This window comes from Saccoglossus kowalevskii, chromosome 11 (assembly GCF_978046115.1).
Source record: "Saccoglossus kowalevskii chromosome 11, keSacKowa6.1, whole genome shotgun sequence".
Taxonomy (NCBI): domain Eukaryota; kingdom Metazoa; phylum Hemichordata; class Enteropneusta; family Harrimaniidae; genus Saccoglossus; species Saccoglossus kowalevskii.
Window position 1 is genome coordinate 2,292,157 of NC_140651.1, and position 60,349 is coordinate 2,352,505.

At 37.7% G+C, this 60,349-nt stretch overlaps 2 protein-coding genes across 2 annotated transcripts; one reads left to right on the plus strand and one right to left on the minus strand.

Moving 5' to 3' along the window:
- Positions 1-23,714: 23,714 nt before the first annotated feature.
- Positions 23,715-44,857, minus strand: LOC100367119 (uncharacterized). The gene is made up of 17 exons (XM_002735003.4): positions 44,778-44,857; positions 44,344-44,570; positions 41,956-42,113; positions 41,780-41,829; positions 41,567-41,659; positions 37,522-37,695; positions 37,068-37,189; positions 36,598-36,811; positions 27,005-27,058; positions 26,507-26,775; positions 25,981-26,135; positions 25,370-25,419; positions 25,098-25,190; positions 24,790-24,963; positions 24,494-24,615; positions 24,156-24,369; positions 23,715-23,909 (listed from the first exon to the last, which is right to left on the minus strand). Exons 1-17 carry the CDS (start codon positions 44,827-44,829, stop codon positions 23,881-23,883), a joined length of 2,250 nt encoding a protein of 749 aa, XP_002735049.2. The 5' UTR covers positions 44,830-44,857; the 3' UTR covers positions 23,715-23,880.
- Positions 44,858-49,184: 4,327 nt separating this feature from the next.
- LOC100367417 (potassium channel subfamily K member 18-like) lies at positions 49,185-50,861 on the plus strand. Its single transcript, XM_002735004.4, has 2 exons — positions 49,185-49,611; positions 50,116-50,861. Exons 1-2 carry the CDS (start codon positions 49,185-49,187, stop codon positions 50,859-50,861), a joined length of 1,173 nt encoding a protein of 390 aa, XP_002735050.1.
- Positions 50,862-60,349: the final 9,488 nt, after the last annotated feature.

Below are 60,349 nucleotides of genomic sequence, written 5' to 3' on the forward strand. Positions count from 1 at the left end.
CACTGATGTCACTGTTGTGTACTAATGTCCAGTTTAGTGACACTGATGTCACTGTTGTGTATCAATGTCCAGTTTAGTGACACTGCTGTCGCTGTTGTGTACTAATGTCCAGTTTAGTGACATTGCTGTCACTGTTGTGTATCAATGTCCAGTTTAGTGAAACTGATGTCACTGTTGTGTACTAATGTCCAGTTTAGTGACACTGATGTCTCTATTGTGTATCAATGTCCAGTTTAGTGACACTGCTGTCGCTGTTGTGTACTAATGTCCAGTTTAGTGACATTGCTGTCACTGTTGTGTATCAATGTCTAGTTTAGTGACACTGCTGTCGCTGTTGTGTACTAATGTCCAGTTTAGTGACACTGCTGTCGCTGTTGTGTACTAATGTCCAGTTTAGTGACATTGCTGTCACTGTTGTGTATCAATGTCTAGTTTAGTGACACTGCTGTCGCTGTTGTGTACTAATGTCCAGTTTAGTGACACTGCTGTCGCTGTTGTGTATCAATGTCCAGTTTAGTGACACTGATGTCACTGTTGTATACTAATGTACAGTTTAGTGACATTGCTGTCACTGTTGTGTACTAATGTCCAGTTTAGTGACACTGATGTTGTCGCTGTTGTGTATCAATGTCCAGTTTATTGACACTGCTGTCGCTGTTGTGTATCAATGTCCAGTTTAGTGACATTGCTGTCGCTGTTGTGCATCAATGTCCAGTTTAGTGACACTGCTGTTGCTGTTGTGTATCAATATCCAGTTTAGTGCCACTGATGTCACTGTTGTGTACTAATGTCCAGTTTAGTGACACTGATGTCACTGTTGTGTATCAATGTCCAGTTAGTGACACTGCTGTCTCTGTTGTGTATCAATGTCCAGTTTTGTGACACTAATGTCGCTGTTGTGTACTAATGTCCAGTTTAGTGACATTGCTGTCACTGTTGTGTATCAATGTCTAGTTTAGTGACACTGCTGTCGCTGTTGTGAACTTATGTCCAGTTTAGTGACATTGCTGTTACTGTTGTGTATCAATGTCTAGTTTAGTGACACTGCTGTCGCTGTTGTGTACTAATGTCCAGTTTAGTGACACTGCTGTCGCTGTTGTGTATCAATGTCCAGTTTAGTGACACTGATGTCACTGTTGTGTACTAATGTACAGTTTAGTGACATTGCTGTCACTGTTGTGTACTAATGTCCAGTTTAGTGATACTGATGTTGTCGCTGTTGTGTGTCAATGTCCAGTTTATTGACACTGCTGTCGCTGTTGTGTATCAATGTCCAGTTTAGTGACATTGCTGTCGCTGTTGTGTATCAATGTCCAGTTTAGTGACACTGCTGTCGCTGTTGTGTATCAATATCCAGTTTAGTGACACTGATGTCATTGTTGTGTACTAATGTCCAGTTTAGTGACACTGATGTCACTGTTGTGTATCAATGTCCAGTTAGTGACACTGCTGTCTCTGTTGTGTATCAATGTCCAGTTTAGTGACACTGATGTCGCTGTTGTGTACTAATGTCCAGTTTAGTGACATTGCTGTCACTGTTGTGTATCAATGTCTAGTTTAGTGACACTGCTGTCGCTGTTGTGTATCAATGTCCAGTTTAGTGACACTGATGTCACTGCTGTGTACTAATGTCCAGTTTAGTGACACTGATGTCACTGTTGTGTATCAATGTCCAGTTTAGTGACACTGCTGTCGCTGTTGTGTATCAATGTCCAGTTTAGTGACACTGATGTCACTGTTGTGTACTAATGTACAGTTTAGTGACATTGCTGTCACTGTTGTGTACTAATGTCCAGTTTAGTGACACTGATGTTGTCGCTGTTGTGTATCAATGTCCAGTTTATTGACACTGCTGTCGCTGTTGTGTATCAATGTCCAGTTTAGTGACATTGCTGTCGCTGTTGTGTATCAATGTCCAGTTTAGTGACACTGCTGTCGCTGTTGTGTATCAATATCCAGTTTAGTGACACTGATGTCACTGTTGTGTACTAATGTCCAGTTTAGTGTCACTGATGTCACTGTTGTGTATCAATGTCCAGTTAGTGACACTGCTGTCTCTGTTGTGTATCAATGTCCAGTTTAGTGACACTGATGTCGCTGTTGTGTACTAATGTCCAGTTTAGTGACATTGCTGTCACTGTTGTGTATCAATGTCTAGTTTAGTGACACTGATGTCGCTGTTGTGTATCAATGTCCAGTTTAGTGACACTGATGTCACTGCTGTGTACTAATGTCCAGTTTAGTGACACTGATGTCACTGTTGTGTATCAATGTCCAGTTTAGTGACACTGCTGTCGCTGTTGTGTACTAATGTCCAGTTTAGTGACATTGCTGTCACTGTTGTGTACTAATGTCCAGTTTAGTGACACTGATGTTGTCGCTGTTGTGTATCAATGTCCAGTTTATTGACACTGCTCTCGCTGTTGTGTATCAATGTCCAGTTTAGTGACATTGCTGTCGCTGTTGTGTATCAATGTCCAGTTTAGTGACACTGCTGTCGCTGTTGTGTATCAATATCCAGTTTAGTGACACTGATGTCACTGTTGTGTACTAATGTCCAGTTTAGTGACACTGATGTCACTGTTGTGTATCAATGTCCAGTTAGTGACACTGCTGTCTCTGTTGTGTATCAATGTCCAGTTTAGTGACACTGATGTCGCTGTTGTGTACTAATGTCCAGTTTAGTGACATTGCTGTCACTGTTGTGTATCAATGTCTAGTTTAGTGACACTGCTGTCGCTGTTGTGTATCAATGTCCAGTTTGGTGACACTGATGTCACTGCTGTGTACTAATGTCCAGTTTAGTGACACTGATGTCACTGTTGTGTATCAATGTCCAGTTTAGTGACACTGCTGTTGCTGTTGTGTATCAATGTCCAGTTTAGTGACACTGAAGTCACTGTTGAGTACTAATGTACAGTTTAGTGACATTGCTGTCACTGTTGTGTACTAATGTCCAGTTTAGTGACACTGATGTTGTCGCTGTTGTGTATCAATGTCCAGTTTATTGTCACTGCTGTCGCTGTTCTGTATCAATGTCCAGTTTAGTGACATTGCTGTCGCTGTTGTGTATCAATGTCCAGTTTAGCGACACTGCTGTCGCTGTTGTGTACTAATGTCCAGTTTAGTGACACTGATGTCACTGTTGTGTATCAATGTCCAGTTTAGTGACACTGCTGTCGCTGTTGTGTACTAATGTCCAGTTTAGTGGCATTGCTGTCACTGTTGTGTATCAATGTCCAGTTTAGTGACATTGCTGTCGCTGTTGTGTATCAATGTCCAGTTTAGTGAAACTGATGTCACTGTTGTGTACTAATGTCCAGTTTAGTGACACTGCTGCCACTGTTGTGTACTAATGTCCAGTTTAGTGACACTGAGGTTGTCGCTGTTGTGTATCAATGTCCAGTGTATTGACACTGCTGTCGCTGTTGCGTATCAATGTCCAGTTTAGTGACACTGCTGTCGCTGTTGTGTATCAATATCCAGTTTAGTGACACTGATGTCACTGTTGTGTACTAATGTCCAGTTTAGTGACACTGATGTCACTGTTGTGTATCAATGTCCAGTTAGTGACACTGCTGTCTCTGTTGTGTATTAATGTCCCGTTTAGTGACACTGATGTCGCTGTTGTGTACTAATGTCCAGTTTAGTGACATTGCTGTCACTGTTGTGTATCAATGTCTAGTTTAGTGACACTGCTGTCGCTGTTGTGTATCAATGTCCAGTTTAGTGACACTGATGTCACTGTTGTGTACTAATGTCCAGTTTAGTGACACTGATGTCACTGTTGTGTATCAATGTCCAGTTTCGTGACACTGCTGTCGCTGTTGTGTACTAATGTCCAGTTTAGTGACATTGCTGTCACTGTTGTGTATCAATGTCCAGTTTAGTGAAACTGATGTCGCTGTTGTGTACTAATGTCCAGTTTTGTGACACTGATGTCACTGTTGTGTATCAATGTTCAGTTTAGTGACACTGCTGTAGTTGTTGTGTACTAATGTCCAGATTAGTGACACTATTGTCGTGGTTGTGTATCAACGTCCAGTTTAGTGACACTGCTGTAGCTGTTGTGTATCAATGTCCAGTTTAGTGACACCGCTGTCGCTGTTGTGTATCAATGTCCAATTTAGTGACATTGATGTCACTGTTGTGTATCAATGTCCAGTTCAGTGAAATTGCTGTCACTGTTGTGTACTAATGTCGGGTTTAGTGACACTGCTGTCACTGTTCTGTACTAATGTCCAGTTTAGTGACACTGCTGTCGCTGTTGTGTATCAATGTCCAGTTTAGTGACACTGCTTTCACTATTGTGTACTAATGTCCAGTTTAGTGACACTGCTGTCGCTGTTGTGTATCAATATCCAGTTTAGTGACACTGATGTCACTGTTGTGTACTAATGTCCAGTTTAGTGACACTGCTGCCACTGTTGTGTACTAATGTCCAGTTTAGTGACACTGAGGTTGTCGCTGTTGTGTATCAATGTCCAGTGTATTGACACTGCTGTCGCTGTTGTGTATCAATGTCCAGTTTAGTGACACTGCTGTCGCTGTTGTGTATCAATATGCAGTTTAGTGACACTGATGTCACTGTTGTGTACTAATGTCCAGTTTAGTGACACTGATGTCACTGTTGTGTATCAATGTCCAGTTAGTGACACTGCTGTCTCTGTTGTGTATCAATGTCCAGTTTAGTGACACTGATGTCGCTGTTGTGTACTAATGTCCAGTTTAGTGACATTGCTGTCACTGTTGTGTATCAATGTCTAGTTTAGTGACACTGCTGTCGCTGTTGTGTATCAATGTCCAGTTTAGTGACACTGATGTCACTGTTGTGTACTAATGTCCAGTTTAGTGACACTGATGTCACTGTTGTGTATCAATGTCCAGTTTAGTGACACTGATGTCACTGTTGTGTATCAATGTCCAGTTTAGTGACATTGCTGTCGCTTTTGTGTATCAATGTCCAGTTTAGTGACACTGATGTGACTGTTGTGTATCAATGTCCAGTTTAGTGACATTGCTGTCACTGTTGTGTACTAATTTCCAGTTTAGTGACACAGTTGTCACTGTTGTGTATCAATGTCCAGTTTAGTGACACTGCTGTCGCTGTTGTGTATCAATGTCCAGTTTAGTGACACTGCTGTCACTGTTGTGTACCAATGTCCAGTTTAGTGACACTGCTGTCGCTGTTGTGTATCAATGTCCAGTTTAGTGAAACTGCTGTCACTGTTGTGTACTAATGTCCAGTTTAGTGACACTGATGTCACTGTTGTGTATCAATGTCCAGTTTAGTGACATTGCTGTCACTGTTGTGTATCAATGTCTAGTTTAGTGACACTGCTGTCGCTGTTGTGTATCAATGTCCAGTTTAGTGACACTGATGTCACTGTTGTGTACTAATGTCCAGTTTAGTGACACTGATGTCACTGTTGTGTATCAATGTCCAGTTTAGTGACACTGCTGTCGCTGTTGTGTACTAATGTCCAGTCTAGTGACATTGCTGTCACTGTTGTGTATCAATGTCCAGTTTAGTGACACTGCTGTCGCTGTTGTGTATCAATGTCCAGTTTAGTGAAACTGATGTCACTGTTGTGTACTAATGTCCAGTTTAATGACACTGATGTCACTGTTGTGTATCAATGTCCAGTTTAGTGACACTGCTGTCGCTGTTGTGTATCAATGTCCTGTTTAGTGCCACTGCTGTCGCTGTTGTGACTAATGTCCAGTTTAGTGACACTGATGTCGCTGTTGTGTTCTAATGTCCAGTTTAGTGACATTGCTGTCACTGTTGTGTATCAATGTCTAGTTTAGTGACACTGCTGTCGCTGTTGTGTACTAATGTCCAGTTTAGTGACACTGCTGTCGCTGTTGTGTATCAATGTCCAGTTTAGTGACACAGATGTCACTGTTGTGTACTAATGTACAGTTTAGTGACATTGCTGTCACTGTTGTGTACTAATGTCCAGTTTAGTGACACTGATGTCGCTGTTGTGTACTAATGTCCAGTTTAGTGACATTGCTGTCACTGTTGTGAATCAATGTCTAGTTTAGTGACATTGCTGTCGCTGTTGTGTATCAATGTCCAGTTTATTGACACTGATGTCGCTGTTGTGTACTAATGTCCAGTTTAGTGACATTGCTGTCACTGTTGTGTATCAATGTCTAGTTTAGTGACACTGCTGTCGCTGTTGTGTATCAATGTCCAGTTTAGTGACACTGATGTCACTGCTGTGTACTAATGTCCAGTTTAGTGACACTGATGTCACTTTTGTGTATCAATGTCCAGTTTAGTGACACTGCTGTCGCTGTTGTGTACTAATGTCCAGTTTAGTGACATTGCTGTCACTGTTGTGTATCAATGTCCAGTTTAGTGACACTGCTGTCGCTGTTGTGTATCAATGTCCAGTTTAGTGAAACTGATGTCACTGTTGTGTACTAATGTCCAGTTTAGTGACACTGATGTCACTGTTGTGTATCAATGTCCAGTTTAGTGACACTGCTGTCGCTGTTATGTATCAATGTCCAGTTTAGTGACACTGCTGTCGCTGTTGTGACTAATGTCCAGTTTAGTGACATTGCTGTCACTGTTGTGTACTAATGTCCAGTTTAGTGACACTGATGTTGTCGCTGTTGTGTATCAATGTCCAGTTTATTGACACTGCTGTCGCTGTTGTGTATCAATGTCCAGTTTAGTGACATTGCTGTCGCTGTTGTGTATCAATGTCCAGTTTAGTGACACTGCTGTCGCTGTTGTGTATCAATATCCAGTTTAGTGACACTGATGTCACTGTTGTGTACTAATGTCCAGTTTAGTGTCACTGATGTCACTGTTGTGTATCAATGTCCAGTTAGTGACACTGCTGTCTCTGTTGTGTATCAATGTCCAGTTTAGTGACACTGATGTCGCTGTTGTGTACTAATGTCCAGTTTAGTGACATTGCTGTCACTGTTGTGTATCAATGTCTAGTTTAGTGACACTGATGTCGCTGTTGTGTATCAATGTCCAGTTTAGTGACACTGATGTCACTGCTGTGTACTAATGTCCAGTTTAGTGACACTGATGTCACTGTTGTGTATCAATGTCCAGTTTAGTGACACTGCTGTCGCTGTTGTGTACTAATGTCCAGTTTAGTGACATTGCTGTCACTGTTGTGTACTAATGTCCAGTTTAGTGACACTGATGTTGTCGCTGTTGTGTATCAATGTCCAGTTTATTGACACTGCTCTCGCTGTTGTGTATCAATGTCCAGTTTAGTGACATTGCTGTCGCTGTTGTGTATCAATGTCCAGTTTAGTGACACTGCTGTCGCTGTTGTGTATCAATATCCAGTTTAGTGACACTGATGTCACTGTTGTGTACTAATGTCCAGTTTAGTGACACTGATGTCACTGTTGTGTATCAATGTCCAGTTAGTGACACTGCTGTCTCTGTTGTGTATCAATGTCCAGTTTAGTGACACTGATGTCGCTGTTGTGTACTAATGTCCAGTTTAGTGACATTGCTGTCACTGTTGTGTATCAATGTCTAGTTTAGTGACACTGCTGTCGCTGTTGTGTATCAATGTCCAGTTTGGTGACACTGATGTCACTGCTGTGTACTAATGTCCAGTTTAGTGACACTGATGTCACTGTTGTGTATCAATGTCCAGTTTAGTGACACTGCTGTTGCTGTTGTGTATCAATGTCCAGTTTAGTGACACTGAAGTCACTGTTGAGTACTAATGTACAGTTTAGTGACATTGCTGTCACTGTTGTGTACTAATGTCCAGTTTAGTGACACTGATGTTGTCGCTGTTGTGTATCAATGTCCAGTTTATTGTCACTGCTGTCGCTGTTCTGTATCAATGTCCAGTTTAGTGACATTGCTGTCGCTGTTGTGTATCAATGTCCAGTTTAGCGACACTGCTGTCGCTGTTGTGTACTAATGTCCAGTTTAGTGACACTGATGTCACTGTTGTGTATCAATGTCCAGTTTAGTGACACTGCTGTCGCTGTTGTGTACTAATGTCCAGTTTAGTGGCATTGCTGTCACTGTTGTGTATCAATGTCCAGTTTAGTGACATTGCTGTCGCTGTTGTGTATCAATGTCCAGTTTAGTGAAACTGATGTCACTGTTGTGTACTAATGTCCAGTTTAGTGACACTGCTGCCACTGTTGTGTACTAATGTCCAGTTTAGTGACACTGAGGTTGTCGCTGTTGTGTATCAATGTCCAGTGTATTGACACTGCTGTCGCTGTTGCGTATCAATGTCCAGTTTAGTGACACTGCTGTCGCTGTTGTGTATCAATATCCAGTTTAGTGACACTGATGTCACTGTTGTGTACTAATGTCCAGTTTAGTGACACTGATGTCACTGTTGTGTATCAATGTCCAGTTAGTGACACTGCTGTCTCTGTTGTGTATTAATGTCCCGTTTAGTGACACTGATGTCGCTGTTGTGTACTAATGTCCAGTTTAGTGACATTGCTGTCACTGTTGTGTATCAATGTCTAGTTTAGTGACACTGCTGTCGCTGTTGTGTATCAATGTCCAGTTTAGTGACACTGATGTCACTGTTGTGTACTAATGTCCAGTTTAGTGACACTGATGTCACTGTTGTGTATCAATGTCCAGTTTCGTGACACTGCTGTCGCTGTTGTGTACTAATGTCCAGTTTAGTGACATTGCTGTCACTGTTGTGTATCAATGTCCAGTTTAGTGAAACTGATGTCGCTGTTGTGTACTAATGTCCAGTTTTGTGACACTGATGTCACTGTTGTGTATCAATGTTCAGTTTAGTGACACTGCTGTAGTTGTTGTGTACTAATGTCCAGATTAGTGACACTATTGTCGTGGTTGTGTATCAACGTCCAGTTTAGTGACACTGCTGTAGCTGTTGTGTATCAATGTCCAGTTTAGTGACACCGCTGTCGCTGTTGTGTATCAATGTCCAATTTAGTGACATTGATGTCACTGTTGTGTATCAATGTCCAGTTCAGTGAAATTGCTGTCACTGTTGTGTACTAATGTCGGGTTTAGTGACACTGCTGTCACTGTTCTGTACTAATGTCCAGTTTAGTGACACTGCTGTCGCTGTTGTGTATCAATGTCCAGTTTAGTGACACTGCTTTCACTATTGTGTACTAATGTCCAGTTTAGTGACACTGCTGTCGCTGTTGTGTATCAATATCCAGTTTAGTGACACTGATGTCACTGTTGTGTACTAATGTCCAGTTTAGTGACACTGCTGCCACTGTTGTGTACTAATGTCCAGTTTAGTGACACTGAGGTTGTCGCTGTTGTGTATCAATGTCCAGTGTATTGACACTGCTGTCGCTGTTGTGTATCAATGTCCAGTTTAGTGACACTGCTGTCGCTGTTGTGTATCAATATGCAGTTTAGTGACACTGATGTCACTGTTGTGTACTAATGTCCAGTTTAGTGACACTGATGTCACTGTTGTGTATCAATGTCCAGTTAGTGACACTGCTGTCTCTGTTGTGTATCAATGTCCAGTTTAGTGACACTGATGTCGCTGTTGTGTACTAATGTCCAGTTTAGTGACATTGCTGTCACTGTTGTGTATCAATGTCTAGTTTAGTGACACTGCTGTCGCTGTTGTGTATCAATGTCCAGTTTAGTGACACTGATGTCACTGTTGTGTACTAATGTCCAGTTTAGTGACACTGATGTCACTGTTGTGTATCAATGTCCAGTTTAGTGACACTGATGTCACTGTTGTGTATCAATGTCCAGTTTAGTGACATTGCTGTCGCTTTTGTGTATCAATGTCCAGTTTAGTGACACTGATGTGACTGTTGTGTATCAATGTCCAGTTTAGTGACATTGCTGTCACTGTTGTGTACTAATTTCCAGTTTAGTGACACAGTTGTCACTGTTGTGTATCAATGTCCAGTTTAGTGACACTGCTGTCGCTGTTGTGTATCAATGTCCAGTTTAGTGACACTGCTGTCACTGTTGTGTACCAATGTCCAGTTTAGTGACACTGCTGTCGCTGTTGTGTATCAATGTCCAGTTTAGTGAAACTGCTGTCACTGTTGTGTACTAATGTCCAGTTTAGTGACACTGATGTCACTGTTGTGTATCAATGTCCAGTTTAGTGACATTGCTGTCACTGTTGTGTATCAATGTCTAGTTTAGTGACACTGCTGTCGCTGTTGTGTATCAATGTCCAGTTTAGTGACACTGATGTCACTGTTGTGTACTAATGTCCAGTTTAGTGACACTGATGTCACTGTTGTGTATCAATGTCCAGTTTAGTGACACTGCTGTCGCTGTTGTGTACTAATGTCCAGTCTAGTGACATTGCTGTCACTGTTGTGTATCAATGTCCAGTTTAGTGACACTGCTGTCGCTGTTGTGTATCAATGTCCAGTTTAGTGAAACTGATGTCACTGTTGTGTACTAATGTCCAGTTTAATGACACTGATGTCACTGTTGTGTATCAATGTCCAGTTTAGTGACACTGCTGTCGCTGTTGTGTATCAATGTCCTGTTTAGTGCCACTGCTGTCGCTGTTGTGACTAATGTCCAGTTTAGTGACACTGATGTCGCTGTTGTGTTCTAATGTCCAGTTTAGTGACATTGCTGTCACTGTTGTGTATCAATGTCTAGTTTAGTGACACTGCTGTCGCTGTTGTGTACTAATGTCCAGTTTAGTGACACTGCTGTCGCTGTTGTGTATCAATGTCCAGTTTAGTGACACAGATGTCACTGTTGTGTACTAATGTACAGTTTAGTGACATTGCTGTCACTGTTGTGTACTAATGTCCAGTTTAGTGACACTGATGTCGCTGTTGTGTACTAATGTCCAGTTTAGTGACATTGCTGTCACTGTTGTGAATCAATGTCTAGTTTAGTGACATTGCTGTCGCTGTTGTGTATCAATGTCCAGTTTATTGACACTGATGTCGCTGTTGTGTACTAATGTCCAGTTTAGTGACATTGCTGTCACTGTTGTGTATCAATGTCTAGTTTAGTGACACTGCTGTCGCTGTTGTGTATCAATGTCCAGTTTAGTGACACTGATGTCACTGCTGTGTACTAATGTCCAGTTTAGTGACACTGATGTCACTTTTGTGTATCAATGTCCAGTTTAGTGACACTGCTGTCGCTGTTGTGTACTAATGTCCAGTTTAGTGACATTGCTGTCACTGTTGTGTATCAATGTCCAGTTTAGTGACACTGCTGTCGCTGTTGTGTATCAATGTCCAGTTTAGTGAAACTGATGTCACTGTTGTGTACTAATGTCCAGTTTAGTGACACTGATGTCACTGTTGTGTATCAATGTCCAGTTTAGTGACACTGCTGTCGCTGTTATGTATCAATGTCCAGTTTAGTGACACTGCTGTCGCTGTTGTGACTAATGTCCAGTTTAGTGACACTGCTGTCGCTGTTTTGTACTAATGTCCAGTTTAGTGACATTGCTGTCACTGTTGTGTATCAATGTCCAGTTTAGTGACACTGCTGTCGCTGTTGTGTATCAATGTCCAGTTTAGTGAAACTGATGTCACTGTTCTGCACTAATGTCCAGTTTAGTGACACTGATGTCACTGTTGTGTATCAATGTCCAGTTTAGTGACACTGCTGTCGCTGTTATGTATCAATGTCCAGTTTAGTGACACTGCTGTCGCTGTTGTGACTAATGTCCAGTTTAGTGACACTGATGTCGCTGTTGTGTACTAATGTCCAATTTACTGACATTGCTGTCACTGTTGTGTATCAATGTCTAGTTTAGTGACACTGCTGTCGCTGTTGTGTATCAATGTCCAATTTAGTGACACTGATGTCACTGTTGTGTACTAATGTCCAGTTTAGTGACACTGATGTCGCTGTTGTGTATCAATGTCCAGTTTAGAGACACTGCTGACGCTGTTGTGTATCAATGTCCTGTTTACTGGCACTGCTGTCGCTGTTGTGACTAATGTCCAGTTTAGTTACACTGATGTCGCTGTTGTGTACTAATGTCCAGTTTAGTGACATTGCTGTCAATGTTGTGTATCAATGTCTAGTTTAGTGACACTGCTATCGCTGTTGTGTATCAATGTCCAGTTTAGTGACACTGATGTCACTGGTGTGTTCTAATGTCCAGTTTAGTGACACTGATGTCACTGTTGTGTATCAATGTCCAGTTTAGTGACACTGCTGTCGCTGTTGTGTACTAATGTCCAGTTTAGTGACATTGCTGTCACTGTTGTGTATCAATGTCCAGTTTAGTGACACTGCTGTTGCTGTTGTGTATCAATGTCCAGTTTAGTGAAACTGATGTCACTGTTGTGTGCTAATGTCCTGTTTAGTGACACTGATGTCACTGTTGTGTATCAATGTCCAGTTTAGTGACACTGCTTTCGCTGTTGTGTATCAATGTCCAGTTTAGTGACACTGATGTCACTGTTGTGTGCTAATGTCCTGTTTAGTGACACTGATGTCACTGTTGTGTATCAATGTCCAGTTTAGTGACACTGCTTTCGCTGTTGTGTATCAATGTCCAGTTTAGTGACACTGATGTCACTGTTGTGTACTAATGTCCAGTTTAGTGACACTGATGTCACTGTTGTGTATCAATGTCCAGTTTAGTGACACTGCTGTCGCTGTTGTGTACTAATGTCCAGTTTAGTGACATTGCTGTCACTGTTGTGTATCAATGTCCAGTTTAGTGACACTGCTGTCGCTGTTGTGTATCAATGTCCAGTTTAGTGAAACTGATGTCACTGTTGTGTACTAATGTCCATTTTAGTGACACTGATGTCAATGTTGTGTATCAATGTCCAGTTTAGTGACAATGCTGTCGCTGTTGTGTATCAATGTCCAGTTTAGTGACACTGCTGTCGCTGTTGTGACTAATGTCCAGTTTAGTGACACTGATGTCGCTGTTGTGTAAAAATGTCTAGTTTAGTGACACTGCTGTCGCTGTTGTGTATCAATGTCCAATTTAGTGACACTCATGTCACTGTTGTGTACTAATGTCCAGTTTAGTGACACTGATGTCACTGTTGTGTATCAATGTCCTGTTTAGTTACACTGCTGTCGCTGTTGTGTACTAATGTCCAGTTACTGACATTGCTGTCACTGTTGTGTATCAATGTCCAGTTTAGTGACACTGCTGTCGCTGTTGTGTATCAATGTCCAGTTTAGTGAAACTGATGTCACTGTTGTGTACTAATGTCCGGTTTAGTGACACTGATGTCACTGTTGTGTATCAATGCCCAGTTTAGTGACACTGCTGTCGCTGTTGTGTATCAATGTCCAGTTTAGTGACACTGATGTCACTGTTGTGTACTAATGTCCAGTTTAGTGACACTGATGTCACTGTTGTGTATCAATGTCCAGTTTAGTGACACTGATGTCACTGTTGTGTATCAATGTCCAGTTTAGTGACATTGCTGTCGCTTTTGTGTATCAATGTCCAGTTTAGTGACACTGATGTGACTGTTGTGTATCAATGTCCAGTTTAGTGACATTGCTGTCACTGTTGTGTACTAATGTCCAGTTTAGTGACATTGTTGTCACTGTTGTGTATCAATGTCCAGTTTAGTGACACTGCTGTCGCTGTTGTGTATCAATGTCCAGTTTAGTGACACTGCTGTCACTGTTGTGTACCAATGTCCAGTTTAGTGACACTGCTGTCGCTGTTGTGTATCAATGTCCAGTTTAGTGAAACTGCTGTCACTGTTCTGTACTAATGTCCAGTTTAGTGACACTGCTGTCGCTGTTGTGTATCAATGTCCAGTTTAGTGACACTGCTGTCACTATTGTGTACTAATGTCCAGTTTAGTGACACTGCTGTCGCTGTTCTGTATCAATATCCAGTTTAGTGACACTGATGTCACTGTTGTGTACTAATGTCCAGTTTAGTGACACTGATGTCACTGTTGTGTATCAATGTCCAGTTTAGTGACACTGCTGTCGCTGTTGTGACTAATGTCCAGTTTAGTGACACTGATGTCGCTGTTGTGTACTAATGTCCAGTTTAGTGACATTGCTGTCACTGTTGTGTATCAATGTCTAGTTTAGTGACACTGCTGTCGCTGCTGTGTATCAATGTCCAGTTTAGTGACACTGATGTCACTGTTGTGTACTAATGTCCAGTTTAGTGACACTGATGTCACTGTTGTGTATCAATGTCCAGTTTAGTGACACTGCTGCCGCTGTTGTGTACTAATGTCCAGTCTAGTGACATTGCTGTCACTGTTGTGTATCAATGTCCAGTTTAGTGACACTGCTGTCGCTGTTGTGTATCAATGTCCAGTTTAGTGAAACTGATGTCACTGTTGTGTACTAATGTCCAGTTTAATGACACTGATGTCACTGTTGTGTATCAATGTCCAGTTTAGTGACACTGCTGTCGCTGTTGTGTATCAATATCCTGTTTAGTGCCACTGCTGTCGCTGTTGTGACTAATGTCCAGTTTAGTGACACTGATGTCGCTGTTGTGTTCTAATGTCCAGTTTAGTGACATTGCTGTCACTGTTGTGTATCAATGTCTAGTTTAGTGACACTGCTGTCGCTGTTGTGTACTAATGTCCAGTTTAGTGACACTGCTGTCGCTGTTGTGTATCAATGTCCAGTTTAGTGACACAGATGTCACTGTTGTGTACTAATGTACAGTTTAGTGACATTGCTGTCACTGTTGTGTACTAATGTCCAGTTTAGTGACATTGCTGTCACTGTTGTGTATCAATGTCTAGTTTAGTGACACTGCTGTCGCTGTTGTGTATCAATGTCCAGTTTAGTGACACTGATGTCACTGCTGTGTACTAATGTCCAGTTTAGTGACACTGATGTCACTTTTGTGTATCAATGTCCAGTTTAGTGACACTGCTGTCGCTGTTGTGTACTAATGTCCAGTTTAGTGACACTGCTGTCGCTGTTGTGTATCAATGTCCAGTTTAGTGACACTGCTGTCGCTGTTGTGTATCAATGTCCAGTTTAGTGAAACTGATGTCACTGTTGTGTAGTAATGTCCAGTTTAGTGACACTGATGTCACTGTTGTGTATCAATGTCCAGTTTAGTGACACTGCTGTCGCTGTTATGTATCAATGTCCAGTTTAGTGACACTGCTGTCGCTGTTGTGACTAATGTCCAGTTTAGTGACACTGATGTCGCTGTTGTGTACTAATGTCCAATTTAGTGACATTGCTGTCACTGTTGTGTATCAATGTCTAGTTTAGTGACACTGCTGTCGCTGTTGTGTATCAATGTCCAATTTAGTGACACTGATGTCACTGTTGTGTACTAATGTCCAGTTTAGTGACACTGATGTCACTGTTGTGTATCAATGTCCAGTTTAGTGACACTGCTGACGCTGTTGTGTATCAATGTCCTGTTTAGTGGCACTGCTGTCGCTGTTGTGACTAATGTCCAGTTTAGTTACACTGATGTCGCTGTTGTGTACTAATGTCCAGTTTAGTGACATTGCTGTCAATGTTGTGTATCAATGTCTAGTTTAGTGACACTGCTATCGCTGTTGTGTATCAATGTCCAGTTTAGTGACACTGATGTCACTGGTGTGTACTAATGTCCAGTTTAGTGACACTGATGTCACTGTTGTGTATCAATGTCCAGTTTAGTGACACTGCTGTCGCTGTTGTGTACTAATGTCCAGTTTAGTGACATTGCTGTCACTGTTGTGTATCAATGTCCAGTTTAGTGACACTGCTGTTGCTGTTGTGTATCAATGTCCAGTTTAGTGAAACTGATGTCACTGTTGTGTGCTAATGTCCTGTTTAGTGACACTGATGTCACTGTTGTGTATCAATGTCCAGTTTAGTGACACTGCTTTCGCTGTTGTGTATCAATGTCCAGTTTAGTGACACTGATGTCACTGTTGTGTGCTAATGTCCTGTTTAGTGACACTGATGTCACTGTTGTGTATCAATGTCCAGTTTAGTGACACTGCTTTCGCTGTTGTGTATCAATGTCCAGTTTAGTGACACTGATGTCACTGTTGTGTACTAATGTCCAGTTTAGTGACACTGATGTCACTGTTGTGTATCAATGTCCAGTTTAGTGACACTGCTGTCGCTGTTGTGTACTAATGTCCAGTTTAGTGACATTGCTGTCACTGTTGTGTATCAATGTCCAGTTTAGTGACACTGCTGTCGCTGTTGTGTATCAATGTCCAGTTTAGTGAAACTGATGTCACTGTTGTGTACTAATGTCCAGTTTAGTGACACCGATGTCAATGTTGTGTATCAATGTCCAGTTTAGTGACAATGCTGTCGCTGTTGTGTATCAATGTCCAGTTTAGTGACACTGCTGTCGCTGTTGTGACTAATGTCCAGTTTAGTGACACTGATGTCGCTGTTGTGTATCAATGTCTAGTTTAGTGACACTGCTGTCGCTGTTGTGTATCAATGTCCAATTTAGTGACACTCATGTCACTGTTGTGTACTAATGTCCAGTTTAGTGACACTGATGTCACTGTTGTGTATCAATGTCCTGTTTAGTGACACTGCTGTCGCTGTTGTGTACTAATGTCCAGTTTAGTGACATTGCTGTCACTGTTGTGTATCAATGTCCAGTTTAGTGACACTGCTGTCGCTGTTGTGTATCAATGTCCAGTTTAGTGAAACTGATGTCACTGTTGTGTACTAATGTCCGGTTTAGTGACACTGATGTCACTGTTGTGTATCAATACCCAGTTTAGTGACACTGCTGTCGTTGTTGTGTATCAATGTCCTGTTTAGTGGCACTGCTGTCGCTGTTGTGACTAATGTCCAGTTTAGTGACACTGATGTCGCTGTTGTGTACTAATGTCCAGTTTAATGACATTGCTGTCAATGTTGTGTATCAATGTCTAGTTTAGTGACACTGCTATCGCTGTTGTGTATCAATGTCCAGTTTAGTGACACTGATGTCACTGTTGTGTACTAATGTCCAGTTTAGTGACACTGATGTCACTGTTGTGTATCAATGTCCAGTTTAGTGACACTGCTGTTGCTGTTGTGTATCAATGTCCAGTTTAGTGAAACTGATGTCACTGTTGTGTGCTAATGTCCTGTTTAGTGACACTGATGTCACTGTTGTGTATCAATGTCCAGTTTAGTGACACTGCTGTCGCTGTTGTGTATCAATGTCCAGTTTAGTGACACTGATGTCGCTGTTGTGTACCAATGTCCAGTTTAGTGACATTGCTGTCGTTGTTGTGTACTAATGTCCGGTTTAGTGACATTGCTGTCACTGTTGTGTACCAATGTCCAGTTTAGTGACACTGATGTCACTGTTGTGTACTAATGTCCAGTTGAGTGACACTGCTGTCACTGTTGTGTACCAATGTCCAGTTTAGTGACACTGATGTCGCTGTTGTGTATCAATGTCTAGTTTAGTGACACTGATGTCACTGTTGTGTACTAATGTCCAGCTTAGTGACTCTGCTGTCACTGTTGTGTATCAATGTCTAGTTTAGTGACATTGCTGTCACTGTTGTGTGTCAATGACCAGTTTAGTGACACTGCTGTCGCTGTTGTGTACTAATGTCCAGTTTAGTGACATGGCTGCCACTGTTGTGTATCAATGTCCAGTTTAGTGACACTGATGTCACTGTTGTGTACTAATGTCCAGTTTAGTGACACTGCTGTCACTGTTGTGTACCAATGTCCAGTTTAGTGACACTGATGTCGCTGTTGTGTATCAATACCCAGTTTAGTGACACTGCTGTCGCTGTTGTGTATCAATGTCCTGTTTAGTGGCACTGCTGTCGCTGTTGTGACTAATGTCCAGTTTAGTGACACTGATGTCGCTGTTGTGTACTAATGTCCAGTTTAGTGACATTGCTGTCAATGTTGTGTATCAATGTCTAGTTTAGTGACACTGCTATCGCTGTTGTGTATCAATGTCCAGTTTAGTGACACTGATGTCACTGTTGTGTACTAATGTCCAGTTTAGTGACACTGATGTCACTGTTGTGTATCAATGTCCAGTTTAGTGACACTGCTGTTGCTGTTGTGTATCAATGTCCAGTTTAGTGAAACTGATGTCACTGTTGTGTGCTAATGTCCTGTTTAGTGACACTGATGTCACTGTTGTGTATCAATGTCCAGTTTAGTGACACTGCTGTCGCTGTTGTGTATCAATGTCCAGTTTAGTGACACTGATGTCGCTGTTGTGTACCAATGTCCAGTTTAGTGACATTGCTGTCGTTGTTGTGTACTAATGTCCGGTTTAGTGACATTGCTGTCACTGTTGTGTACCAATGTCCAGTTTAGTGACACTGATGTCACTGTTGTGTACTAATGTCCAGTTGAGTGACACTGCTGTCACTGTTGTGTACCAATGTCCAGTTTAGTGACACTGATGTCGCTGTTGTGTATCAATGTCTAGTTTAGTGACACTGATGTCACTGTTGTGTACTAATGTCCAGCTTAGTGACTCTGCTGTCACTGTTGTGTATCAATGTCTAGTTTAGTGACATTGCTGTCACTGTTGTGTGTCAATGACCAGTTTAGTGACACTGCTGTCGCTGTTGTGTACTAATGTCCAGTTTAGTGACATGGCTGCCACTGTTGTGTATCAATGTCCAGTTTAGTGACACTGCTGTCACTGTTGTGTACTAATGTCCAGTTTAGTGACACTGCTGTCACTGTTGTGTACCAATGTCCAGTTTAGTGACACTGATGTCGCTGTTGTGTATCAATGTCCAGTTTAGTGAAACTGATGTCACTGTTGTGTACTAATGTCCTGTTTAGTGACACTGATGTCGCTGTTGTGTATCAATGTCTAGTTTAGTGACACTGATGTCGCTGTTGTGTATCAATGTCCAGTTTAGTGACATTGCTGTCACTGTTGTGTACTAATGTCCTGTTTAGTGACACTGATGTCACTGTTGTGTACCAATGTCCAGTTTAGTGACATTGCTGTCACTGTTGTGTACTAATGTCCGGTTTAGTGACACTGATGTCGCTGTTGTGTATCAATGTCCAGTTTAGTGACACTGCTGTCGCTGTTGTGTACTAATGTCCAGTTTAGTGACATTGCTGTCACTGTTGTGTATCAATGTCCAGTTTAGTGACACTGCTGTCGCTGTTGTGTATCAATGTCCAGTTTAGTGAAACTGATGTCACTGTTGTGTACTAATGTCCAGTTTAGTGACACTGATGTCACTGTTGTGTATCAATGCCCAGTTTAGTGACACTGCTGTCGCTGTTGTGTATCAATGTCCTGTTTAGTGGCACTGCTGTCGCTGTTGTGACTAATGTCCAGTTTAGTGACACTGATGTCGCTGTTGTGTACTAATGGCCAGTTTAGTGACATTGCTGTCAATGTTGTGTATCAATGTCTAGTTTAGTGACACTGCTATCGCTGTTGTGTATCAATGTCCAGTTTAGTGACACTGATGTCACTGTTGTGTACTAATGTCCAGTTTAGTGACACTGATGTCACTGTTGTGTATCAATGTCCAGTTTAGTGACACTGCTGTCGCTGTTGTGTATCAATATCCAGTTTAGTGACACTGATGTCACTGTTGTGTATCAATGTCCAGTTTAGTGACACTGCTGTCGCTGTTGTGTATCAATGTCCAGTTTAGTGACACTGATGTCGCTGTTGTGTACCAATGTCCAGTTTAGTGACATTGCTGTCGTTGTTGTGTACTAATGTCCGGTTTAGTGACATTGCTGTCACTGTTGTGTACCAATGTCCAGTTTAGTGACACTGATGTCACTGTTGTGTACTAATGTCCAGTTGAGTGACACTGCTGTCACTGTTGTGTACCAATGTCCAGTTTAGTGACACTGATGTCGCTGTTGTGTATCAATGTCCAGTTTAGTGACACTGATGTCACTGTTGTGTACTAATGTCCAGCTTAGTGACTCTGCTGTCACTGTTGTGTATCAATGTCTAGTTTAGTGACATTGCTGTCACTGTTGTGTGTCAATGTCCAGTTTAGTGACACTGCTGTCACTGTTGTGTACTAATGTCCAGTTTAGTGACACTGATGTCGCTGTTGTGTATCAATGTCCAGTTTAGTGACACTGATGTCACTGTTGTGTATCAATGTCCAGTTTAGTGACACTGATGTCACTGTTGTGTACCAATGACCAGTTTAGTGACATTGATGTCACTGTTGTGTATCAATATCTAGTTTAGTGACACTGCTGTCGCTGTTGTGTACTAATGTCCAGTTTAGTGACATGGCTGCCACTGTTGTGTATCAATGTCCAGTTTAGTGACACTGATGTCACTGTTGTGTACTAATGTCCAGTTTAGTGACACTGCTGTCACTGTTGTGTACCAATGTCCAGTTTAGTGACACTGATGTCGCTGTTGTGTATCAATGTCCAGTTTAGTGAAACTGATGTCACTGTTGTGTACTAATGTCCTGTTTAGTGACACTGATGTCGCTGTTGTGTATCAATGTCTAGTTTAGTGACACTGATGTCGCTGTTGTGTATCAATGTCCAGTTTAGTGACATTGCTGTCACTGTTGTGTACTAATGTCCAGTTTAGTGACACTGATGTCACTGTTGTGTACCAATGTCCAGTTTAGTGACATTGCTGTCACTGTTGTGTACTAATGTCCGGTTTAGTGACACTGATGTCGCTGTTGTGTATCAATGTCCAGTTTAGTGACACTGCTGTCGCTGCTGTATACTAATGTCCAGTTTAGTGACATTGCTTCACTGTTGTGTACTAATGTCCTGTTTAGTGACACTGATGTCGCTGTTGTGTATCAATGTCCAGTTTAGTGACATTGCTGTCGCTGTTGTGTATCAATGTCCAGTTTGCCACAATGAATAACTTGATAAATTTGGTAAGCTTGTTTTTTTAATTACCCTGTCTGTTTCAAACAAAAAGTTTGAAAAAAACTGTAGATCACACTCTCAACATTAAACTGGGGTAATTTTAGGCTGAAACTGTGAGAAATACGAAAAACAAAAACTAAGCTGAATTTGATGTGAATGAATTTAGACGGTGGCGAATCACGGAGGCGAATCGTTGACTCGCAGCACATACAAACAGTTCGGGATTGGGGTTTTACTTTAATTAATTGTAATGTTGTGTGAGAATTCTTGTTTTACATATATGGATGTTGTGTTATGTGTTGCTAAATTGAAATATAATAAAACAATTTAAAGATAAAATAATTCAAATGTTTATAAATGAAATATAATAGCGCCCTCACATGTGCCTGGTTTGCATCATTGGAGGCGGTTTTTCCATAATGCATTGCATACAGAAGCCATTGATTTCTCTCCTTTTTCATTTGATGTAGAAGTATGCATTTTTCCATTGCTTCTTGTTTGTTTTTTTCTGAAATTGGGAGAACGATAATTCTTCTCATTCGAAGTTTTTCTTTAGGTGTCAAATCGTTCCTGTGGTACGCGTTATTCCGATAGTGTCGACTGATTTCCCTATAGGTACCATGTACGCAACATCAAGACAAAGGAATTTCGCTCTACAAGGCCACACAACAAGCCAAGTAGTGAAGACATTTATTATTTTTTTCTGTATTTAAAGTATATTCCTGAAATGTGATGTTATCTATATACAGTTGTGTCAATTCATTTATATCTGTTTTATATATAATGTAGTATTCGCCTCGACGCTGAGAAAGTGATCAAATAGCCCTTCAATTCAATATGGCCGGCGAATCACGTGATATATCGGGTTTTTTTCGCAAACTTAAATGATACCCAGGAGGTGCTATCTAGAGTTTTAAACCAGTCTATAAAGATCGTTAAAAGCTTGGCTTTAATTAAACCAATCTATGAAGATTGTTGAGCTTGGCTTGAAAGATGGCGGACTAATTATAAATAAGTCACATGATCATTGAACATTGTATTGCTATATCAATTATATATAGCATGTGAAATATATTTTTATTTTCTCACAGAACAAAAAGGCGCTTTAATTAGGTTAAACGGTGATACTAAATATACTGTTATCGTGTAAAGTTAGAGTATAAACATTATGACGAAATGTGGTAAAACATTAGCTGTATTAACAAAATTATTGAATGTCCAACTGAATTTGGGCAAAAAACAGCATAGGAAATATTTTTAAAATACTTTTACATTTCTTATAAGCGTATTCATTACATTAGAGAGCGTCCCATTATATAATTAGAGAGCGGTCTTAGCGATCAGGTGACCATATCAAGTCAGTATATTCGTGTGACCCATCACTGGATACGCGATATAACGACAGATACCTTTAGGTTTAGCGACTATACATACTGTTACGTGTGTATTTGGTCGTTCGAAACCCGTTTTTTTTTTTTTGTGACAGCCTTTATCTATTTACATTTGACCGGGAAATGGCATATACTGGCATATACGTAATACATGGCATTGAAACCGCTTAGAATATTTCAATTATTTAATTCGCCAAGCGATATTTTCATTCCATTAGAGACATGTCGCTCTTGATTCCCTTAAAGAATGGAGTGGCAAAAGCAATTCACTGTAAATTCACTATATTTATTTATTTTGTTTGATATGGAGGTAATATAATATATGTAGTACAATGCATTGGAATCATTTTGAAGATTTTTATTCGTTTTGTCAGGAGTACATACGCATAAGTCTTCCATAAGCTGTTTTGGATAGTACTGACATTTTGCTAACTGAATTCGGAAATCTGAATAATGATATGATGTCAATCTTGGGCATTTTTTCTAATTATGCATAAATCCGAAATGGTTGCTACGATACTGTAATAAAACGGCATATCCCCACCTACATTGACATTTTTAGTGATTTAAAAAGCAACATTTTTTATTAAAGGAAAACAAATGACGATATATGAGTGGCATTAACTTCTAATGAATGTAGGCTGCAATGTTGATCAAATGCACATTCAAGCACTTCTACTTACATATGGAAAAAAGGATAAGAACTTGTATCATTCTATTTTAATTCATCGTCTTCAACATAGTTTTGGTATTACAGACACAGTTCTACAATGGTTCATTTTCTATCTCACAGATCGTTCATTCACTATCTCGTTTGACTTCTTACCATCATCATTACCACCTAATTTGTCTCTCAAGTTTTCGTCCTTGGCCCTATTCTGTTTACACTTTACACGGCCCTCCTTGAAGACATATTTACACGTTATGTTATTAATTGTATGTATGCTATATGCCGATGATTCTCAGCTATATGTAAATTATAATAAGCCATCTGATTTAATGAATCGCATCGAGATGTGTATTGAAGATATTCTTGCCTGGCTGAAATCGAACATGTTTAGAGAACATTGAGATGTTGAACTCATTGAAAATCAGTGAGTCTGACATAAATCTTTCTAGCTCAGTCCGTAATCTTGGAGTGATTTTTTAAAACTTTGATTTGGGGAACCATATTAATCAGATTTGTTACTTTGTACTTTACCGCATTAGTACAATTCGGACTATATTGGATAAAGCAGCCACTATGAAGTGAGTCCATGCATTTGTTATGTCGAGATTATACTACTGTAATATTATATTTTATGGATGCCCTCAATATCTGATCAGCTAGACAGACTCCAATCTGTTCAAAATACAGGAGCCAGTCTCGTCAATTTTAAATGCCGGTTCATAGTGGCCTCAGGTCATCTAACACGTATCGTAGATAAACAATGTGTACTGTATATTTGAGTTATACGATTTGAAATACATCGCCCCTAACAAAATAGGCCATATTTATTGCATATTACATTACGGTTATTAAAGCACCATGGATCACAAAATATGTTCAGTGCAAATTAATACGATAAACTACTTTGTTTATACTTATCATATCATTTTATTTATGCCATAATGTATTCCCTCGTCTTTGATCAATAAGAAAACTTTATCGCAGTGAGTAATACTATACATATATTACGAGATGTATTGTTGATGCACGTATAAGATTATTAATACACAATCCAATCTAGCTATGTTCTTTTCATTTTATACACAATTGATATCTCCCTTGTGACCTGCAAATAAAAACACAGAAACATGTCAATCAAGGGAGTAACGTGTGTTAATATTATTGGCAATAGCGTCATATTCTTTTGAATATTTGTCACTGCATTTTGTTGGCACAGATGTATGATAACTCCACTAACATTAACTGTCATTGACGGAATGTCGTATCATTGTTGAAACATTAACAAAGGTTCTACCTCCCATTATATAATGTATAGTCTGTTCACATTGGATGATCAAGGACACACTCTTACCGTGGTCTTGTTTTGCCTTAGCACATACACCATAATATTTGCCATTTTCTTTCATTTCCTTTAATGTTTCACTGAACCATGGAAGTGGATTATCTTTCCTGGTCACACCATGTGAAATACCTGATTCAGCACACTCAATACTCTCCCCAATCCGTTCGTAGCCCTTCTCAATGGCAGGATTTGAATATTCATTTTGCACAAAGATAGCATCAACCTAAAACACAGATAAATTATTTTCATTATTTAATAGCCCATAGATGTCAGTAAGAATTTACGACCTCGGTTCTATGTAAAGAATGGATGACGTCACGTGACAGAATAAACAAATACAACTTGACCTTATCGTTCTCTAAGTTGTCAATGAGGGCGTCTAAATTTTCTGCATAGTCGTAAGTCATAGAATCAGCTCCAGTAATGCCAGACAGACAAGGGTGGCCGCCAGACCATGCAGTCACAAAACCTACAAACAAGGAGTGCATATTATGAGACAGGTAAATAATATAAAGTTTATAAGTGTAGATTATTGTACGATAAGATAATATATTAAGAGATCAACAGACAGTTACATCAATTTGGATTTATAATAATGATCCATTATTGATAAAAGCCAATAATAAAGCGTGATTGTTCTTACCTATAGTCTTGCTCGTAATATTGGTTGCATCAAATCCATTGGGATTTCCGCTTTTAACGTACAGATAATATTTATTCTCAACTTCCCAGTATGACTCGGTGAATGAAACGACTTGTTGACGTTCAACAGTGTTGAACCACCCAAAGCATGCGTCGTATTCTTTTCCAGCGAGTCCTATTATAGAAATAGTTCATATGTATTTATTTACACAATGCTTTGAATGTGTACGTATTGACCTGTGATGTAATTTACCGCCAGTTACACAGTTGTCATCACGAACACTATAGTACAAATATATAAACTCTTACCATGTCCAACAGTAAAATAGCGCCCAGAATGGCCCATACATTTTTCACTTGGATCGTAAACGCCTACACACTTCTTTCCTGCTTCTTTGCACACTGTAATATGAATATAAATATATAAATAAATAACCTTACTAAATTACTTGATCTACAGTATGCGTCGACTAGGATACACAACTGTGTGATATAGCAACCTGGTTATATTTGAGCATATCCAGATGGTGTGAAAACTGTAAATAGTGCAAAAGATGAATATATATATGATTAGCACTCACCTTCTTTGAGGAGGTCGACGTGGAAACCTGCCATTACACCTTCATCGGTACTATGATAAATAAAATAATAGATATTGACATTTTAAAAACTAAAAACACACATGGGTTATTGTTTTTTTGTTTTTTGTTTTTTATAAAACTAGTTACTCTAAGATTTCACCATCCTGGGATCCACTAAACACACCATATGCATATGACTGGCATTATATATGTTATGATGGTATCTTCTATTCCAGGCGTAGTTGGCGTCAATATACATTATTACGAACCACCTTCTCAAATTACAATTGTTAGTTACAGTACAATCCCCAGAGTGGTCTTTTTACATGTCTTCGGTACTATGTCGTAGATCTCGTCATAATCTTACTCTACGTAGATTGACTAGATTTGCATATATAATTGTATTTGTTATGCTATTTTAAAGTGATTGTATTGATTTTCAGTCAGTGTAGCAACTTTTAATAATTGTCGAAATAATAAATCAAGACGAATGAATATTAAGTATTTAAATAAACGACAATGACAGCCAGTATCAATGGCCAGACGTAGAGTTTGGTGACATTGTAGCTTCTTTATCCACTGTATTGTAATAATTAAGATGTTTAACTTACGTATATTCCAAAGCACAGTCGCATATCATTGGAATAGCAAAGGTATAGACCTTTCTATCATCTATCATTTTCATACACTCGTTCACAAGTTTCTTTCCTAAATTGGTGGCCAAAGTCTTGAATAGCATGATTTTAGGTAGCATGGCATCTTCATTCTTCGTTACATAGTTAAACAAATCATATTGTGTGAGTATTATTCACTTGTTGATACATTGAATGCACATTTCGCTTATGTAAAACTTTTAAACTAGAATCTAATTAGTGAACAGTGTGTGTGTTTTGATTCTGATATAATATCAACGGAAATAATCCGAGATGGTGATGACCTAGCGTTATTTCGTATTCCTTGACCTTATTGAGCGGAACAAAGTACGAAACAAACAGGTTCAATGCTGCTTGGCAGATAAGATAACGCATACAATGGCGCTGCAATTTTGGGGGCGTTTCACAATGGCTTGTCATATTAGTAATGAGACAAATTTTAGACAATGAGACAAAACCGCGATTTTTATAATATAACGCTTACCTGCATAACTTGCTTGGCAATCAAAGCACGGATGATGGGTGATGGAGCATTAGCAGACAATGCACGCTCAAGTGGAGCAGGTACGCCTTCATCGCCAAGCACCTTCTTCAAAAGCAAAGCTTTGAGCATGGGAGGTGGTCCGCTATCGCCGCCAATTGATCCACCGAACAAATTCTTTAACATCATGGCTTTGAGTAAGGGTTTGTCAGATAAATTTTCGAATAGACTGTCATCAAATAGACCGCCATCGTCACTCTCTCCGACAATACCTACAAATAAAAAGTGTGTTATATATAGTAATTTGTAGTTATCATAAATAAACGTTCCTTCAGTTGTTATTTAGCATATCAATCAGAAATATTGTTGTAAATCTCAGCGTTGCACTTGTATTCGCACAAATGTTGGTGTACAAGCATAATGAAATAAATATATAATGTGAATATACAAAAACAGTGTAACCATTGTATAGTACGGATACAAAAAAATAAAATATTTTACCTGTGCTCAAACACACCAGACAGAAGAGCGTTAACAGTAGAATACGTGCCATGTTTCACTTGTGAGATCTGGAACAAGAAGAATTACAGACAGGCCACGCTATCCTTTTAAGCATTTCGATTGCAACGTCATCGTTTTTTATCTCCTTAGAAGGATTTATCTCGTCTTAGGAATCTTATTATCGTCATTGACCCCACATTTTAAAACTATTTATTATTTGCCGCGTCGCCTTGGAACGCAACTTTGAAACTGCTATGACTAAAGTATTCCCATATCTGATAAAAGAAAGGTCATTTAATTCTAATCGCACTGATAATGTGATCATCCAGTGGTATTCTATTGTACGGTGTTTTGTGGCTCAGTAGAAAATTAGAATAAAACTTTTTTGCACATTAAAACAAATTGATCACGAAGTTAAAGTATTTGTTATTAGTAAATGATTGCATCCTGGAGTGTGCATATACATATATATCCATCGTATTTATTCTGACAACAAATGTATTGCTGTTAAATGTTACGACGAATAAGGTATATACTGGCTTTTGCATGAACACAATACATCTGCTCACAGTTATATTTTGTTAAAAACGATTTACAGCTGAAACAAACATTCCGTTATTTTTTAAGATTCAGGAACGGAATTTCACTTTAACACCACATGCAAAAGGTGATATATGAATGTTATTGTACATGCAAACAATTCACTACACCACACTGGTATAATCAGCATGTCAATATATTGAAGTAGTATACAGTTTATCAGTATGTATTTGGCTACAGAGTTAATCGTATTCATGGTCATGGCCATTTTAACGGAGATAAGGTCATTTGTTGTTACGAGCCCTTGACCGAAAATATATTCTTGACTGTTTACCTACTAAAGCAATGTTTTCACATTCAGTCTGTCAACATACACATACAAACTATATTCCAAATAAAGACGGTGGATATGTTCATTGTGGAAACTAGTTTTTACCACTTTGCAAAATTCTGTAATTCAAATAGTTGAAACATGTTTAACAATGTGATGTATTTTGGATATTTTGCTTTGTTCATAAATAAATCTAAGACTCGGTTATTTTGATATAGAAAACAGCGAATGTGGTTCTTCGCAAAAAACATGTTTTGAAAACACATATATTTTATATTTGGAAGTTGAATGTGCACAACTTAAGCGTATTCGTCCTTTTTGTCGAATAAAATGTGAATGCTACGAGGACGTTGATCGCCATTTTACAATGGGGACTGTGATGAAAATTGTACTACTTGGTTTATGTCGCACGTGGCCTGTCAGTGGGTGAATAGTGATGCAATTATGTCGCACGTGGCCTGTCAGTGGGTGAATAGTGATGCAATTATGTCGCACGTGGCCTGTCAGTGGGTGAATAGTGATGCAATTATGTCGCACGTGGCCTGTCAGTGGGTGAATAGTGATGCAATTATGTCAAACGTGGCCTGTCAGTGGGTGAATAGTGATGCAATTATGTCAAACGTGGCCTGTCAGTGGATGAATAGTGATGCAATTATGTCGCACGTGGCCTGTCAGTGGGTGAATAGTGATGCAATTATGTCGCACGTGGCCTGTCAGTGGGTGAATAGTGATGCAATTATGTCGCACGTGGCCTGTCAGTGGGTGAATAGTGATGCAATTATGTCGCACGTGGCCTGTCAGTGGGTGAATAGTGATGCAATTATGTCGCACGTGGCCTGTCAGTGGGTGAATAGTGATGCAATTATGTCGCACGTGGCCTGTCAGTGGGTGAATAGTGATGCAATTATGTCGCACGTGGCCTGTCAGTGGGTGAATAGTGATTCAATTATGTCGCACGTGGCCTGTCAGTGGGTGAATAGTGATGCTATTATGTCGCACGTGGCCTGTCAGTGGGTGAATAGTGATGCAATTATGTCGCACGTGGCCTGTCAGTGGGTGAATAGTGATGCAATTATGTCAAACGTGGCCAGTCAGTGGGTGAATAGTGATGCAATTATGTCACGTGGCCTGTCAGTGGGTGAATAGTGATGCAATTATGTCGCACGTGGCCTGTCAGTGGGTGAATAGTGATGCAATTATGTCGCACGTGGCCTGTCAGTGGGTGAATAGTGATGCAATTATGTCGCACGTGGCCTGTCAGTGGCTGAATAGTGATGCAATTATGTCACGTGGCCTGTCAGTGGGTGAATAGTGATGCAATTATGTCGCACGTGGCCTGTCAGTGGGTGAATAGTGATGCAATTATGTCGCACGTGGCCTGTCAGTGGGTGAATAGTGATGCAATTATGTCGCACGTGGCCTGTCAGTGGGTGAATAGTGATGCAATTATGTCGCACGTGGCCTGTCAGTGGGTGAATAGTGATGCAATTATGTCGCACGTGGCCTGACAGTGGGTAAATAGTGATGCAATTATGTCGCACGTGGCCTGTCAATGGGTGAATAGTGATGCAATTATGTCGCACGTGGCCTGTCAGTGGGTGAATAGTGATGCAATTATGTCAAACGTGGCCTGTCAGTGGGTGAATAGTGATGCAATTATGTCAAACGTGGCCTGTCAGTGGGTGAATAGTGATGCAATTATGTCAAACGTGGCCTGTCAGTGGGTGAATAGTGATGCAATTATGTCGCACGTGGCCTGTCAGTGGGTGAATAGTGATGCAATTATGTCGCACGTGGCCTGTCAGTGGGTGAATAGTGATGCAATTATGTCGCACGTGGCCTGTCAGTGGGTGAATAGTGATGCAATTATGTCAAACGTGGCCTGTCAGTGGGTGAATAGTGATGCAATTATGTCAAACGTGGCCTGTCAGTGGGTGAATAGTGATGCAATTATGTCGCACGTGGCCTGTCAGTGGGTGAATAGTGATGCAATTATGTCGCACGTGGCCTGTCAGTGGGTGAATAGTGATGCAATTATGTCGCACGTGGCCTGTCAGTGGGTGAATAGTGATGCAATTATGTCAAACGTGGCCTGTCAGTGGGTGAATAGTGATGCAATTATGTCAAACGTGGCCTGTCAGTGGGTGAATAGTGATGCAATTATGTCGCACGTGGCCTGTCAGTGGGTGAATAGTGATGCAATTATGTCGCACGTGGCCTGTCAGTGGGTGAATAGTAATGCAATTATGTCGCACGTGGCCTGTCAGTGGGTGAATAGTGATGCAATTTTGTCGCACGTGGCCTGTCAGTGGGTGAATAGTGATGCAATTATGTCGCACGTGGCCTGTCAATGGGTGAATAGTGATGCAATTATGTCGCACGTGGCCTGTCAGTGGGTGAATAGTGATGCAATTATGTCGCACGTGGCCTGTCAGTGGGTGAATAGTGATGCAATTATGTCAAACGTGGCCTGTCAGTTGGTGAATAGTGATGCAATTATGTCGCACGTGGCCTGTCAGTGGGTGAATAGTGATGCAATTATGTCGCACGTGGCCTGTCAGTGGGTGAATAGTGATGCAATTATGTGGACAGCTATTCCACAGGGGTTACATCATGTTTTACTTTCCGCAAAAAAATTAAAACAACAGTTTAATTTTTAAAAAAAATTAACTATTCATAACAAATTCACGTTCTCAAAACTAAACAAAAATAATTTACAAAAAAAAATCTTAAATTTATAAAACAAACTAATTTCTTGCATTTCAAATTTAGTTTACGAAACAATACTCAGTCAATAAAAACTTCAGCCAAAACAAAACTCATAGGGCAGTCATAGGGCTCGCTTAGTCCTTTTCGACGTCAACAGAATCAAGAGAGAAGCTCTAAAGATTGTGTAATTGAAACTTGACAACCATCGCGATAGTCAGAAATGTCTTTTTTAAGTTTAAAATTAAACATTTACCATATAAAAAACAAAGCAAGTATTAACTGTGTGATAATACCTAGTCTGTTACGATGCTGTTTCATTCTAGAAACTATAAGAATAACGAAATCTATATGAAGCGCAATTTTGAAAATGGATCAGCTTTTTTGGCCAATCAGAGCATCCGTTTTACACCTATTTCTCAGTGCAACTGATCGTGCGAAAATAAATCGTTTTATTTTTTACATTTAATATCTGAGCCATCGGGAATTCATCGCTCGTAGCTCGGTGCATGGCCAAGTTGACTCAGAAATAAGATATCAAAGTGAGTGAATTGTTGCTGGTCGTAATGTAGAACTCGATAGTACAGGCTTGATTTAATTTACAATATGTTTTATTTTTTTTAGTACGGATGGTGGGTGAAACGTTGCTAATACCGTCGAACATTAAAGGCAGTGACAAGAATTAAAATAAAGTGGACAAACAAACAAGTCATTCACTAATGAAACTTTGCACAATCCCAAGAATTTTATCAAATATTTTTCAACAAAGAACACAACATTACATACACGTACAGGGCCAGATGATATGTTCTTTGATATGTTACAAGCAAAAAGGCAACGTAAAAACAGAGCAAAATGTGCGATTCGTTGTCCTCCTGCCTCTTTTGGACACAGTATTTTCATGTTAATAGTGACAGAAAACTATAAGAAATTACTTTGAATTTTTAATGTACTATATGTGTCACACATTGTAGAAGGCAATTTTAAAAGTAGCGTAGCAAGTAACCAGAGATTACCCGTGATGCTCTGCTTCATTTGATATTTGTTATTGTGGAGTATCTGTGAACATAAAATTTGTTGTCATTACATTGAATATTTTTTTGTTTTCATTTCGGACAAATGTGTATACATACATTTGTACCTTGTGCATCTTCGCCAGTCAAGGTTGGTATATTCAATCATCGCTTAAACTTTACATCAAACACTGGGCAGGTAAATCATAGTAATTAGAATACAGTAAAACGCTATATAGTAAACAATGCAACAATCAAATCGAAGACTGATCAACAGATTTAAGTTGAATAACGTTCACCGGAACACAGCGTTCACGCTGAATATTGGAGCAAAACAAAAAATTATTTCCTGATCAATAGCGATGTGTTTCAAATACGGAGAACCGTATGGGTTACGTAAAATATATGGATAAACCCAGTTGGTCAAATGTTTTCAATAGTTGAGAACTTCCAGTCACAAATTTGAAATATTGACATTGTGTATGTGGAACAAACCTTGACGATAACTAATCATATTAATCTTTTCTGTAAATTTACATATATAGAGACCAAGACAAGTGTAGAGTTTCAGAAATTATGCTTTTGTGGGTGTGGGTTTATGGGATATAACATCGATTTTATGGTCACAGTCTATTATGTAGTGTAAAAACTGACATTACTTTAGGGCCAAACAGTCATTACAAGTACATCACTTTTTTGCTCAAAAATAGTTATTACGACGTTGAGGGCGTATGTATTGTGTGTGTGTTTATCGATGGTGTTAAATACCGGAAAGCTTATTTCTCTCCTATGACTTGTATAGCTCTGACAACCTAGAGAATAATGTACAACGAAATGTTATACTGTGTTCTTTATTAGGACTATCACAATCAAACAAGCAGTTGCCGTTCCTGTATCCGCGAAGCTCCGGGGAGCCACCTGTTCTCCGACGGGCTCCGCCGCTTTTACTAATCAGCCTTTGATGAGGTCACCCGGAAACGACTCTTTTCTGTCCGAATACGAACGGGTTCAACTAGTCAGCTAGAAAAGTTGCTCTCCGGTCAGGCCCATATTTTGGGGGGGGGGGGGGGGTTCCGTCGAACCCCCTAAATTTCGGACGTGAATATAACTTGAATTATGATCGTAGATTAGTACATATTAAAAAAAAAGTAATAATTGAAATAATTATCATCGTTTAAATCACTTGTCTCAGAGAGGTAACTATCAGACTCAGGCAAAATTGTCAATCGTGAATTTACGCCGACTTTGATTGGCCGGTTTTGTTATAACAGTTGTTATAAATGAGCAGCCTGTTATAAATCAGCCAAATGTAGTCAACTAATTGTATTAGTATGTGCAGCCTGTGTTATTAGACAATAGTTTGCAGCTATACGGGTTGAAAAAATCATTGAAAAAAATTACGAAGATCAGCATCAGTGATATATTTTGTAAACCGACATTGTCTTAATTATCTACGTAACTGTGGTATATTTTGTAAACTGGCATTGTCTTAGCTACGTAAATGTGGCATAATTTGTAAACTTACACTGCCTTAGCTACGTAACTGTGGTATATTTTGTAAACCGACATTGTATTAGCTACATTATTGTGGCAAATTTTGTAAACCGTGACCGACATTGTCTTAGTTAGCTACGTAACTGTGGTATATTTTGTAAACTGGCATTGTCTTAGCTACGTAAATGTGGCATAATTTGCAAACTTACACTGCCTTAGCTACGTAACTGTGATATATTTTGTAAACCGACATTGTATTAGCTACATTATTGTGGCAAATTTTGTAAACCGTGACCGACATTGTCTTAGTTAGCTACGTAACTGTGGTATATTTTGTAAACTGGCATTGTCTTAGCTACGTAAATGTGGCATAATTTGCAAACTTACACTGCCTTAGCTACGTAACTGTGATATATTTTGTAAACCGACATTGTATTAGCTACATAATTGTGTCAAATTTTGTAAACCGACATTGTCTTAGTTAGTTACGTAACTGTGGTATATTTTGTAAACTGGCGTTGTCTTAGCTAAGTAACTGTGGTATATTTTGTAAACTGGCATTGTCTTAGCTACGTAACTGTGGCATATTTTGTAAACTGGCATTGTCTTAGCTACGTAACTCTGGCATATTTTGAAAACTGGCATTGTTTTAGCTACGGAAATGTTGCATATTCTGTAAACTTGCATTGTTTTAGCTACGTAACTGTGGCATATTTTGTAAACTGGCATTGTCTTAGCTACGTAAATGTGGCATATTTTGTAAACTGTCATTGTTTTAGCTACGTAAATGTGGCATATTTGTAAACTGTCATTGTTTTAGCTACGTAAATGTGGCATATTTTGTAAACTGTCATTGTTTTAGCTACGTAAATGTGGCATATTTGTAAACTGGCATTGTTTTAGCTACGTAAATGTGGCATATTTTGTAAACTGTCATTGTTTTAGCTACGTAACTGTTGCATATTTTGTAAACTGGCATTGTCTTAGCTACGTGACTGTGCCATATTTTGTAAACCGACATTGTTTTTCAGATCAGCTCAGAACATTGTCTGGGATTGAGCAGCATTAATCAGGGTGCAACTTCTGGAGTTGACATAGAATTCATCTTTGATTATTAAAAGGCAGAGGTTAGAAAGGTCATGTCAATGTCAAGTGTAAAGCATTGAATTATTTATGAGCAAGTAAATAAGTGTTCGATTCATCTTTTGTATTTATGGCATTTGTAAACGCAAATCACACTTTCAGGTGAATATTAGAGGTTTCCTATTTTCAGTAATGGTTAAAATACGCGCTGGTATCCGGGGCTTGTTATAAACATGTTAAAATGTAGGATTTGGTAGGGAGGGTTAGATAGGCATCAGCGATCAGAAAGTTCTTGTATCAATATAGTTTGGTGGGGAATAGCAGAAAATGATCAGCAACAATAGGTCATTCTTGAAATTTAAATTTTCTTTGACAAGACGCAGGACAGTAATTAAATATTTCATCTTCGCTTGAGTCCTAAATTGAATATGGGAGGATCAGTTTCAATTGTCCGTTATATAAGATGACTAAATTTGTCGCCGTTTCACATCCCACCAAAGAAAAGTATGTTTCTTTATTTAAACGAAACCGGAGATACAATCTAATCGGTCAGTACACGTACACAAATCTTTCAAAGATTATGACAATTTCCTTTTTCTAGTTTAACTGACAGTGATGATACTTAATTTTGTATCATATAAACAATATTATCATAAATAAGTCTTAGCCCTCCAATTAATTTACTCAACACAATCATAACATCTGAATGCCTGCTACGATGTGCCTACTACAAAAACTATAAGCACTTCGGTCATTCTTTATTTTCGGGCATACTAAGCCAATAATTATTAAATTAATATGTATTGTTTTAGAATTCGAACACAAATTAGTACAAGTCGATATAATAGTAGATATTGAAAAAGCGAAAATCATTACGTTTTGAAATAAGTACTGTTACTTTTAAGTCCACGTTTATTATTTTGTTCGGTCGAGTGAGCGAAATCGCTATACCAATAAGGGTCTACTCTTTTTTTCAATACAATAATTATCTAAGCTCAAACACGGGATAAAGAGACTGTGGCTCAAACGATCCGAATGGTCAGAATAGTCTGTATTATTAGGATATATTTATACGTGATTTGTTTAATTGCAGGTTATTTCATAATTCAACAAATAAAGACGGTATACACTGAATTTATTGTATCTTTATTGTTATTGTTATTTCAAAAGTAGTGGTGAGAGCGTTCGTTGGACTTCAACCATTGCTTTAGATTTATTGGTTCTTATACACAATTGATTTCTCCCTTGTGTCCTGAAAAGATAAATATAGTCAATAAATACACACCGATTTGCACAGCATAGTGTGACTATATATACATATTTACCTGTTAGTGTGCAATGCGTTGTATGCAATGTTAAATTAAACAATTCCTCAATCTAAACACTTTGTTTGGAAAATTGTTGTAATCCCGCTCAAATAGCATACTATTTTATCCGTTACGTGGATTTGCAATTGATTGGATATAATTTTACACGTGTAACATAATGCATGTTATAACACATCACTCGTTAATACTGTACTGTAATTGATCAAAACAGGATCACGTGTTATCGGCTAAATTTACCATAGTAGAAATTACTAGTTCCCTAGGGAGACTAGTACATCAACTAGTGCTCGAGGATGACGTCACTCGTCACCTGATCGTGTGATTGCCAATATGTCGTCTGCTAGTTCGGTCGCTGATATCGATGGTCCGCCTCGAAAGACTGGACGATTTAGCTTCAGTTCAGAAGAAGAACTTGACACACTAGTAGTGATAAAGATGCACCGAAAACGAAGGCCGCAATCAGGTTTTCTAGAAGCGTCTTTACATAGTTGTGTGAAGAAATCGGGACACCGCTAGCAGACGTCGAGAAGAAGACATGCAGTGTGTTTACTATTAATGGTACAGTATGAACGTGTAATGTGGTATAAAACACATATTGCATGGCCTAATTCGGGCACTAGTATACGTCTATAGCAGGTATTGTTGGTACCGAACAACTCCTCGGAGAAATAGACGCATAGTAGTGCCCTCATGGCCATGCAATATGTTCTTAATAGTTTATCAATGTGAAAACTTCTTTTCAACGAGATTCAAATTTAAAGCTATATTTCCGGAAACTAATTTAATAATGAACCATAATATTACGGTTATACTGTAATGTATATCCAAACTATTTATACAATTGTGTACGTTGATAACTATGTAATATAAAACTACCAACATTGTACAACAACGTCACCGTATAGTGAAATAGTGAGACAATAACAACATCCTGTAGAACGATATTTCAATCAACTCCATGCCGCCAAGTAAGAAATATAGTATATGTGTTGTCACAAGTTATAGCCTGTGTCTGAGATATTAACGTTTTACTTTCATTTGTGTATTGAAACTTCATATGTGATCTGTTTAGAACTCGGACATCAATATTATACTTACCATGCTCTTCTCTGGCCTTGGCACATACACCATAGTATTTGCCATTTTCTTTCATTTCCTTTAATGTTTCACTAAACCATGATAGTCGATTATCCTTTCTCGTAATAACATGCGTTTCACCTGGTTCAGCACAGCTAATACTGTCGCCAACTCGTTCAAATCCCTTTGCAACTGCAGCGCTTGCGTATTCATCTTGCATGAAGATAGCATCACACTGATACAAAGATAGTACAATAAAAAATTAGTCAGTTGAATGGAATATCCACTAAATTTGTTTTTGGTCCCAGTACAAAGCAATTTTCGTTGTGACATGTCTGTGTTTGCTTAACAGCTTCTTCCTATAACAAAGGAGCCGTGGAAATGTTTGATGCAGTGATACTATATTGCTGTAGATGTTGTTCACTCAGATCACTTATATCATTTTTTTGTGTGTGTGTAATGTCAGTATATGAATTATATGATTTTTTTACCGCTCCAGTTTCTAAACTTTTGATAAGTGCTCTTCTGTCTTCGAAATACATATAATCCATAGAATCTGCTCCTTCAACGTCAGCCAAACATGCGTGACCTCCAGTCCAACCATTTACAAAACCTACATATTTTAGTAGAAAATGATATTTGTAACAATATATTACTATAACGACATTTAGCTAGCTCCGTTTCGCATGGGACACGTCAGTGCCACTTTCACGTTCCTTGTACAAACGATGAAGTATATTGATATGTTTGTTTGTTTGAGTGTTATTCACTTGTAAACATGGACTATCAACATTTATATTCCTGTTGATCATTGACTTATTATCATATTAACTAATTTACGTCATATATTTATCCTTACATGTCGGCGCATAATTATCATATAATATTAGCAACATGGTGCCATTCTACCAGAATAAGTCACATTCGAAAAAAAAAGATTCTTGCCAATTTTCTTTCCAGCAATATTATTTGCATCGAAATCGCTGGGGTTGCCAGCAAGAACGTAGAAGTGATTGCTGTTTTCAATAACCCAATATGGCTCGCTGAAGGCGACAATGTTGTCACGCTGCCTAGCTTTAAACCATCCAAGACAGCCATCGTATTGCTTTCCACCAAGACCTACAAATGAAAATAGAAACACATTTGGCGATTTGATTCTACTGGATAAATACAAATCGCAAGGGCAGTACACGGCCACAGTTTAGTTAAATGAATACACACAAACCGATCATACTGTACTCGTATATTGTGAGGTCATCACGAGAATACTACAAAATATGCACGAGGATAGTACGGCGATCGACGCGTAGCTAAATTCATGCGAACCCGTATTGCTTAAATGCTTGTTATAACAAATTAATGACAGAATATATTCGGAATTGAAAACGTAAACGTTTTGCGCTCTGCAAGTTTTGCGTTTGCGTAGAGCGTTCTTGCTCATTTGCATAACAGATCGCGGTGCATAAACGCCAAGTACCGAAAGTTTATCCCATTGCGATTAAGAAATATAGTTATTTTTAGAGTCATCACCATATTTACTGTCTGAGGAGTGCACTGGTTACATAATTAATAATTCAAAACGTGGTTGTTTTACAATCTGTGACTAAGGGCTCCCCACTAGACATGAATGGGTGAAAAAAATGTATATGGTAGGTATCATAAATACGCGGCTTTTTACGATTGTTGTAATTATAACTCAATTAATAACTCAATACATATTGTGTACAAAAAATCGAAATATTAGCTTATTTTGCAAAAGTCTGCCACGATGTCAAAAGGTCAATCCGCTTACATATACCAAATAGAAATGTCGAGATTGTTAATACATAGGTTGGAGATACTACACTAAATCTTACACCGAACTGCCATTATATATGAGATAATAGTATATATCGAATATTACACTGAACTGCCATTATATGTGAGATAATAGTGTATATCAAATATTACACTGAACTGCCATTATATATGAGATAATAGTATATATCGAATATTACACTGAACTGCCATTATATGTGAGATAATAGTGTATATCAAATATTACACTGAACTGCCATTATATATGAGATAATAGTATATATCGAATATTACACATGAACTGCCATTATATATGAGATAATAGTGTATATCAAATATTACACTGAACTGTCATTATATATGAGATAATAGTGTATATCAAATATTACACTGAACTGTCATTATATATGAGATAATAGTGTATATCGAATATTACACTGAACTGTCATTATATATGAGATAATAGTGTATATCGAATATTACACTGAACTGCCATTATATATGAGATAATAGTGTATATCAAATATTACACTGAACTGCCATTATATATGAGATAATAGTGTATATCGAATATTACACTGAACTGCCATTATATGTGAGATAATAGTGTATATCAAATATTACACTGAACTGCCATTATATATGAGATAATAGTGTATATCAAATATTACACTGAACTGCCATTATATGTGAGATAATAGTGTATATCGAATATTACACTGAACTGCCATTATATATGAGATAATAGTGTATATCGAATATTACACTGAACTGCCATTATATATGAGATAATAGTGTATATCAAATATTACACTGAACTGCCATTATATGTGAGATAATAGTGTATATCGAATATTACACTGAACTGCCATTATATATGAGATAATAGTGTATATCGAATATTACACTGAACTGCCATTATATATGAGATAATAGTGTATATCAAATATTACACTGAACTGCCATTATATATGAGATAATAGTGTATATCAAATATTACACTGAACTGCCATTATATATGAGATAATAGTGTATATCAAATATTACACTGAACTGCCATTATATATGAGATAATAGTGTATATCAAATATTACACTGAACTGCCATTATATATGAGATAATAGTGTATATCAAATATTACACTGAACTGCCATTATATATGAGATATTATATTATACCAGTATATTGATGGTGTTAATCCATTGATTTGATTGGTCCAAACACAAAATTTGCATATGCAATCCATGGTATATTGGCTGATAATGCACGGCTAAACCAAGTGGCCCTGGAACATGAATTGACTACAGGTTTAATACGAAAATGCATAAAACGGGTATTATTTGATTTTTAGGTAAATATAGTGGTTGAATTTTAGAAGAATATTGAAAAAAATACTGAATTAAAAACATCTGAAAAGTTATATAACTATAATATTGCTTTTTGTTAATGGTGGGATCCAAGTTGTGAGCGTCGGTCGTTGGGTGATTGTCGTTCGCCACATAAACCTAAACCACCGTCCCTTAACACCGTGAGGTGCCGACACGAACGCCAGAACGCTATGTTCTCAGTGTTGTTACTTTGAGATGGATTGCGAACTTCCAACAAAGAAAACATGATCTTTAAGTACAAGATATAATTGAGGGATTTAATGACATAAAAATGCAAAAAAACTATGAGTCACAGGCAAAAATGTATGCCAGTTTGCCACTAAATAACAACCGGTGTCCGGTAGCGGCAGCTGACAAAATTGCAGTGCACCCGGGTAATTGTCATCTGTTTCAAAAAACACGGGACAACGCAGGATTCGACGACGATATATGGTATTGTAATTCTTCACTATGGGTGACGAAAGCTACAGATTTGTGCCGAGTGTACACCAACCACTCAGGCTGTATTAGAGCGACGGCGTGCAAAGTCTTTCGGCCTTAGTTGAGACAAGGCATATCATGTACGTGTCACAAAAACGATGTGAAAATCCGATCTTACACCATCAAACTTACCCCAGAACAACGACAAAACTTGTCAGTCATACTGTCACAAAACTTTGGTTATACCAAAGGTATCCAGGTCAGATGTTGGAACTGAGGTCGCTGTGCCGGTCGCCGTACATGATACACCGCGTCCCGCCGCGTACCGCTGAACGTCAAATATACACAGTTACAAGTAGTATGATGAGTCACAAAACCGGTTTATTTCACAACTGTACTTTCAATGGGCAAATTACAGTCCAAATTGTACAAAAACCGGAATGAAAACGTGGAAAATCCGTTGTTTAAATGATCCAAACTGTACACGACCCTGTATTTCAAATCGCGTTGTGCGTCAGTAAAAGGTCATCCTTTGTTATGCTAATTCGTGTTTTTACGCTGCTCTATTCAACGTGGATGTTTTTTTTTCATGTGGAATAAAAATTAGTTTGTATTCAATTTGAACTGTGTTGCGCATGTAATTTTTGTATGCATTCAGCGTACAACTACATACTATTCTTATAAATATTCATGTTCAAGGGCCATAATCATGATCTTTTAGTAGATGAAAGTAAACTCTTTTTTTACAAGTTTTATCGAATTGTCAATATACTGGTATAATATAATAGCAATAACCGCCGCCGAAGTTGGGTATACCACTTGATATTACACAATGCACTCCATATATGCACTCGCCTGCGGCTCGTGCATATATGTCGTGAATTGTGCAATATCTCGTGGTATACCCGCCTTCGGCGGGGGTTATTGCTTAAATAGTGTATATCAAATATTACACTAAACTGCCATTATATGTGAGATAATAGTGTATATCGAATATTACACTGAACTGCCATTATATGTGAGATAATAGTATATATCAAATATTACACTGAACTGCCATTATATGTGAGATAATAGTGTATATCGAATATTACACTGAACTGCCATTATATATGAGATAATAGTGTATATCAAATATTACACTAAACTGCCATTATATGTGAGATAATAGTGTATATCGAATATTACACTGAACTGCCATTATATGTGAGATAATAGTGTATATCGAATATTACACTGAACTGCCATTATATATGAGATAATAGTGTATATCAAATATTACACTGAACTGCCATTATATGTGAGATAATAGTGTATATCAAATATTACACCGAACTGCCATTATATGTGAGATAATAGTGTATATCAATTGAACAATAGCTTACCTTCTCCAAGCAAGAAATGTTCACCATCGTGACTCATACATTTTCGGGTAGGCTCGTATTGCAACTCACACTTCTTTCCAGCCTGTTCACATACTGCAAGAATACAGTCACGCTTAAATCATGTTTGTTTGTTTTAAATATATAGTTGGACAGAAAATTGCGAGCTAATAGAGTATTTCATTCTCATGCTGCATACATCACTGGGTATCTTACCTTTATAGACGAGATCCACAGAGAATCCTTGCATATTACCGTCTTCGTCCCTGCCAAATAAAGTAACAATGTTAAGTAGTGAAATCATACATATCTCTTCATACAGGCTATTTTTTTAAGAGTGACGGATAGTCACATAGGACTATGAAAAGTTCATGAATGGTGATATAACTTACATGTATTCCATAGCACAGTCACATATCAATGGTAAGGTAAAAGTGTACACGGTATTATTGTCCTTCTTTGCTTTGATATCATCCACAAGTTTCGTTGAAAATTTGTTAGCTAAAACTCGCAACAACATCAGTTTTGTAAGCATGTTTGGCTCTTCGTTCTTCATGATAAATCAGAGAAAAAAATATTATATGTATGCTTCAATCACTCACCAATCGAGCGTGGTTAGTATGATGTTTTGGTTTTCAAATTCCAAACTAAACAATTAAAAAGTGCTTTATCTGTTCTCAGAATAGCAAAATTTATATATTTTTGTAGATCAGTATTTATTGATAAAACATATTGAATAAACAGCTCTATGGATGGGCTGTACACTTTGAAGAATTGCTCAACAGACATGCACCTGACATTACACCTACCATACCTGAAACTGACACTGACCTGCCGATTTACTGTGACAAATCTACCAAAGCGGAGATCAGGAAAGCCATAAATCAACTTAAAAATGGAAAGACGTCAGGCCCTGACGATATTCCAGCAGATGCGCCAACAGGGAACAGGGAGAAATCCCAGCAGAGTAGAAAGAGGGCCACCTGATCAAAATTCCAAAGAAAGGAGACTTCAATCAGTGTTCCAACTACAGAGGGGTCACACTTCTCTCAGTACCAGGAAAGGTCTTCAATAGGATTATCCTTGAGAGATTGAAAGGACCGGTTGACCAACAACTGCGTGACCATCAGGCAGGCTTCCATAAAGACAGATCATGCACTGATCACATTACTACACTGAGGATCATTGTTGAACAATCCGTAGAGTGGAACTTCTCCCTGTACATCAATTCTGTGGACTATCTGAAAGTTTTTGACAGTGTAGACAGAGACTCACTTTGGAAGCTGCTTAGGAACTATGGGGTCCCCTTAAAGTTTGCCAGAATGATCCTTAACTCATACAAGGGATAGAGCAGATAGCTTTGAGGTGAAGACAGGTGTCAGACAAGGCTGCTTACTCCCAGCATTACTATTCCTGCTTGTCATTGACTGGATGATGAAGAAAGTGACAAATGTCAAAACAATTGGTATCCAGTGGACATTACGGACACAGTTTAAATACCTGTACCTCGCTGATGACATTGCCCTCTTGTCCCACAAGCAGATGCAGGATGAAACCACCAATGTAGCAACAACTTCTGCCAAATTTGGTCTAATCATCCACCATGATAAGATAAGTGATACACACCTTTACGAAGTGGAGTACTTCACTTACATAGGCAGTGTTGTGGATAATCAGGGTGGGACAGACGCTGATGTCAAAAGCCGGATTGGCAAAGCAAGAGCTGCATTTATCCAACTAAGGAACATTTGGAACTCCCGAACAATAGTAAGACACACTGAGCTTCGTTTGTTCAATACAAATGTAAAGTCTGTCCTGATATATGGAGCAGAAACCTGACGTACCACAAAGGCAACAACCCACAAAAAACAGATCTTTGTAAACAGATGCCTGCGATCAATCCTAAAAAAATCATTGGCCAGATAAGCTCGGTAAACTTGAGCTCTGGAAGCAAACCAGGCAGTCTCATATGGAGGAAGAGATCTTGCGGAGGAGATGGGGTTGGTTTGGTCACACTTTGCCATCCAACACCGCCAGACAAGCCTTGACTTTGAATCCGTAGGGAAAGCGGAAACGAGAAAGGCCAAAAAACACCCGGCGGAAGGACCTCAACAACGATATTAGGCACTCAAGATCCACCTGGGGGCAGCTTGAGACTGCAGCACAGGTCCACCCTGGAGAACTGTCGTCGATCGCCTATTTTCCAAGAGGGGCTACAGGCCAAAGTGAAGTGATATTGAATAATGCTTAAACTTAAACTAAAGCTAGTATTGTAATACCTATCACACAAAAATACTTTAAAATATGCTCAATGAATAAAGAATAATGAATCAAAATTGTTAATAATGTAGGTCAGTTCAAATGTGTCAAGTTTTATTATCAATTTGTTTTCACTAAATCCTATGTTGAGGTCCAGAATTTAATCTTTCCACTCGACTAAAGCGTGATAATGTGTGACCCTTATACCGTATTAGCCAGTGCGGTCACGCCTGTATATTGGACTTAGCTCGTGTTATCCAGGTGAACTTTGAGCGCCTGCTAAAAGACTCTACTTCAGACTCTACTTAAATATTTTGTCTTCTCTGCGAAGGGCTTTCAAATGTAAATTTCATAAACTCTATTTATATTTACAAATTTGTATTAGCGGCGAAGATTTCAAAAGAGTAAATATATTTTGTTAGAGGTGAGCAAAATATCAACATTGTCTACACCAAATAAAAAAGGACTCGTTTGTAACAAAAAATATACTGTGTATTTATACATTCTTACAAAATACTTACCTGCATGACCTTGCGTGCCATCAAAGCACGGAGAACTGGAAAGGGTGCATCACTGGAGAGTGCACGTGCTATGGGTGCAGGAAATTCTACCTCATCAGCTTCTCCCCCTAAGCCGAGAACTTTCTTCAAAAGCAAAGCTTTGAGAATGGGTCTATCGGTGTTAGACATCAGTCCTTGAAGAAAGCCGCCATCATTATTTTCACCGAAAAGCGAATCTCCGAATATGCCTTCAAGCAGAGAACACAGAATGATTTAAGTCGTATGCATTATATCTCATGTTAATCGAACACAAAAGTTAATTAGATTATCTATGCGTGTATCAATACTATTCCGAATAATTCAGCTTATTATGTAGGCTGCAATAATTAGAATTGAGATTAGACTCAATGAAGATGTAAAATTGTTGCACTGATCAAAAGGAAACATAGACTCACCTGTAGTAAAGCACACAAGACAGAACAGCGAGATTAAACTAAAACGCGACATGTTTCACCTGTGAGACCACCAGTGGAATGAGACACTTGTACACTTTGTCACCCTTTTAAAACATTGCCTAGTTGTAAGCCTACATACATCATCTGATATAGTCTTATCATTTTACCGGTATGTTATCAATTGCTCGGCTTCCTGTCCGGCGTTCCATTGTCTGTGAACAATCACTTGCATTGTTTGTTCAGATAGTAATTGTCATTTTCAGTAGAACCTTCGGTCACAATCAGTTCAGGAGACTTGTATATCTGATCAAGCATACAATTAAAGTTGGTAAGTTTATTTCGAGCACAGTTAGTGGTTATGTGGAACAAAGTATAATCATTTACTAATTCTCATTAAAATATGACAAAAATATGGTTTGATAGTGTAGGTGCATTGTCACGCAAATTATAGAAACGACTGTGTCCGTACACGATGTCGGTTCGGTGGAAATTTCCACGTTGTTAGTGATGATTCCACTCTTCGTGTATCGTGTCATGTACAACGCGTGATAGCACGTGAGTCAGTATATTGTTCGTTGAAATTGTGAAATATTTCCACTCCACTATCACACGTTAGTAGCTACATGAACACGTGATAGACAATACAAAACACATTAAGTGTATAAACATGTAATATGTAGGGAAGATGAAATGCATCTAGTATCTGCACTTTTTTTCTCAATTTGTTTTCAAACCACACAGACTATCTATGATAACTACAATAAGCAGACGACCGTCGTCGAGATGAAAATTTTAGTATATATTAGAGTTGAAACAAGACAAATAGATAATTAGCAGACATTGACCATATAACATGGTACTACCTGTTTAGAAGATTGTTTTGTATTATGTGTGAGTTTACAAGCACCAACACATATGTATGAACATATATTTCAAATATACCTGCAAGCAGTAATGATGGCTTTGCAGTTGTTATGCTGTTGAAACATGCTATCAGTCTTTTTCAAATTTTTAGTTTGCATGAAATATTTCCTGTGTCATTACTATCAATTTGTTATGGTCGACGTTGTAAATTCAATCACAAGTACAAGTACAAAAAGATAGTCTTCAGAAGGGACCATCAATTAAAAACCACGAGAAATTCAGGGATTGCGGTACAAGGTGACAACGTACTGGGGCCGAGGGCTAAGACTCTCTGACGGCCCGTCACTGATGATGATATGTGTCATTTCATTACGACCCTTACTTTTAATATCACATTTTACATGATATTAGCCTTCTATGGGATCTCTTTGACCATGCAATTATGTCAATAACGAGATTTCAGTAAGATTTTCAAATTGCCACTTTAACGGTTACCATGGACATATCGGCTTGACAAGTATTAGTAAAAATATATTTGAAATTTATCTTTGGGAATTAGATTTGAGCATGGCTGATGAGATCACATCACAACCTACTAGTCCATCGACGTGCACAATAGCTAGTGACTTGGAAATGTGTATATTAATAGAATTCTAGTAATTCGATATATAAGCATAAATAATTAATGATGTTCACACGATGATCTCAAGTGCTTAATATCTAATTAGTAGTAAATGTGTATCTATATCAAATCTAAGAGAATAAGATATTAAAATGAGTAATTAGGCCATGTGAACAGATAATAGAGTATCCAAATATGTTTCTATTTGCACAATAGCAAATGTTGTTTTATAGAAGACTCCACAATTAAACAAACAACCAAACATGGTAACATCTCGACATTCTTTATATACATAGTTAAATTATTCAATGAATAACACATGTTATTGAATATATTTTGGCAGATTACATTGTACAATGCTACAAACATTCTACTCATCAATAATAAGATACAAGAATTTCAAAATTTGAACTGCCAATTAATTTGTGAATTTAATAATTACATTACTAATTCATTTCCAGTTGAGCAGGGAATACGGCAAAGGGTGAGGTGACCTAATTCTTTTGCTGTTCAACAGATTTGTCAATGATATTAAAAGATACATACTGCAAAAAATGAGAACTAAACATAAATATCATAAAATCAAAAACTGTAATATTCAATAAAAGAAGAAATGCACTAAATAAATTCAAATTTCATATAATGAAGTGGAGTTAGAAAGAGTGTCATATCTAGGCATACAATTTAACACAAAAAGAAAACTAGAAAAAGCACAAATCGACCTAAACAATATAGCCATTTGTAATTTTATTCATAAACACATATACCAATACAGAGTTATTTGAAAACATTTGCAGATGGTTAAACTTATTTCGTCCCACTGCTCTGAAGTACCGTAACGGTCGATTGAGCAACAAACCAAGATTGTTTGTTATTTTAACATGCATCAAAGAAATCATGAAATGTTGGCTAAATATTTTCTAAATATAATAAACATGTTTGGGAAAAGGTAACATCTGAAGACGAATATGGTTTAATTAAAAAAAAATATTCGGAAACTTGAAAATATAACAGAAACAATAAATGAACAAGGGAGCAAAAAAACAAAATATTAAGCACATGTAAGCAGTTTAAATCAGATTTCTCATTTGCAAAATAATACTTAGACATAATTAAAAACCCACATCACAGAATTCTTTAATCAAATTAACAATTAGTGCACACATCCTGGAAGGGACAGATTTAACAATGTTGATATTTCAGAAAGGAAAAGTCTAATTTGTAAAATAATGACGTCGAAGATGAGATGCACGTTTTTATCAAATGCAACCTTTATTTATAGATAAACTATAACATTTCTAAGCAACAGAACAGATGAAGAACAAATAATATTCATCCTTGGAAATAATGACGAGGAAATACTCGTTCAGTTCAATATAATAAAGAAAAACATGTTTATAATAGCTTCCCCATACGAGAGGATTAAAAGCACTCTAGCATCTGCCTCAGTGCAAACCACAAAATAATAATAATCAAATACATAATATACACATTTCATATACATTTTTATAATTTTTTCATTTCAATGTGTGTTTGTTTGTTTTGTTATTTCCATTTATTTACACTTTATTTTCCTTCTTATCAATAACTAAAGTGAATTCGATTGCAATAAATTTATTCTTATTATTTAACCGAGACTTCAGTTATTTGAAAACTACCACGGTAAAGCTATGTTATAAGATTTTAGTTTATCATCTACAAAAAAGTAAATAATAAAACTCAAATTCAGTGCAAAAATCTGCTATCCAGCGCATGGTGTTTGTTTCAAGCTTAATAATTACAAAGGCTTGAATCAGACGTGTTTCAGGTCAAGAATTCTTATTTGCCTGGTTCTTGTCCCTTTGCATTTAAGTTGACTGAGTTAATTGAAATGCAAATATTAGCATGTATTCTCTTGACCTATCATAATTAACAGTGCATATGTCATAAAATTCAGAAATTGTTTCATCCGTTATTCTCAATTTCAATGTTATGTATGATGCAATTTACCTGTCTTCCAAAACTCTAATTGATCAGTTATTAATTCCATGTTTTTATGAAGTTAGACTTAAATATATTGTTTAACTTTTGTTGATTTGACTGTATGTTAAATGTTCACTGGATACAATGACGATATGTAACATGGATTATTGTTAACGCGTGTTCTAATACACTACTCGTCACCCCAGCTGCTGCCTGTCGTGTTCAATTCATTTATACTCAAATAGTATTGTCCATTCAACCAACTGATTTGTTAACTAATATGGAAATAAAATAAACCAATCAATCACTGTGTTTTATCAATCACGATGTGACTGTGACCGGTAACAGCCAGACGTTTTGGGCAAAGGCCAACAGTGTTATTGACAAATGCCACAGCTATAAATATCAATCTTTGTTGTTTGTGTACTTTGTGCTGAATACCTTAGTTGTTTGGCAAATAATCAAATAATGGTATAGACACGTCAAATAGCATGCTGTCCATAATGCATGTATGTTTCGAGTTACGTAAATGGCTATGATCGTTTTTCAATAGAATGACTGAGTGACTGGCTGCGGACTGGCTGACCAAACAATTTAGTTTCGACTACGCCGAATATTATTCATTGTGTCACGCTTAAACTTTAATTAGCTAGTTAGAGGGTTAGCTGATAAACAAACACAATTTTATTTGCGGTCCTTGTGGTTGTCTAGCCCTTAAACACTTCATTGTACACTTAATTCAAGCTACGAACTGATTTGAAAATAAAAAGATGTATATATATTGCCGATGACTAAACTAAACTCTGTACCCGGAAAATTCAAGATTAAACATTTTCTGTTGGGCACGCTGAGTGGGCTAACATATTCTGATCGGCTCCTTTGTGGCGCAGGTACGAAGTAACGAGTGTTTAACTTGTAAATCACTTTAACCATGTGTCAGACAAGAGTGCCAGTCGAAAATGGTGAACGCAAAGCCGCTTTACGAGATAGAGAGAAAGAAACACCGTGTCACAAACTGTTGTGTGTATATTGTTAGACCGCATGTGATAGCATCGGTTTTAATCACGGGATATATTTTACTTGGTGGACTTCTTTTCAAGGTTATCGAACACGATGTTAAAGTACCACCTCCTTACGGAACTGGGCAATCTCCTGTACATGTTCTCCGGTTCGAATTGCTCCAATCACTGCAGGCACTGTGGGTCAATAGCAGTGTCTCCGAGTCGTGCAACTGGACGATGTCCGCTGTTGAACTTCTTATCGAATACGAAGATCAGGTTGGTGGTCTGAACGCTTCGCAGCGTGGAGAGAATACCGATGGGTCTCCGTCATTTACAGATTGGTACACGTCATGTTTCTTTTGTTTCACTGTCATTACAACTATAGGTTAGTGAGTTATGCTACAAAGGTGGGATTCATTACAAGTGAAAACTGTGTAGATGACATTTGCTCACTCGCGGGTGAAATCCCCGCAATTAGAATGCCCTTGCCCGTACTCAAATGATATGTTTTCAACAGTACTATAGGGACTCAATTCGGTAAGGCGACGATTATTTAACGCATACGGTAAAGCCCTCGTATGAGGACTTTTCTGGGGTAAATAAAATGTCGAGGTCACAGGACCGAGGCGATTCTAAAGTCAGAAACATCAAAGAAAGATTTTGTTCTGTTTTAAACAACAATATTATTCACATTTGTTTTCAGTGACAGAAATAGTTTGATTCAGCACAGAATGTTTTAAGCTATAAGTGTTAAAACATTAAAAATGTATTCCTCTTGTTGTTATATTTAAAATTACCAAAATAATTACCGCACAATACAACAGTCACGGTGTTACACCAATTTTACGGTTTTGTTTAGTAGCCTATCTTTGTTTTAATTGTTTTCCAGGATATGGCCTATCAGCGCCGAGGACGACCATGGGACAAATAACTTGTATTATCTACGCAATCATTGGTGTTCCATTGTTTTTAACGTACCTCGCTAAATTGGGAGCGTTAATGGCAGAACCAGTAAAACTAATGTATTGCATTGTGAGTAAGAAATGTGTCGCCATCGTGACCTCAAATGACGACCTGAAATCAAGTACCAAGAGTCATAAAACGAAGAATGACGTCACAACACGTGGTATAGAGATTGCAACAAAGCATAACGACACGGTTGATGAAATCATAGAAACCACTGTTGAATTAAATAATTTGGAACATATGCATTCCGAATTAGTTACCGATGGCGTAACCCAGATTAATTATTCAGATAGGACCGGAGACAGTGAAGTACATTCTCAAAAATGTGCAAAACAAAATGAACGTTTTTCAGAAAATTACGAAGACACAGAAGTGCCTTTGATAGTGATTATAGTTTTGATGTCTCTATACGTGTTCATATGCGCAATATGGGTTGCTAAAATAGAACAAATGACGTATTTAGAGTCAATTTACTTTTGTGTTATCACGTTTTCTACGATTGGATTCGGCGATTACGTACCAAATCGGCACAGTCCGTTTTTGTGGTTGTATATTATCATTGGGCTTGTAATGATGGCTGCTAGTTTCAGACTGCTAGAGGGCAGACTCAGCAAAATTATGAAACGAATCAACTGTGCGGTTTATCCAATATTATGCATACATGTTTGAATATTACGAATATATATATATATATATATATATATATATATATATATATATATATATATATATATATATATATATATATATATATATATATATATATATATATATATATATATATATATATATATATATATATATATATATATATATATATATATATATATATATATATAGCCGTACATTGAAAACAAAAAATAAAGAGATTTACTTTTTCAACTACATACTTTTCAAACATTCACTTCACTATCTAAAGTCACGACACTAATAATACATCCGTTAATTTCACATACCATGACAGTTCAGCGTAATAAAGCAGTGCAATCAGTTTCCTTTTCATCTCTCATATTTGGATAAAGTAACTGCAAGCTGATTGGATGAGAACCGGTCACGTGGAATGGAATGGAATAAATTGCAATACACTCCTCAGATTATACAAATTATGCTAGTCATCTCTGCATGTCTAACCATACGATTGTGACAATACTATTAAATTTCATTAAATAATCATCCTTGGGTTCCAATAAATAGTACATGTGCTGCTTTATAAGTAGTCCTGGTTTATTTGAAAAAGAATATGGTTACCCTGACAGAAAAATACATCTACTGTAAATTGAAGAGGTGAAAAGAAGAAGAAAGGAACACGTTGTCTAGTTTCATTAAAGAAAAGACAATGCAATGCGCTAAAATAAGATCATGTTAATTTACTAGAATAGCATGTGGTCCTGTTTATTTAAAGAACATTTGATAGTAGCTGAAAAATAACATTATACAGTTTAAAACATCTGTGCTATGGCAGGGTATGCCTTTCTTATCTTCAAAAACATACACCTGGTTCGTTGTTTAATAATTTAAAGAAAAACATTATTTAAAAGACATATGCGTGACTGTCTCGCTTCAGTAAAAAAGTGTACTAGTATTTTGAAAGAATCGAATTAGCATCGAATGCAATATAACCCACGGTGATCACAAACTGCCATAACATCGAATTCACGCTGGAGGCTGTGTTTGCATTTGCCAAAACGAACGAAACGCTTGCTAGAGATATTTTAAAATGTCCATAACTAAGCCTACATTCATTACAATCTGTCTGCGAACGCTTTTTTTGTGCCTAACGAGTTAGATATTCAAACTAAATTATTCGACGTATTTTAAATATTTTCGGCGGGGGTGTTAACAAATTTATGTTTATAAACTGATTATCCCGGAACAAATATCCTACCGGTAAGTTTGTATTCGAAATATTATTGAAATCTACGCATTTTTTACGTCTCATTGAATAAGATAAGTTTGTTTTTTAATTGTTTTGCGTTACAGAAATATCGTGTTTGATCAATATGTTATAGACATGTACAAACTTGAATTTATATGTTACTTAGTACCCAATTCATTTAAATGAGTATCAATGTAAACCATGGTGGAAGATTATTTACATTTTCGCCCTCTAGTGACTGCATTTAATAAAGTAAACACAATTGTCGATTTGAGGCTGTTATTACCCATATACGTCATTTTGACTTCACAGATGCATTCCGCGTGATTTATAAGAATGGTGTAGTACATGAAACTTTGTGAAATATTCCTAAGTATATCACAAGAATCACGACATTATTTGAAGTCTTTGTTTTAATGAAATTGACGGAGAATGACAAAGGTGAATGTACTGAACTATCGCCTTGCACAAACGTATAAATACAATTATGTCGAGGTGTGTGCAACGTAAAGTTTCCTAATAGTAAATAACAAATCGTATATTTCTCAACCACATCTAGGTTTTACCCCAAGCCTTGCATTTTCCGAGATGATGTTCAAATGGAAATTTATGCTACAAATAGACCAGACCGTTACAATACAATGCGCCTAGAATGTGGTTGATGTGGCCACCAGGTGGCGCTCTGAACTACTGGTAACGATCACAATGATATTGGATAGAGTTTTCAAATGACCTATCTGAAACATTCTACTTAAAATTGATATAATATAATTAATAATATCCTGTAGTTTGGCTTTTATTCATTTCATTTTTTTTTTTTCATTTTTTTTTCAAATGTGGCCACAATTGGAACCACACCGAAAATCGCCACCGTTGTTTCCTGTATCTATGGCAAGGATCACTACCTCCATCCCCACTCACCCTCAACCCGTATATATATCTGCACATAATACTTCGGTAATTTGTTAAAGGTCAACTGCCAATGAGAGACGAACTAACACCCGTTCCCATATGTCGCGCCCTCTCGTGACGTGGTGCTTCTGTGAAATCAAAATGACGTGAAATGATGAGGGTAATGTCGTTCAACTTGACAATTTTGTTTTGCTGTGAAGTCGTTTTCTTCTAAAATGTAGTAAAATCTCACGAAAAAACATAACTTTCATTGATATACGACTGCAGAACCCGACGATATTGGCTCTTTGAACGGCCTTCGTGTCACCCATTTACGGCTTTGTGTTACCCATTTATGTATTGAAAGCGCTTCGTCAACTGATTTATAGGAAAGGTTTATTGTGTGGTAGTTACGGAAATAATTACAACATCATATTAAACAAATAATTATTACGAAACTGTGTGACACACCTGCACTAAAACAGTGATGAGTAGAGGAGGTAGTAAAGTTCTAGTGTATCGGTGAGCCTTGCGTTAAAGAAGAAATAATTGGCAGCCTTAGGCTGTCAGAGGAAAGAAAGAAATTAAAGGAAGTGAAGAAAATGGCGATATTGAACTAGTGCATTCACATAGCATGTTTCATCGTCCAAATCGCACGGTTTCGCTAAAACCTATAGTGGTCGTGTTAGGAAAAGCTGATTTCACTACATTTAAATCGAGTCATTTGATTGGGCGCGCCAAGGAGCTGGCGCTACCAATCAGCGTTGCTGTATTATAAAAGTGAAGGTCGGGAAGCTCATCACAGATCAAAACAATGGTGGCGTTTGCGCTGATTCAAGAACAGTAGGTCTACATTTGCTGACACGTTTCCAATATTTCCTATTCCAACGTTGAAAATTGTTTGTGGGCAAGTGAGTGAAGACGATAGAATGTCTAAATATTTGTGTTATATTTCTTCATTTCAAGTGTTAACTCGATTGAGTTTTCGGCACTTAACTCTCATTACCACACACTGTAACGAAGATGGGGCTTGGCGTTTGTCGACGATCATTGCTAAAAAGCTAACTTCATGCAGTTCTGTAAATACCATATTACTTATATTGGTCTGCATTCTTTGCGCCAATAATGAAGACAACAAATAGCATATGGCTAAAGTCAGTTGACTCGCTGTGATTAAACAAGTCTTCACCTGACTGCACATCCACTCACTAACACATAGCACATAGAGGATTCAGGAAGTAGCCACATCGAACAATAAAAGCACGGGTTAAAGAAAAGATTACTCAAGTGCCAGCTTTTACAAGCGCGGAGGCGCCAGCTATGACATCCAGAAACGTGATAATCGTGATGCTCTGGAAGCGCCACCACACGACGTCAATCTTACCAATTTTTGCGAAAAAAAATACAGCACCGTGGGAATACCAACACAGTAACAATATTTGCACATACAAAAAAAACTTTACAAAAAATCCATAGAATGTGACATATTTTATTTACATGTCCTGCTGTCATCTCCCGAGTATTTCTCCTTGCGACTGACACAATAAACATGAATTTCTTCAATTGCCCAATTTTCTGCACGCAAAAATGACCAGCAAGTGCCATCTGTAAGTGTACTTGTATAGCATGGAATACCACAATGTTGAAAGGGCTGCTGTTGAGTATAATAAACTTTTTACGACTTGCTGTAGTAAGTGTAATCAAGTCTCACAAAACGGGTAGCCGTGTTTTTCAAACGTTTAGCACTGTTTTCACAGACTGACTTTGTAACTTGGTTTAGATTCAGGCAATATGCCACTACATAAAAAGATGTAATTAATTACCTGTAGAACGAGTTGTCTAATCGAAGCCATCTTTGTTGGCAACGATTTGTTTACAACCGCGAATTCAGATGCGTCGGTTCATGGCCATTATTATAACCAGCACATATCATCGATAATATGGAAGGATAAGGCGCTATTAAGGTCACATGTAAATGGGTTCATCTACAAACAGGCACAAAATACGCAGTATAATATTGTCAAGTCACAACATGTTTCGCCCTACACATCGACTTTTGAAATAGGATTGGTGCAAAGTGCTGTCTATCTTTCTTAACATGTAACTCAGTTTATCAACGTCACGAGCGATATCCAATTTCAATAGCTTATGTCTTTTTACTGTTCTATAACAACTAAAATTATATTTCAAAAAATCCTGTCAGAAACCTGAAGTGTGTGGTTCGAAAAGAGCATTTTTCTCCCGAGGGGGCAGGTTTTTAACGCAGAGAGATATAATTACGCTCAACTAACCTTCCTAGTTTATCACTATTCATGTATCCAAGGTTATTTATTTTGTATAAACTTCTCAGTGTGGAATCATACCTTTATAATTAACACATTCCCCGTTACAGTGCCCTGTGGTAGCCTTAGCATAAGGGAACGATAGATGTTTGCGGAGTACGTCGGAGAATAATCAAATAATATAGCAGTTCAGACGAAAAGTCTCTCTTTAGTTATCCGTGTGGCAATTCCATGAGCCAGTCTAAAAAGTATACAGAAGTCTCCAATAATGGTTTTAGTAATCACAGACCATACATAAAATGCAGTAATATTATTAGTTAATTAAATTAGTTTAACAGTTTGGGCAAATTCCGCAATCAACAAATTCATTGAACCGTCCCACAATAAACGTCGCGAATGTTCTCAGAATGCATACTCCATCTTGGTTCGGGTCTTTAATGTTTGTTAATCTCTGTGAACATTTGAATTATACCGCATACAATTGGCTAGGGCTAACACTTATTTGTGATTTGTTAATAATAATATAGTTAGCATAAAGCGCATTGCTCTTCTGATGCGCCGTTTGTAAATATCCGGGTTATCTTTTGGCGATATAAGATCGTTGATGGCGTGCTACAAGATTCAGAAATACGAGATCAGAGTTTGAGATTCTTTTATCTGATTAATCGTATGCGTTTTTTTCAGGAATAATCCTTGTGTCTCATGAGTTTTACTGTTTGTTTTTGGCGACCCTCTGAGAAAATAAACTGCATGGGCAATATGTATGCGATATATGCCTATATGTATTGTAATAAATTGGTTATATTTATTCTAACTTTATTTGGCAGACTTTATTTGTATTTTGTCGTTATCACTAATCTTATACATTAACTCATTTTGTCGTTATCACTAATCTTATACATTAACTCATTTTGTCGTTATCACTAATCTTATACATTAACTCATTTTGTCGTTATCACTAATCTTATACATCAACTCATTTTGTCGTTATCACTAATCTTATACATTAACTCATTTTGTTGTTATCACTAATCTTATACATTAACTCATTTTGTTGTTATCACTAATCTTATACATTAACTCATTTTGTCGTTATCACTAATCTTATACATCAACTCATTTTGTCGTTATCACTAATCTTATACATTAACTCATTTTGTCGTTATCACTAATCTTATACATTAACTCATTTTGTCGTTATCACTAATCTTATACATTAACTCATTTTGTCGTTATCACTAATCTTATACATTAACTCGAGGAAATTTGAAAGCACTTTGCTGGAGCATTACATCATAAAGTTTTAAGATGTGGTGTAGCTTTAAATCGTACCTACACGCTTTTATTTAGTACACTTGATTGCGTGTCAGTGGCTTCATCTCATACGTACACACAACTTCAGATGGTTTGACTGTACGCCCTCACTTGTCAGTAGCTTTACCTTTACCTTTACCACACATTTGGTAGTCTGCTAGGCTGTGCGCCCTCACTAGGCTTGTCGGTAGCTTTACCTCGTACGTACAAACAACTTTAGTCGGTTTGGTTGTACGCCCTCATTTGTCAGTAGCTTTACCTTATACATACACACATTAATTGTAATCCCCCAGTGATTACAGTGATATAAATAATATCAGTTATGCTATATGTATCACGAGGCGCACTAAAAAAAGTCATAAATGTGTAAATATTTTATGAGTTTACCACACTTTTAATCGTGTTCACCAAGTCAACACTAACATTCCTGTCAATTTCACGATATGAAATCATGATAGTTACCTGGTTCACACGTAACATTTACGCCGTTTTAGCACCGGACGGATTTTACACCGGCGTAAACTTTCTGACCAGAGTCCGAGCTCAGACCTAAATTCTAAACAAAATAGTGTGTTAACACGCACAATGACATAAACAGTGGCACAAACACCCTCTATCGGGAATTCATGTCTACGTCCGTGTCATCGACATGACGACGTACGTTCTGGTCAGTGGAACGAGTTGCTTCGGAAATAATTTGATAATAAAGTCCTGCTACTGATTTCTATTTGACAAAAGGAAATTATTTTTAGACTGATACCCGGAACCTCCCATGATGGCCAGGTTTACAGGATTATTGCACAAAAAGACAAGGAATTAGGGTGAGATAAATCCGCAGAACTGTGCCGTCAAAAAGTAAAATCTTTGAAGTCAAGATTCAAGGGAGCAATTGAAAATAATAACCGTAGTGATAGGGTAAGAATATGTTCAAACACGGATCTAACTACAGAAGGCGTGTGATCACAAACGAAATACACCGTTGTAGAGTCAATGCGAACACCGGTGTTCTCACTGGCCCTACAAAGACGTATTTCTTATTTGTGTGAACCAGGTAATTATCTATCTATTCAATATATGACTGTATCAATGTGAAGTAAAATACTCAAAAATAAGATACTGTATTCTATTCCTAACTAAGAATGCTGCTTCATCGCCCTATATGTTCTATTGTGGAATCATTTAGTGATTCTATTTTATAGTTCTTCTGCGTTCTTACGTTCCTATGTTCTATCTTTACGTTTTAACATTTTCTTCTATGTTATCGATAAAGAGCCATTGCTCGAAACGTCTAGCTATTTTTAATAGTTACTTAGGTTTACTATTGCCAAATATTATCTTCTATATATCTCCCTATATACTAATGTCCGCCAATTATGCAGTGTCATTTTTCATCTTTGCTGTGCGTGACCAGTTATATTGAAGTGACGTATATGGATAACGTATTATTTATTTTATAGAATAGTGAATAGAATAGAATAGAATCAGACTGACGTAAATAAAAGAACGCCAATCAGAATGGAGAGAGGTACATGACATGATTCATAAACTATAGTTATTTATAGAAATCGGCATTTTGGTGTTAGTACCCAAAAAATAAATAAATAAATATATAACGTTTATTTATATACGTATAGCGGATTTTTTTTTTAAATTAGTATTTATTAATTTTCAGCCCCCAAGTGACTGTGGTTTTCAGCCCATAATTTATCTACATAGGAATGCCCGTCTCTTTATTTGTTTTCCGAACTCAACATTCTATCCCTATGCATGGTACGGGGCCTTGATAGTCAATAAAGCACTACATTATCGCAAATATTTTTGGCAATGACGTCATAAAATTCGCTGGTATTGAAAATGCTATAATATAATGTTCAATAATGGATTTGTCCAAGCGATGTTGTACTCATAGTTCAGTATAATTCGTGAAATAGAGAGACAGTATGGATAACACATAGTGATGTGCACCAGTGTAATATGAATCTATATTTCTTTGATTGATTCACAATTACATACCACAAATATACAGTTATATAATGCCACATACAAGTAATCAAATAAGCATTTGCATGAAATTATTGTTTTTGCAAACTAAGAAACTTGTGTTAACGTAATAATTATTCTAGTTCATGATCGAAATAATACAATACCAAGATATGCAGATGGTTATCCATGCAGTTTCTTTGTTAGATACCAAAGTTAGACTTAAATATATGCGCACATACAAAAATGCGATCGCCTATGTTAATAACTGTGTCGCCACGACAAATCAACGCGTTACGGGTGACTGGACACATTTAGATATTGCTGGAACGTTCGAATATTAAAATAATGTACACGTTCAAGTTCACGTGAACTCCGAGAATCCGATATGATATAAGTGTTTTTACAGGAAATAACAATGTAGCGAATGTAGTTTCATTTCCGCTTGGTAGATGGTTTCAATCTTCTTTTTAATGGGTCTCTACATGTAGTGAATATTTGATATGCACAATTTCGTTTTCTGTAAAAACAATGTTACAGTTTTATAATAATTGACTCACAAGGGATATCTTTTCATGGTCAATACATAGTAGGTCAGTGTCCCTTTTAGTGCAATTTATAACATACGTTTAGGCATATACTAGTATAGTGATTTAAATAACAGTCAAGCCATAACCCTTATAACTTCTATGTATAAAATACTAGTGATGTACTGTATGATATTCTACCGAGATAGGCATACTATTTTGTTTTAGAAATAACTGCAGGAAACAATAAAATAAATCCATCAATAACAAACATATTCTGAGTCTGTACTACACAGACAAGACATAAAACACAAAAGGTAAAGCCTGTCAAGTATACAGAGATACTCCGTATAAAATCAAGTAATCGTCTCCAGAACGTTTTTAATTTTTCGCATTTGTTATTCTGAACATAACCAGTGCATATTTAATCGACTGAAATCAATATCCTGTTTATACATCTTTGCAAATACATGCATTAAAAACTGTTTAAGATAGCGAGACGGGGAAACGGGTAATAGTTTAATTGTAAAATTACAGAAAAAAATGTTTCAGTAATGAACCACGTCAACCGAGTAATAGAAGACACTAAAAAAAGCTTGAAATATATACACTATAGGCGGGATTGTTTGTTTTTACTTCGAATGCAATCGCGTAACGGTCAGATTACACAGGATGTAATAAAGCTAAATGGTCAACTACTCAGTACGCAAATTAGATTCTTTGTTTTCAGTCCGTCACTCAACTTAGTATGTAAATGTACTGAGGACATGATTACCCATAGGTGGGTTCATGAAAATAAACCGAAATTACGCACCAAATGCATCGCACACAGTAAATGTTTACCAACGATTCAGGAAGTTTACAATATAATGTTTAATACTAGTTTCGTTTTACCCCCTCGCTACCTTAAATATGTCCATCTACGCTCATCGAACACATTTGAATCTTGAACCTCTTCCAGCAGAAACATTTTCCTACGTAGCAATAAAATAAGCCACTAACACAGAACAATCAAATTATATCAAGCGTAATACAAAAATAGCAAAAATATGCGTCTTCTAAAATGAAGCACGTGATGACAAAATACTACGGTTGAATCGTGCATTGTTATCATCATTTATTCAACTAGAGACAAACACATATAATATGTCCCGTGGCAGAGCGGGTTGTCGAGTGTTGACAGTAGAACCTGCTCTAATATGTACCCTAATATGTTATTTCTTTAGAAAGTGCTTGAAGAACTCATGAGACATCAATTATCCAAATTTTGGCCATATTTTTCAAAAA

Coding starts and splice junctions, on each gene's coding strand:
- LOC100367119 (XM_002735003.4), bottom strand. CDS start 44,829: ATGTCGCGTTTTAGTTTAATCTCGCTGTTCTGTCTTGTGTGCTTTACT. Junction 44,571..44,777: donor TCTTGTGTGCTTTACTACAG/GTGAGTCTATGT, acceptor CTCTGCTTGAAG/GCATATTCGGAGATTCGCTT. Junction 26,776..27,004: donor TCTGGTGTGTTTGAGCACAG/GTAAAATATTTT, acceptor TTTTATTTGTAG/GTATTGTCGGAGAGAGTGAC.
- LOC100367417 (XM_002735004.4), top strand. CDS start 49,185: ATGGTGAACGCAAAGCCGCTTTACGAGATAGAGAGAAAGAAACACCGT. Junction 49,612..50,115: donor CACTGTCATTACAACTATAG/GTTAGTGAGTTA, acceptor ATTGTTTTCCAG/GATATGGCCTATCAGCGCCG.